Below are 72,089 nucleotides of genomic sequence, written 5' to 3' on the forward strand. Positions count from 1 at the left end.
TTATTTATTCAACAAGCATTTAAGCAGTGTCAGAAACGTCAACAATTCAAAATGAGCAAAGCAATCATTACCCCTGACCTCACACTTGACAATCTCAGTAAAATAATGGCAATAATAATAAAAGAACAGCAGCCATAAACCAACTACCACATCACAAAATTCTTACATTGTTAAAAGTTCCAGACTTGAATTTTCAGCCGAATACTGGGTTGTAATGCATATGCAGAGAATTTCCCACATGCAATGTGCCCCCTTGGATGAGTTTGGACACATGCAACCCCTATGACGAAATTAGGGGAACAGACGCAGCCAGCGCTCCCCGAAGTTTCTCATGTCCTTTGTTTTGGTTTTGGAGTTAAAAGCTCCCACCCCAAGTTCTAGCCTCGTTAAGTGTGAAGTGCACGGACCATATGGTTACAGTGTAGGCACCCAGCTCTTCTCTAGAACTCAGCCACCTGAGCAGAAGCTCTGCGCCCGCTGAAGCTGGAATTGGCTTCTCCTATTTGGCTGTTGTGACCCATACTCTGCCCAGCTCTCCACTTCAATTCTTCACTGCGGTGAAGGGTGCTGGCTTTGGTACTAGTGCCAGAGACTTGGTCCTGAGACTTGACTCAGTTACTCATAGGCTACATGACTTTGTGCGATTCATTAAATCTCTGCATTTCCTCATGTGCAGCAAAAGGAGAGGTGAGAGTCGATGAGCCTTGGTCCACTCTGATAAGGAACAGTCTACCAATGTCAGCAATTTCTTGTTTCCTTTGTGGATTCTAACTCTCAATACATGCACTATGTTGGTTAATGGCTTCCCCAACTGCACCTGGATGTTACAAGCTCAAGGTCATGTGACTAACAAGTCAAGCAGGGCTCCTTGCTCACAAGATCCCTTTACTTGGTTTAATTCTTCGCTGCCACCATCTTGAAGTTCTTGATTTTGACAAGGGTCCCACATTTCCACGTTTTTATTTTACAAAGCTGTGCTCTTTGATAATGGCTCATCAATCCTCCAGGTGTGACTATCTCAGGACAGTTGCAGCACTGTGATAGAGCAGTAGGAGACACATTTTCAAAGTGTGGAGATGTCAAGACTGAGGACATGGGCCTCCTCTCAAGCGTCCTTGCCAGCTCCATGCAATGACGCAAATGGGACACATTTTGCTGCACAGGTTTGGAAACAGCCCGATCAAGGGCCCCTCACGTCTCCCTTGAGCTACAGTAAATGTGATGAGCTAACAGCACAGTTACAGCCAACATCCATCCCGCTCTGCTTGGAGAGGGTGCAGGCCAAGCACCTACCCTTGTTGTCTGTTCTGTACCTGTATTGTTTCGTGGCCCAACTTAGCTCTTGCTTTTTTATTAATGACACTTGATCACGACCTGTGGTAATTAACTTACCCTTTGGATCTGGCTTAATTTTAATTAAACAGCCCTCCAACTCTCAACAGCCTAAATGTTTGTTTCTTCTGCAATTCTTATCACAAGGCAATTTTGTAGTACTTTATAGATTTTCTGAGAAATTGCTTTATCAATTTTTCCCTGCAGCCATACACTGAATCTGACTTGTATCACTGGTTGTTGCTTTAAATTAATTTTCTGTTTTTTTCCAGTTCCTTCTGTTTGGCTAGTTAACCCCAACACTAAGTTTCTTCACCTTCTGATTAACAATTAATGGTGGCTAGGGTTGGTTCCCTGACTATAAATTTGGCCTTGCTGGGTTCCATGTTTATCTTGTTTTAACGATCAAATTTGTTTGGTGTAAGATTATTTTTTTTCCCTAAACATCAGCTTTCTATGTTCAACCTGGGATCTAAAATTCAATCTGGGCTCCTTTTGCATCTTACATCATCACCAGTAATAAAGATTTTACTGTTAGAACTTGGCTGACAAATTTGCAGGCTCTTTATTACTAGCAATGATGGACTGTAAGAAGCAGAAAAAACACAGCTTGAATTTCATTCCCAGCTTGAATCTGCAATGCTGGTGTTTAGAAAAATTATCTTGTGACTTCATAAAGCAAGGAAATTTGTGGATAAAAGTCAGATAATTAATTTAAAAAAAAAAGCCTTTCCTTCTTTCCTCCTTCCAAAATGGCTTTGATAGAGTCATTGCTCAGCATCGATTTGGTCAAGTCTCCCCCAACAAAGGTATGGAGAATGCATGTGAATCCCTCTTATTTCAATTACCTGGGCACTTCAAGTTAGAGGAACCTGACGGACAGAGCTCTCTTCCTCTGTGTCAAGAGTCTGTTCTGTTGTGTTCTTAGAATGCACAAGGAAATTCATACTTCTATGGAAGCCAATGTGTTAACCTGACACAGGGTTATCTATTCTAGAGGAAATATTTTACCGCTTCAAAATGGTAGAAAACTGATAGCAAAATAGAATGATTCTTGTCTAATGATATTCAAATTCTGTCCTGTCCAGTAGATGTTCCACCTACTCACCAACTCCCTTCTGCCCTCCTGAAGGAAGCTTCTATTTGCATGTCCATCCCCACCTTCCTTTATTCCATACAAGTGTGGGCTTCCTAGACTTCTCCTTTGTACAGACAATAAGAGCCACTTGGTTTCCTCATCAACTCGATTTTTCTAACCCATGTTCATTTTGTCTGAGAGTCATGGTTTAACTTGCTTTGGATCTTGTCTTCTAAAAACCTCTGATCACAGTAGATAAACTCCCAAATCACAGTACAGTGAAGTAGTGGGGTGGAGCACTGTCTCCAAGTACTGCCAGGAGTAACGGCCAGATCTGGAATTCACTGGCATACGGTTTCTACTTCCAGATTGCCACAGTCTGGCTGGGCACAAATCAGGAGCCACTGAAGCAGGAACAAACTTTATTTCTGAACTCCACCAGCACACTCCACACATGCTCCCCGGGAACTCTCCCGAATGCCACACGGCTCCTCCAGGAACCAACAACCGGAAATCCCTCTTCCCGCACTTCCCCAACCAATGGGAACTCCCCGGGAATCCCCACAAGAACTCCAAAGTAGCAGGCCGAGGCAGACAGTAAAGGTCTAATATACAACCGAATCAGTCCAGCATCATCTTAATGGCTTGCCTCTCAACCAATACTATTGGCAAAATGCCAGGGGCCATTCCCACTTGGCTGTGGCTCTCAGCACCAGATGAGTTATTTTCTACTTGGGTAAATTCTTGGGTGGACTACTTAAATGTTTGGACTTCCTTTACCTCTTGTGTATAAAGAGGATAACACCTGCCTTGTGGGGTTTTTAATGAAAATTAACTGAAACAATAGAAACTACTGCATGTTTTGGTGAGTTTGTATTATTATTTATTGTTATTACATTTGCAATATTAATTATTCCTCTTAAATATTTAAATAGTCTTGATGAGTTGTTTAGATGCACCCAGAATAATCTTGTTAGCTGCTTGAAACTTCCAATTGGACTTCCGGACTCCACTCTTGAACTACCAATGTATTGCATCTATTCCTTTAAAAAAAAATGTACTGGAGTGATCGTATTTGTTTCATAGATATCTTGTAAAAAAATGCAAACTTGTTTTAATTGGTTGCCTACATAGGAGAGGTGTGTGCACATGTGTGTACATATATGTAAAATTTTAGAGTCAGACCAAGTCTTCTCCTTGCTTCTGAGGACACAACAAGAATCCAAATGCATTTTGTCAGCAAGCTCAGAAACTGTGGCTGGGGTCTTCACAGGAGGAAGAGCCGGTGGGGAATCCTAGTCTGATGACACTGATTCTGGTCCTGCGTGGAGTGACACTTTCTAATAACCCACAGCAAAAAGGGAAAGGGGTGCTGAAACTTAACCCCCAGTGTGTGTGTGTTGCCACATTTCAGCAGTACAGACTGTGGTCCCCTCAAGGTCTTCTGTGTGTCCCCTGCATCTGGCATTCTTCAAGAGAAGACCTGGAAAAAAATCAGAGATGAATACTGACTTAATTACAATGGTATTTACCACAGGATGATTTCTGAGGGGGAGAAATCAGGGACAAATTGAACACCCAACACAAATAAACAAAATATGCTTCCTCCTTATAATGGGATATTATCTGGCTATTATAAAGCCATTTTTCAAGGACAATATCCCATTATAAGGAGATTCTTTGTAAAAACAATGAACCACACAACAAGCTGCAGAAGACATCAATAATCATACAAGAAACCTACAGCAGTCACCATGCAGAGTGGGGACCTCAGCCCAAAAGACCAGGAGGAAGCCAAGGTGGTTCCACCCGCAGACAAGCATGAGCACTGTCCCTTGGGGTCCCACCATCAGTGAGTTCCCTCCTTCACTCTTTCATCAAGGACTGATTTGGGGTAGAAGATTGGAAGTAGGTAAAGTAGGGTTTTGACTCTGTGTTGTCTACACAGCCAGGGCTCTAGGTCACTCCCAATGGGTCCTGATTGCATTTCTACCTCAAGGTGACCTTGAAGTGTTTTCCGTCATCAGAAATAGGTACCCGGTCAAGATGGTCATGTTCCACCCATTGAGTGGTGCTGGAAGAGCTCATATTTATATTTTAGGCGTGTTCCTGACTCCTGACCATTATGATGTTGACAGCTGAGTTTTATGTGTTGTTTATTGTTTGCTTTCTCTCCCACACACCATTACATTTGCACATTTTAGGAAACAAATACAGTAAATTTGAAATTTTTATTAACCTGCCCTACTGCTGAAAAATACAGCTGGACTGTGTACAAAATGATTTTAATTGAGAAGGTGATTTTTTTTTTAGCCTGTGTTAAGAGAAGCCATGTAGAAACAGGAGGCTCCTCAGGACTGTGGCCAATGGAATTAAGCCATTATATCTTTTGGGAACAAGCAAGAATTGAGCTTAGTCAAAATTTATGCATCCTTTTGGTACATCATTATTTTATTTATGCAAATGAGAATACCCTTATGGTAGATGCCCGTAATTATGGTTTTTCCTGCAGACTTCAGAGTAATAGTGTTCCCTTTTTTCCCACAAGTGGTTCATCCAATTGACACCCCTAATTGAATCTGGAATTTCATGTATTCTGCAAGATAATGTTAATTTCAGTAGTTTTTTTTTCCATCTTCTATCTTGGTTAAAGGCAAAGAGTTTATTGAGAGAAGCTGTGATTGGCATACCTTTTGCTGACCAATTGCAATTTTGTCTTCTTGTAAACTCTATTTAGTGTTACAAAAACAATTCAAAGGCAGATTGTAGATGCCAGACTTTTCCTTTGACCTTTAAATCAAATTTAGACTTTCACAGGGTAGTATGCCTTTAAGTAAAACCTGTCAGCTTAATAAAGTAGAAATTTTCTGCAATAAATCTTCAATACATTTCTACTCCTCACAAAAAAAGGTGAGCTGTACTTCCTGTTGAATGCTTCTAAATAAGGGATTCAGGTTCCTGGGTGAAATAAAAATAGGTGCTGTTGAATGTAAGGACAACTCTGATGATGAGAAAACGAGGGTGAGCCGCACAAATATAATGAGGAAAAGTCCAACACAGGGGAGAGGAGGACGGAAGAAAAAAGACAACAGGATTGTGAGCGGGAAGACCAAGGAACAAAGGAGGGAAAACAAAAGGACATGAAAAAAAAAACACATGATTAATTTTTGTCTACCTCTAGCAAGAAGTACAAGATCATTAAAACCCAGAGCCCTCCTGCCAGGTTGTGGGGAACCCACTCTGGGATGATGAATTACTATGGCCCTTTAATCCCTGCCACATCTCTGAGAGCCAGGGAGAGCACAGAATGACCTGATGGCTTATTCCACTTCCCAGCAAGTAAATGTCAAGCATTTGCGAAGCAAAGCTTAGTACACATACAAACGTATCCTTGTTTCCTCTATTGCCAGAGAAAACTCTGGTGAGTCCCACAAATAGAGGACAATAGAACTCGGGAAGACACACACACATGCATACACACATGCCCATGCGCACAAAGAATCTTGTAACAAGCAATCAAAAATAAAGCATATCGAGAACAAACTATCACACAATTCAAGCAAAACACTCCCCAAGCAGAGATCTTTTGGATTCCTTAGATACAAATTGTTTTTTACATGTCCAATAGTTTTAACATGTTGAATGAGTTGCCAGGATATGAAAACAGATTCCCAGATTCTTGGCCCACCAGGGATGCCAGCAGCATTCTCCCCTGTCTGTTTCTGGTTGGCACCCAGACGGGCATGATCCAGACCACCTATCTCCTTCTCTCTCTGTATCACTTCATTATCTAGGAGTTAACTCAACACCCACTTAGTTCATCAGTTGTTTGACCATTACTGGCGGTTGAATTTACGACCTTTATTATTACAGTGATTTAGCTCAGTATTGGTTTCCGATTACTACTGGAAAAAAGACCACACATTTAGTGGCCTAAAGCCACACAGATTTACCGTCTTATGGTTCTGGAGGTCAGAAGTTCAGAGGGGTCTTCTAGGCTAAAATTGGGACTTGCAGGACTGCATCCTCGCTGGAGGCTCTGGGGACGGTCCATCTCACCTTCTCCAGTCCTCGAGGCCGACTACATGGCTCATGGCTTCTTCCCAGTCTCCAGTGGTGCGGCATCTTCCAGCTCCCTCTCTCGGATACTCCTGTCTCCCTCTCACAAAAATCTAGCGCCCCTGGATAATCCAGGATAACCCCCCTTTCTTCAGATATTTACCACTTTCCTACAACATATTCTCAGGTCCCAGGGCTATCTGACCTCGTGGGCATCTTTGAAGGCCATCTTTCATCCCGTCACAGCTCCATCCCCCAAAACACAAGAGCCTTCAAACACAGGAGGTGGAAAATCACTGGCTGCACATTCAGAAAAACCAAGACAAATAGCAGGGGGTCCACCTGGTGAAGGTCAGCGTCGGACACAAAAGCAGTGAGAGGGTAAGAATTCAGGCCTTTCCTAAAATGTGTCAAAATGCAATGTATTCCTCAAACTGAAATGTTCTTCCATGTTGAGGACAAGTTTCCAAACCAGGCTGTTTATCTACCCATTCATGGAGGATGCGTGAAATTCTCTTACTACCTCTTCCCTCTTGGATTTCCACCACCACTGAGGAGAATGAGCAGCCTCTTGCTGGGCATTAAGCATGAATTTGGCTTTATGCAAAGTGCTGGATGACCATAAGATCCTATTGTACAGATGAATTCAGGCTCAAAGACAGGACATTGACTTGCCCAATTGAGCTTGACCTTAGCAAGTCAGCTCCTCTTAGCCATCAGGTTAAAGCATCTATCTATAATGCATTTGGTCAACTATTCCCATATTCACATTTTCAAATATTTCTAGGAGATAGAGAAACACAAAGGAAATTTAAGGAACAAGACTTGATTTTTTTTAAGCTATTCCCACCAGTGAAACAGAGGGATCAATTTCCTGTTGACTACTTTTTGAATAAACTTTTCTGCCTTGGAGAAAGCAATAGCTTGAGTACAGCACAAGCTTCAGGAAAAGGAAGGAGAGATATATTTTGCTTAAGACAGAACTTTAAATCAAATACATCTGAGGTTATGAAGGAAGATGAATTAAGCATTGTGACAGTGAGATGTTTATAGTGATGGCTGGTGGCAGGTGAGAGGTGACTCCTTGATATACCTTTGCCATTCTGTTCGAATTTTCCTTGGCCATATGCTCCCTGTGACCTTGAGCTGGCTGCACAGCCTCCTGTCTTCATGTTTTGGGTTATGTAGCTGTCAAATGGAAGTTATTATTCCAGCCTGATTTTCCTAGATGGGCAGAGAATTGCTTAAAAATGAACATCTTGATCTGAAAAATCATTTGGGAAATAAATCTTAAATTTGCCTCTTGTCTCCGTCACCACCACCACCAACAACAAACCCATCATCAAACCCATCATCTCCCCTTTGCTCTATGTCCCAGCCTCCTCACTGAACTCAGTGACTCAGTTCTATCCCCAAGAACCTATTCTCCAAGGAAATCTCCTAAAAATATAGTTGCAGGACTCTTGTGTTGAAAATACACCAATGGCTTCCCATTGCCATTTGGACCAGAGCCAGGTGCCATAGCATGACTTGCACGTTGCTTTGACTTCTGACTCCCCGTTTGGCCTTATTTCCTCCCTGCCCAAGGGCCTTCTTGGTGTCTTGGCTTCCCGAAGTTTCCCAAAGACATCTGCCTGAGTCAGAGATGGCCGCCATCGCTCTTGACCTCTCTCACTCACTGCTACACACTCTTTCAAGGCTTCGATTCCTGAACACAAAGCATGAAAGGTGCCCTAATAGAGGAATCCTATTCTTAGGCTTTTTGCATTAACCCAATATTTAACATTTTATTGTATTTGGCAAATAGACACTTATGCCCACTTAATTAACCTCAAATCCTAAGCCATCAAAAAGTTTAAGTATATGAAAGGATTTCAACTCTGGATCAATTGCTTGGGAAAAATTGCTAAAAACAGCCTGTTTTTTTTCATTTTCTTATAATGTCTTTGTTTTTCTTTGACATCAAGGTACTGTTATCCTCATAAAATGAGTTGTAAGCCAGGCATTGTGACTCACTCCTGTAATCGCAGCATCTCAGAAGGCTGATGCAGGGGAACCACAAATTCAAAATCAGCCTCAGTGATTTAGCAAGGCCCTAAGCAACTTAGTGAGACCTTGTCTCAAAATAAAACACTCTAAGGCTCTGGGGATGTGGTTTGGTGGCTAAATACCCCTGAGTTCATTCCTGGTACAAAGAAAAAAATCTCTTATAATTAACATATAAATTCAGAAGAATTGCAAAATACAAAATCAAAACATCAAAATAATTTTCATATCTACACACTAAGAATAAACAATCCAAAAAATAAAATTAAGGAAATAATCTGATTTGCAACAGCACTAAAATATTTAAATAATAAACTTTGGCCAAAGAGATAAAAGACTTGTTCATTGAAAACTATACCAAATTTATGAAAGAAATTAGAGAAGGTACAGATAAATGGAAAGGAATCCTATGTTCATGGATTGGAAAACTTAATATTGCTAAAATGTCCATTAAGGCAATACACATATTCAATACAATTATTATGAAAATGCTAAATAAAAATTTCAAAATTTATATGCAACTATCAATGACCCACCCAGCAGTAAGTTCATAAAGAAGAACATAGCTGAAGGCATCACATTTTCTGATTTCAAAATATATTACAAGTCTGAAGTAAGCCAGACAGTATGGAACTAACATTAAAAACAGATATATAGATGAGTGGAACAGAACAGAGGCCCTCCAAATAAACTCATATATGTCTAGACAACACACTTTCAACCAAGTGTCAAGAATACAGATGGAGCAAGGATAAGCAAATCAAAACCATAATAAAAAAGTTTCAAGGTAGAGGAATAGAGAAGGTCACTCTCCTGGCTGCTCCGTAGCGTAAAACCAAGAAAGCAGACAGGCAGCTTCTCAGAGAGGTGGGTGAACAAAAAGATGGGTGAGGGGCTTTGCTGGAATTTAATACTGGACAATCAAATCAGATCAGGGACTCAGAAGGTTGAGTACAATAAAATAAGGAAGAAATCCCCAGCAACACAGCCGCTTCTACAGCCAGACACCAGCACAGTGGTCCCTCTGTGAGCACAGTGGAGAGATAAGGGAATTAAAGGAACCTGCATTTTTAGAACTGAGATGTGTCTGGGTACAGGCAGTTTAGAGATCAAATATACTCCCTGACTAAACTGAAATGCCCACTGCACAATATCCTTGTATGGGAAAGAAACTGCATCCCTCCTGGCTGCCTGTAGAGAATAGAGGAAGGAACCATTTGGCAGCCATGGCAGGGGCCAGCAGCTAGGAGAGCCAATTCCTAAAATCTGAGTCTGGCCTGGCAAATACACACTGCATGACAAACAGTTTGCCTAAGTGGCCAAGAGAAAATCAAACATGGAGAAAGATTGGCACAGGGGACAACTGGTTGTGGAAACCCACCTGACTTTCCCCCACCCCCTCTAATCTGGTTGCTTACAGGAACAGCTGGCAGAGATGTACCTGGACAGGAAATCAAAAGGGCCAGGGTGGGAGAGGCTGAGTTTGTAGACTGAACAAGACCAGGAACCATGAGGTCCACAGATGACATAGTGGACTAAGAATTGGCTCCTCTATCACACAAGTGGAACCAAGGGGAGATCCCCAGGGTGCAGTCTTCCAGCATGGACAGGCAGTGCTAAGCCCTGGAGGTGGGCTGATTTAAAATCTCCAGACCAATTGGCACACACTGAAGAGCATGGAACCCGCATAAGCTTAAATACCAACTCCAGGAGTTTTGCCCATGAGATTCACTCTCTTACTCTAGCAAACCCACCCTGAGGGTGGAGCAAGCAGCATCTCACCTACCAGTGCAGAAAGGGAAGCTGAGAATCTTCTGAAATCCAACAGAAACAATTCTTCAACTTTTCATCAAGATTCCCCCCAACACACACATTTTTTTTTCTCTGTTAAATTGTGACCTTAATGGGTTGTGGACATTTATATATATTCATGTTTACTTTTTTCTCTTATTTTTAGCATTTTTGAAGCCAGTTATTTCTCATGGATCTGCTTTTTGAGAACTAGGATATTTGATTGTATATTTCTGTTTTGTTTTCTATTCTTTTAATGTTAGTTTTTTAATTTTTACACACACACACACACAATATATATATATATATATATATATATATATATATATATATATATCTTTCACTTACCTGTTTTTATTGATTCTCTTTCTCTCATTTCTTCAGCTAACAACCAATCTCTATTGTTCTCTCTTTCACTCTTACTTTAATGTTTTTCTTCTATCTTTTCTCCTCCTCCCTCACAGTTGTCACATACTACATTACTTCTGTTCTCTCCCTATTCAGCATTTGATATTGTAAATGCTTTCACAAGCTTACTATTTTTATTATAGGCAATAACTGATCATATAATTCTTGTTACAACATTATAGACACCATAGCAGAAACTATTTGGTTTAATGCTGCAATTGTTTGCATTGATTCTTATTGCTATTTGTCTCTCCCTAAACAGTGGGTACTGGACACTATAAGTCTGCAAGGTAGAAACACTACTGCTTCTCATCCCTAGTGCTAGATGGGTAAGACACACAAATGACATGAAATAGAAAGGAACAAATTACCCCAAACAAGATACTTCCATAACAGAATCTATAGACACCACAGTGGAAGAAATGTCAGAGAAGGAGTTTAGAATGTACATAGTTAAACTGATCTGTGAGGTAAGGAGTGAAATTAGAGAGAAAATATAGGAAGTGAAATATTACTTAAATAAAGTGGTAGAGATTCTGAAAAATAAAACAAGCAGAAATTCTCAAAATAAAGGAATCAATAAAACAAATTAAAAACTCAATAAAAAGTATCATCAACAGACTAGATCACTTGGAAGACAGAGTATAAGGCAATGAAGACAAAATACATAATCTTGAAAATAAAGTTGAACATGGAGAAAAGATGTTAAGAGACCATGAGCAGAAATTTCAAGAACTATGGGGTAATCTGAAAAGGCCAAATTTAAGATTTATTGGGATAGATGAAGGTTTGGAAATATAAACCAAAGGAATACACAAAATTTTCAATGAAATAATACCACAAATTTTCTTAAGCCTAAAGAATGAAATACAAAATCAGGTATCGTAAGCTTACAGAATCCCAAATACACAAACTTACAACAGACCCACATCAAAGCACATTATTATGAAAGTGTCTAACACATGAAATAAGAATAGAATTTTAAAGACTCCCAGAAAAAAATAACAGGTCACATTTCAGGGGAAACCAATCCAGACCTCAGCTAATTTCTCAACCCAGACCCTCAAAGCTAGGAGGTCTTGAAATAAAATATACCAAAGTCTGAAAGAAAATGGATATCAGCCAAGAATACTATACTCAGAAAAATTAAGCTTCAGAATTGAGGATGATATAAAAACTTTCCCTAATAAACAGAAGTTAAAAGAATTCACAAGCAGAAAGCCTGCTCTACAAAATATGCTCCAAAAGTGTTTCATAAATAGAAAGTGAAAACCAGCACAGGGAGAAACAAAACTAGAAGAAAAGGTCAATAAAAGGAGAAAGTAATTCAATTTAAAAACCCCAAAAAAATCAAAATGATAGGGAACAAAAATTATTTCTCAATAATAAAACTGAATATAAATGACCTAAACTCATCAATAAAAATACATAGACAGAAAGACTGGATTAAAAGTAAGATCCCAATTTGTGCTGTCTCCAAGAGATGCACCTCCTAGGCAAAAACATCGATAGACTGAAGGTAAAAGGATGAGAAGAAACTTATTATTCACGTGGATCTCACAATCAAGCAGGGATCTCTATGCTTATATCAGATAATGTGGACTTCAAAGGTCCAAGAAGGATATTTTAAACTGCTTAAGGGAATTGTACATCAACAAAACAACAACCATAAATATTTATGCCCCAAACAACGGAGCATCTACATACATCAAACAAACCCTTTTCATCTTCAAGAATAAGATAGGCTACAACACAATAATACTGGGTGACTTCAATTCACCCCTCTTACCACTGAATAGATCCTCCAAACAAAAACTAAATAAAGAAGTGATAGAAATTTAAAAAAATACAATTAATAATCTAGACATGACAGACGTATATAGAGTATTTTATCCATCAATTACTGAATACACTTTCTTCTCAGCACTACAAGGATCCTTCTCTAAAACAGACCATATCTCAGGTAACAAAGCAACTCTTAGCAAATACAAACAAAAATAGAGATGACACCTTGCATTTCATCAGACCATAATGGAATGAAATTAGAAATAAACAATAAAATAAAAAATGGAAGTTTCACTAGCACCTGGATACTAAATAATATGCTATTGAATGACAAACGAAGGGACGAAATAAAAACATTCTTAGAGGTAAATGAGAATAGCAATATACCATGTCAAAATCTCTGAGACACTATGAAAGCAGTTCTAAGAGGAAAGTTCTGTGCATTGAGCTCATTCATTAAAAGGATAGAAAGTCAACAAATAAATAAGCTAACATTACATCTCAAAGCCCTAGTAAAAGAAAAACAAATGAACACCAAAAGCAGAAGAGAGGAAATAATTAAAATCAGAGCTATAATCAATGAAATTGAAACAAAAGAAACAATCCAAAAAAAATGAAAAAACAAAACCTTGGTTCTTTGGGAAAAAAAAATAAAATAAAATTGATAAACTCTTAGCCATGTTAACAAAGAGAAAGAGAGAGAAAACTCAAATTACTAAAATTTGTGATGAAAAAGGAAATATCATGATGGACACTACTGAAATACAGAAGAATAGCAGAAACTATTGTGAAAAAGTATACTCTAATAAAATTGAAAATCTAAAAATTCAACAAATTTCTAGAGACATATGACCTATCCAAATTGAATCAGCAGGACATAATTGAAGCACATCAATTTCCAGCAATAAAAATAAAGGTGGAAAAAGAAAGAAAAACCCAGGATCAGATGGATTCTTCAGCTGAGTTCTATCAGACCTTCAAAGAAGCACTAATATCAATCTTCCTCAAATTATTCCATGAAATAGAAAGGAAAGAACCCTCCCAAACTCATTTTATGAAATATCACCCTGAAACCCAAACCAGACAAAGACACATCAAGGAAAGAAAACTTCAGACCAATATTTCTGATGAACATAGATTAAAGAAATTCTAAATAAAATCCTGGCAAATCACATACAAAAACATCTTAAAAATATAGTGCACCATGATCAAGAGGCATTCATCCCAGGAATGCAGGGTTGGTTCAACATATGGAAATCAACAAATGTAATTCATCACATCGAAAGGTTTAAAGACAAGAATCACATAATTATCTCAATAGATGCAGAAAAAGCATTTGACAAAATACAGCATCTATTAATGTTCAGAACACTAGAAAAATTAGGGACAAAACATATCTCTACATTATAAATGCTGTATATGCTAAACCCAAGGCCAACATCATTCTAAAAGGAATAAAAATTGAAAGCATTCCCTCTAAAAACTGGAACAAGATAAGGATGCCCTCTTTTACCACTTCTATTCAACATAGTTCTTGAAACTCTAGCCAGAGCAATTAGATAAACAAGTGAAATTAAACTGAAACTAATGGGAAAAAAGCTCAAACTATCTCAATTTGACAATGACGTAATTTTATATTTAGAAGACCCAGAAAACTCTGCCAAATAATTCTACCAGAAAACTTCTAGAACTCATAAATGAATCCATCAAAGGAACAGGATATAAAATTGACACCCATAAATCAAATGCATTTCTACACATCAATGATAAACCAATTGAAGGAGAAATTAAGCAAACTATCCCATTCACAATTAGCCTCCAAAAAAAAAATATTTCAAAATCAATCTAACAAAAGAGGTGAAAGACCTCTACAATGAAAACTATAGAACACTAAAGGAAGAAATTGAAGAAAACCTTAGAAGATAGAAAAATCTCCCATATTTTTGGATAGGCAGAATTAATATTGTCAAAATGGCCATAATACCAAAAGCACTGTACAGATTTAATGCAATTTCTCTTAAAATCCAATGACATGTATCATATAAATAGAAAAGGCAGACATGAAATTCAATTGGAAAAATAAGAGGCCCAGAATAGCCAAAGCAATCCTTAGTGAGAAATGAGATACAGGAGGCATCATAATACCAGACCTTAAGTTACACTACAGAGCTACAGTACCAAAAATGTCATGGTGCTGGCAGCAAAACAGAGCTGAAGACCAATGGTACAGAATAGAAAACACAAAGACAAACACACATAAATACAGTTATCTCATATTAATAAAGATGCCATAAAGATAGATTGACAAATAGTGCTGGGAAAATTGAAAATCCATATGCAGCAAAATGAAATTAACCCCTATTTCTCACCCTGTATAAAATTCAACTCAAAGTGGATCAAGGATCTAGGCATTAGACAAGAGGTTCTGCACCTACTATAAGAAAAAGTAGGCCCAAATCCCCATCATGTTGGCTTAGGAACTGCATTCATCAATAAGAATCTCAAAGCACAAGAAGTAAAAATCAAGAATCAATAAATGAAATGATATCAAACTAAAAAGCTTCTTAACAGCAAAGGAAACAATCAAGAACATGAAGAGAGAGCCTACAGATTGGGAGAAAAACTTTGCCACCCACACCTCCAATTGAGCATTAATCTCCAGAAAAAAAACAACAAAAAAACAAATAACTCAATCAATAAACGGACAAAGGATCTGAACAGGCACTTCAAAGAAGAATAAATAAGATCGGTCAACAAATACATGAAAAATGTTCAACATCTCTAGCAATTAGAGAAATACAAATTAAAACCACACTGATATTTCATCTCATTCCAGTCATAATGGCAATTATCATGAATACAAGTAACAATAAATGTTTGGCAAATAAGTGGGAAAAATGGTACACTCATATGTTGCTGATAGGACTGTAAATTGGTGCAACCATTCTAGAAAGCAGAGACTCCTCAGAAAACTCAGAATGGAACCATCATTTGACCCAGTTAACCCACTCCTGGATATATACCTAAAGAACTTAAAATAAGCATACCATAGTGATGCAGCCACATCACCGTTTATAGTAGAATATTTCAGAATAGCTAAGCTATGGAACCAACCTAGGTATCCTTCAGGAGATTAATGGATAAAAAATATGTAGTATATGTATACAACAGAGTATTATTCAGTCATGAAGAAGAATGAAATTATGGCTTTTGCTGGTATAATGGATAGAACTGGAGACTATTATGCTAAGTGGAATAAATCATTCCCCAAAATCCAAAGTCCAAATATTCTCTCTGATATGTGGATGTTAAACAGTAAGTGCGGGTGGACAGCCAGTAGAAGTTCACTGGATTAGACAAACGAGAATAAAGGGAAGGGGGAAGGGATGGGAATAGGAAAGATAGTAGAATGAATGGGACATCACTTTCCCATGTTCATATGTGAATACATGACCAGTGAAACTTCACATCATGTACAACCACAAGAATGGGAAAATATTATCCATACACGTGTAATATGTCAAAATACATTCTAGTGTCATGTATAGCTAAAAAGAACAAATAAAAATAATAGAAAAAAAACAATAAAATATCACCTGGTACCTGTTAGAATGCCCATTGTGATGATGACGATGACGATGACAATAAGAAGTTGACCAACTAGCCAAGGGCAGAGAACTTGGGATCCTATGCCCTGTTAACATGGATGGAAACAAAGCAGCACTGCAAAAACAATATTGAAGTTCTTCTAAAAGATAAACTAGAGCTACCACATGATCCATCAATCTCACTCTTGGGTGTGTCTCCAAAAGGATGGACATTGGGATATTGAAGAGTTACGAGCATGCTCCTAACCAATATAGTAGCATGATTCACAACAGCCAAGATAGGGAAATGATTTAAATGTCTATCAGTATAAATTTGATGCACACACACACACACACACACACACACAATTTGGTTTTATAAGAAGGAAATTTTCCTATTTGTGACAATATGGATGAACCTGAGGAACATTATGCTAAGTGAAATAAGCTGATTTAAAAAGGCCAAATATGCATGATTTCAATAATAAAAGATATCTAATAGTCAAGCTTGTAGAAACAAAGTGTGGAGGTGGTTTCCAAGAGCAGGGAAGTGTGGAGCCAGAAGGTGCATCTCCTGTTGAACAGATACAAAGTTTCAGTCATACAAGATACAGAAATTATAGATATCTGCTTTGCAACATCGTGTCTATTGTGAACAGTACTATATTATGCATAGAAAATTTGGTAAGATGGTAGATCATGTTACATGTTCTTAGTACAATTAAAAAAAACAATCAAAGTCTCTTTCTCTAAAAAGATTCTGATGGAGTTTGCCTGGTGTGGTTATCCAAACATCTGTTGCTTGTCTTAAATTTACAAATGAATCTATTTTAAAACCAAAGTTGAGAGACCTAATAGATGAGAATTAAATCAAGGAGGAATGGAATACCCAGATTTTCCTTCATAGGCAGAATTATTTCATAATGTGAATTTTCAGCAAATTTAGGGTGTATACTTTAGCCCTACAGGTGCTTGCTCATGTACCACAGGTTGGGTGTACACATAATTGTGTACCTTGTCTTATGAGATGAACTTCGACTTGGTGGTACTACACAGACCAAAAAGCCACCATGAGATTCTCAGCATACTCATTTATAAATGCATGAGCATTATAATTACAACAGGATTGTTAGCAAGGTTGATGAAAGAGTTCTATTTAAAGGTAGCAGAGTGTGTGGGGGTAAATCATGCTCATATTATAAATCATAGAAGCCTTAGTTAAGCCAGAAAGATGTTAGTGGGACCTCCTTACACTTAGGTTCCACTAAAATTTCAATATTCCATTTCTTCCTTAAAACAATTCCATTTCTTCCTTAAAACAATCTCTAAGACATTGTTAATAATAGTTTTTGTGAACATTCAAATTTATATTGTCATATTGAAAATCATAATCCTGAAGGCAGAAAATTAGAAAATACAAAAATAGGAAAAGATTGTATTAATACAATATGAATATTTCAGTTAATTCTCTTTTCCATGAAGATTCATGTATTTTTGAAAAATCCATGACCATTTTCTGGTATTATTACATACTTCTGAGAAAAATAGTCCTATTATATATATGGTACCTACTGTACAAATGTACACGTTTTATTTAACTATATGGATCTTTGAACATTTATGTTGGCCCCAATTTTACACTTTCATGTGGACATAAAGAATGTAAATATGTGATTGTGTGTGCACACGCACGTGATTATTGTTGTTTGGAATATTTCTGTTTGGGGAATTAGAAATTTTGCACCTGGTTTCTGTAGACCTCACTTTCTTGTACCTGAAATCACAAGGATTTTCATTCATTAGGCCAGATAATATGCCCTTTTTAGCAATGCCACAGGTAGTTCTTCTGCAGGTGGTTCATAGCTTGTATTTGAGAAACTAGTCTCAGCCTTTTCAAAATTCTCTCACATATAGGCAAACAGTCCATCGGAAAGATAACAGCGTTTATTTCCTTGAGCGGTATATCATCATGCCCATTAAAATCATCTCAGGAAAAAAAACCATGCTGATTTGATAAGCAACAAATGTTGTGTGTTGCTCTGTTAGAATGTCTTTGATTGCTAGTGAAGATGAAGATTTCCATGCATTTTCTACTGATTATGTATATTCTTTTGTAAATTTCTATTTTGTTTCATCTCTCTTTTTTTTTTCATTATGACACCATTTTCTTCACTGGTTTGTAAGAAATTTTTTCCATATTAAAATTAGTCCTTGACTAAAATATATCTCCCATTTTATTGCTTGGATTTTAGTTTTGTGTTACTTATTTCTTGTCCCGCAGAAGTTCTGGGTGTTATTGTGGCACATTTACATTCCTTTTGCTAAGCATTCATTGGCTTTTCCTTAGGGTTTTTCTATATCATTGTCCTTGGTATTTGTTGTTGTTGTTTTTTTCTTACTGTTTTTGTTTTTGTTGGGTTTTTTTAACTCTTTAATCTACTAGGAAATTGTGATCCTATATCAGAAAATAAACTCATTTTTTTCAAAGAGGTTCTGTGTTTGCTAAGTATCCTTTTTATTACTACCTGCTATTATATAACATGATTTTCTCTAACCAATGTATGTTGTTATTTTCTCATACAAGATGAGACTGAGAAGAATCATGTAGTATTCAGATATAATTTATTCTAATTCTCTTTCCATCATTAACGCAACTGGAGATAGATCTTTACCTGACATAGCTTCATGTCCACTTGATGTGCATTAGAATGCATTTTTATTTTTAAAATACATTTTTCTTAGAGATGGACAATGCCTACTTCCCAAATACCTTTTTTAGAAGTTGCACTTGGAGCTAATTTGCACAATCTTCAAACTCTGACAAAAATGTCATATGCTCATGCTACAACTGTTACCAGGTTATTTCAAGATTATTATTAATATAATAACAGGATTCAGTGGCATCTACAGGATGTAAACGAAAAGGTGTATAATCATAGGTATCAGAGAAACATTCAAACTAGATGTTTCTGCCTTTCCCCTTTTTGATTTAGGTGAATATATACACACACATATGCAGACAGACCGACCATTCTACCATTAAGATTGAAGCCAGTCTAGAGCAGATGGTCCCCAGAAAACAGGACATAAAAGAACCCAACAAAAATAAAGTGGAAAGCCTTATCTTTTGATTATGAGGACTGAGCCCTAGAGACGATTTCTTTCCTCTTCTCTTATTTTTCCTCTCCTTGGTTTCTTTTTTATTTATTTCAAAGGTATAGTTTTGTTTCAAAGAATAGCCTCTGTACAGATAATAGAATTTTTGCACAGCATGAGCTGTGTGGAAATGACAGTCCTTTCTGGGATGGAATGAAGGAAAACAAAGAGAGAGGGAAGGGAGGAAAAGGAAACTTAGGAGCAGACACGATATCCTCCATTTCTTCTGGCCCCAGACCCCAACTGGGCCATGACCTTTGGTGGGAAGATAGCTGTCATCAGAGAAATTACACAGGACAGAGAAGCAGAGTCTCTTCTGGTGGTGGAGCCCAAAGAGACAGAGGACCTTCATGCTCCCTGATCTCACCCAGTGGACCACGGAGTGGCAGCCAGCAGCGGTCAAGTGAAGATCCAGGCAGAGAGCCCAGGTGTGGTCTCCCAGTCCCACAGACCATAGGTTGGCAAGGTTTTCTGCAAAGAGCCAAACAGATGGACCCTACAGATCCATCAGTCTCAGTGAGCTCTCACCTCTGCATGATGGTGGGAAAGCAGCCACAGGCAGGTCAACAGATGAGCAAGTTATATTCCAGCAGGACTTTACTTGAATTTCATATAATTTTGGTGTGTCACAAAATATTGTTCTCTTTTTGATTCTTTTTAAACTAAATTCAAAACAATACACACCATTCCTAGGCTCAGAGCCCAGACAAAAACCATGGCCGGAGGGCTACAGATGTTGGCCAAGCCATGTAGAGATCCAGCAGAGGGAGAAGAATATCTGAAAGCTTCTGCTGTCCAAGGTGGGTGATGAGAGGGACGAGGGACAGGAGAAGGGGAAGATGGCTCTCAGTTATGACAAGTGGACATTGCCAAAGGACACTGCTCTAACTGTTCAAGTCACTGTCACTGTGTCTAGTGACAGATACAGTGGTGACACAGCAAAAAACCTGGAAGATTGGCAGGGTATGGAGATTCCCAGGGAGGACAACAGGCCCCTCCCAGGATGGCACCTACCAGCCACACACCCACACCTGAGACCATCCCAGAGAAAGAGTGAGCAGCAAATTACACTGAGGCTGAGGTATTTTGATTTGGCACAATTAAGTTTTCTGCTATCAAAAAGAAATAAGAGTGTGAGCAGTGAACGAGCCGCGAACGAGTTGTAAGTTTCAAAACCCAGTTACCTAGGCAAACACTCCCAGTGGATTGGGATGCTTAAGGTTGTGTTTTCATTATTGAGAGGAAGAAAAATCACACTAGAAAGAGCATAGCCAACAAATTGCCTCCAGCTCGGAAGTGGCTCCCTGATCAGGTACCTAATGTGCCCATTTAGTAAAGGTGCTTTGCTCTGAATTTTTTTGTCCAATAATCTACAAATTTCTCCTTGGTTCATAATCATGCTGTCTGAATTGCTATAAATTTACAAACACTCAAAGAACTGGAATCGAAGTCCCTTTTTAACTATGCTTTTTTTTCCAATAGTTTAATCAAACTTTATCACTTATTCTTTCCAATGTGCATCAGATTATATTTTGTCAACTACAAGGAAAAACAATGAATTCCTCTGGAATTTTGATTTAAATTGTTTTAAAGCTTCAAATTAATTGGAGAATGCTTCATATCTTGGGAATACTAAAATTTGTCATTTAGAAATATGGTTTTCTAGAGCATAGTTAAAATATTCTATGACTCCATAAAGTTTTCAATTATCTTTATTTTGAAAGTACACATTTCTTGTAGGTATTTGTGGGGATGGAGCTCTTGTTGATAATGCAAATTTAATAAATTTATTATATAGCTTCAGTATGTTATGTTACATAAAAAGATATCGACTTGTTTGCATTTATTTTACATACAATTCTTTTTACTAAATGCTTCTAGGTTTTCAAATAGTTCTCTTAAGTTTTCCAGACAGACAAACTTCGGTCTGCAAGCAATAACTTATGTATTTCTCTGTAGTTGTACCAAGATATATAAAAGTACATGGCCCTTAACAATTTGGGGAATACAGACTTGGTGCTTCATGACAGTGAGCTCATACAAGGTGATATCACTCATTCCACCTCTCAGGCAAACTCTGATATTCTTCAACACACTGTGTTGGTGAAACAGCAGGAAAAGGCTCTTCGAATGTGGGTTGTGAGAACAGAAAAGGAGTCAGTCCCCACAGAGAGGAGTTTAGCAGTATCCAGCAAGAATATGTACAAATTTGCCCTTGAACCCAGAAATCCTACCTCTCGGAATTTTCATCAGAATACATTGTGAAAATATGAAGATGATATGCCAAAGACAAACATATGCAAGGCTGTTACTTTTATTTTTATAACTTTTTTGAAATTACTACTTGTATGTTATTTGCATGTACATCACACAAAGAAAATCATTAGCCTGTATAATTAAAATGTGCTGATAAAAGAAAAGAAAAATAACAAAATTGTTATTTGTCAATCAGTTCAGTAATTTCTTTTTTTCTGAATAATAAAAGCATTGGGGAAAATAAATTATTCCCTAAAAATAAATATAGCCACAGCCCCTAAATTTTGATCTCGTTTTACTATTATTTTGCCCAAAGTGTTTGATTTATTGAAGGAAGCTTATTTTTGGCAGCCTGCTTACTGTTAAAGTCTACAATCTTGAAATTTTATTTTTTACCCTTGAAATAGATATTTTATCTTAATGTTGGTCTCATTTAACTCAGCATGACTAATTGTTCATTCATTTTGATTTGCAGATTTTATAATTTTTTCAGCTTAAGGAAGGTTTTATACTTATGATATTTAAATTTAGTACACCTGAATTCTCTTATGCTACAACTCTGGTTTCTCAGATTTCTTAGAGTTTTCCTTCTCATCTGAGTTTTTCCACTCATCTTTTTATTTATTTTTATTTTTTGGAGGTACTGGAGATTAAATTCAGGGGCACTTTACCACTGAGCCATATTCACCAATCCTAATTATTTATTTTATTTTATTTTGAAACAGGGTATCACTAGGTTATTGAGGACCCCACTAAGTTTCCCAGGCTGGCCTTGAACTTGTGATCCCCCTGCCTCAGCCTCTTGTGTCATTGAGATTACGGGTATATGCCATCACGTCTGGTTTCACTCGTCATTTTTAAGACCTCTTCCTTTCCCTTGGAATTATGGGTGAATTTCTGAATTGCCTTCTAGAGAGCAAATTCTGTTTTGGAACATTTACCCTTCAGTTCTTATCTCCAGATAAAATTAGTCATTACTTAAATTTCTATGCAGACTCTCTCAGTGGCAAATCACCCCTTTTTGCTATTTATCTGAACTCAGTATTATAGGATTCAAGTGAATTTTCTTGATAATGTGCTCTTTCTTTTTTTTTTCCAAATATTTCCATGTCTTTCAGCCAATGTATTTATCTTCCCTCTTCACCCCAATCTACTCCCTCCCCTGCCTTGGTGCTGGAGATTGAACCCAGAGCCCAAGCTCAGTAGGCAAGCACCCTTCCACTGAACTACATCCCCAATCCTGCCCACCTATTTCCAAAGGGGCATTTCTTCTGTTTTTTTGTTTGTTTGTTTGTTTTGTTTTGTTTTGTTTTTAACAGGGTGATGTCATTTTATTTTATATTTTTATTGATTTTTTTTAAATAAATGACAGCAGAATGCATTACAATTCTTATTACACATATAGAGCACAATTTTTCATGTCTCTGGTTGTACATAAAGTATGTTGACACCAATTCTTGTCTTCATACACGTACTTTTGATAATGATGTCCATCACATTCCACCATCCTTGCTAACCCCCTCCTCCTCCCTTCCACTCCCACCCCTCTGGCCTATCAAGAGTTCATATAATCCTCCCATGCTCCCCCTCCCTACCCCCACTATGAATCAGTCACCTTATATCAGAAAAAATATTTGGCTTTTGTTTTTATAGGATTGGCTAACTTCACTTAGCATTATCTTCTCCAACTCCATCCATTTACCTGCAAATGCCATGATTTTATTCTCTTTTATTGCTGAGTAATATTCCATTGTGTATATATGCCACAGTTTTTTTCAATCCATTTATCTATTGAAGGGCATCTAAGTTGTTCCACAGTTTGTGCTGCTAGAAACATTGATGTGGCTGTGTCCCTGTAGTATGCTGTTTTTAAGTCCTTTGGGTATAGACCAAGGAGGGGGATAGCTGGGTCAAATGGTGGTTCCATTCCCAGATTTCCAAGTTATCTCCATACTGCTTTCCATATTGGCTGCATCAATTTGCAATCCCACCAGCAATGTATGAGTATACCTTTTCCCCACATCCTCACCAACACTTATTGTTGTTTTTTTTCTTAATAGCTGCCATTCTGACTAGAGTGAGATGAAATCTTAGAGTAGTTTTGACTTACATTTCTTTAATTGCTAGATATGATCAACATTTTTTCCTATATTTGTTGATTGATTGTATATTCTCTTCTGAGAAATGTCTGTTCAGGTCCTTGGCCCATTTATTGATTGTTTTTGTGTGTGTGTGTTTAGCTTTTTGATTTATTTATATACCCTAGAGATTAGTGCTCTATCTGATGTGTGAGGGGTAAAAATCTACTCCCAAGATGTAGGCTCTCTATTCACCTCACAGATTGTTTGAAGATGGAAAGATCTACCTTGCTCTTGGATAAGCAGAATTAATATTATCAAAATGACCATACTACCAAAAGCACTATACATATTTAATGCAATTCCAATCAAAATCCCAATGGCATTCCTCATAGAAATAGAAAAAGCACTCATGCATTTCATCTGGAAAAATAAGAGACCCAGAATAGCTAAAACAATCCTTAGCAGGAAGAGTGAAGCAGGTGGCATCACTATACCAGATCTTAAACTATACTTCAGAGCAATAGTAACAAAAACAGCATGGTATTGGCACCAAAACCGACTGGTAGACCAATGGTACAGCATAGAGGACATGGAGACAAACCCACAAAAATTACAATTATCTTACATTAGACAAAGGAGCCAAAAACATGCACTGGAGAAAAGATAGCCTCTTCAACAAATGGTGCTTGGAAAACTGGAAATCCATATACAACAAAATGAAATTAAACCCCTATCTCTCACCTTGCACAAAACTCAACTCAAACTGGATCAAGGACCTAGGAATTAAACTAAAGATCTTGTATCTAATAGAAGAAAAAGTAGGCCCTAATCATGTGGGATTAGGCCCCAAATTCCTTAATAAGACGCCTATAGAGTATTAAAACCAAGAATCAATAAATGGGATGGATTCAAACTAAAAATTTCCTCTCTTTCTTAAAAATGCAACAAACCATGTGTGCTCTCTTCTGAAAACTTTCCCTTGGACCAGCTCTGTTTAGTGCCCCTGCAGCCTCTTTTCTAATTCCCCCACACCTTCTGAAGCAAAGGAAGCAGTGTGTATGATACTCATCGACTTATTGCCTGGAAATTGTATGACCTTTCTCCCAAGCATTAATCTAGTCTCATCTGCACTCTTTGTGGCTAAAAGTAATTCATTGATTCCCAAGATTATGCCAATTTTTATTGTCAGTTGGATCTGAAATATTTTATTATTGTAAGTTATCCAGAAGATGAGAGATGGTGAGTCATGATTTCATATTTCAGGAAAATCCACTGCCTCTGTCTCCAACCAACATGAACAAGTACAACCAGGTCAACCCAGTCACCCTCAGGGATACCGGGCTGGGGCATGGACGAGTACCAGGAGTCACCACAATATGCGACATTCAAAATGGTGAGAGTGATTGTGAAGCAGACCCCATCCTTGAGGCAGACTTTTCCCAAAATTAAGCTCATTAAACTCTTACTGCCATAGTCCATGAAAAAGAGGGAGAAATGGAAAAGAACCTGGCCCTGACTGGGGGCAGTAAACCCTTTCCAGGGTGTTTTGTAACAAGGTTTCTAACATCTTCTCACTGCTATCAACAGAAGCTGAATTTGTCTAACCTTTTATAGGTAAAAGTTTTGCTGACACCTTAGTGAAAAACACATGACAGTTTGTAATAAAGCTGAGCTGTAGTCATTTATTTAGTCAACAAACATCTATGTCCACTGACTCTGCACCGGGCACTCTTCTGGATTCTATGGACATAATGGGTGACAAGCTCCAGTCCCTGACTTGAGTCTGTTTGACTTGGGTATCTATGAATATCCAACTATCTAAGTATTCTAAAAATATATGTATACGTATAAGCCACCGGTATATAGACACATCTAGAATTGAATCAATGACAGTATTTTCCTACCTAGATGTAACTAGATATTAAATAATCATTAAATATAAGTATTCTAATTAGTTGTTAGAAGTTGAAATACATTTGAGTGTGTATAGGCATGCTATAGCTTGTGTGTGCTCCCAAAAGTTTATGCGTTGAAAATTTAAATCCCAAATTCATATGCTAATGATATTTGGAGATGAGGCTTTGGGGAGTTACCTGGGATTAGATGTGGTTGTGTTAATGTCTTTATAGGGAGAGGAAGAGAGAACTGGGCCAGTAACTTGCTCGGTCTCATGCTGAGGCCTTCACCAGGTTGGGATGCAGCAGGAAGCACTCACCAGATGCCAATCCCTTGCCGGCAACAGGTTCTTAGAACTCCCAACCTCCAGAACCATAGGCCAGAAAACCTCTATTCTTCATAAATTACCCAGTCTGTCACCTTCAGTTACAGCCACAGAAGATGGGCTGTGTGTCTACACGTGAGCCTACATGTACTTACACAAGCAATCTTGTAGCAAATGAGGTAGAGGCGTTGCTACCTCAGCATATCCATTTCACCTTCTCAATACATTGTAGCCTTTTATAAAGTCCTAAGTTTAAAAAAAAAAAAAAAAAGATCTGATGAAGGAGACAAGCTGAATTTCAGAGATCCAGAGTGTGGTTTATCAGTTAAATATTAATACTCACAAAAGAAAAGCAATTTTACGTTGGGATGCAGCACACTGTGAAATAAAAAGCAACAGCCCCCGCATCAACAAGAGCAGGACTAGCTTCATTAGAGGGTTCCCTGCCAGCTTCCTGCTTGCTCTTCTAGAATGGGTAAATTTCTGATGCCAACTGATAAAGAAAGAACCAAAGTGATTGCTCAAGGCACCAGAGAATTTTAAGTGGGAAAAAAGTCAGAGGTGATTCACATTTATGTCTGTTGGTTCCTTTTTTGTTAGTGTTTTCTCTAACAAATCTCTGGAGAAAATAAAATGATCAGAGAAGAAACCTGACAGAGTGAGAAAAACAAAACGGTAAAAAATCAAGGTAATTAGAGATTGTGACTATTTAAATCCAGTTGTGAACCTGCTTACAAGTATTTTTTTTATCTTTAGTCATTATCAGTAATTCTGCCGGTATCCAAATAGATGTCAACAGCATGGTTATGGGGATGCCACCAAATAGCTAAGATACTAGAAGGAACTGCATTGAACCTCTCCTCCTTGGAAAGGAATGAGCATCTTTACTGCAGGCTTTATCAGTATTTAAGATAGCTCCTAACTTGCACATAACTATGAAGAACATATTGAAATCTAAATACTTTAATATATGGGTCCCAGCCTTGAAATACTTCTTAAAATGAAAGATCTCTTATATTTAGATCAAGAGAAGGGCAATTTACTTCCTAACTAAGATGCACATACATACCTACAAATAAAGTTCCCTCTTTACTCATTCCTATGAACTTAAATTGTATTAAAGTTTTGCCAATGGGAGACTGTGACCTACTTTGAAATTCAATTACAGTACTGCATATACCTTTTATTCTCTCCCAAGGTCTGTAGTTTGGGGCTCAATTCATGAGAAATGCAATAAACTTGTCCTTCAATCATAGAACACAGGTAAAAATACATAACAAAGCATTTTTAGATATGATTATATAAAAGATCAAGTTAAAATTGAAATTATTTTAGAGCATACTTGGATGAAGTCTTGACATGTATTCAATAGTCCAGACATAATCATATCTTCAAAATCTTCCTTACAAACTAACCAAAATATGAAATCCTTAGGTGTTTAATAGAGAGATGACCCTGGGGTATTTTTTGTTTCTTCATTTATTTGCCAAGGTTGGGGGAGAGGGGATGATGAGGTCAGAGCTTTTGTTTTAATCTAAGACATTATTCATAAAACAATAGGCTAACTTGGTCCCTGAATAAAAAGATGTAATTTCATCCTGGACCCATATTTTAACAGAAAACGAACTGGCATTTTCTCCTGTCAGCTAATGAAACAACTGGGGATTACCACAGAGTGAAAAATGGACAATTAACAGCTTTATCTGAAGACAAAGAAAATGTGCTCATCTCTTCATGATGAGTTGGCAATTCTTTATTTTGGAAGCTGCCTTTGAATGCTCAGAGGGGGTTCCATGGAGAATTATAGGTTATTGAATTAAGAATATTATTATTATTATTATTTATTTTATTTCTGTAGATGTAAAAGTAGATACCGAAAGGCTGGGGAAAGGCTGTCACAGCTCCAAGCCACTGTTCATATCATAAGTGCATTTCCATCAAATTCTTGAAGAACAGAAGAATACATCTTAAAACTAGGCAACTCCAAGATGAAGCATAAGAATTAGAGTTCAAGGCATCTCCACCTCCAGAGTTACGCAGTCAATGGTGACAAAAGATTTTCTAAGCCACAATAAGGAAATTTTAAGACAGAGAGATTTCAAACCAATCATTAAAAATAATCATGTTGATAGTACAGAACAATGTTGAAGGTCACAGGCAGTAGTACCAGATAAGCCAGGGTCAAGCCCTCATCCTACCACTTACTAATTTTTTTTTTTTTTTTTACCTTGAGCAAGTTATTTCAAGTCTTCAGAAGTAACCAGCCGAGAGAGCTGCAGAAATCCCTCACAGGGTCTCAAAATATTCTTATTAAATGAATGAAGAAATAAATATCTGTGCTGGGTGCAGAGGCACATGCCTATAATTCCAGTGGCTCGGGAGGCTGAGGCAGGAGGATTACAAATTCAAAGCCAGCCTCAGCAATAGCAAGGCGCTAAGTAACTCAGTAAGACTTTGTCTGTAAATAAAATACAAAATAGGCCTGGGGACGTGGCTCAGTGCTTGAGTGCACTGAGTTCAATCCCTGGTGCCCCCCACCCCCACCAAAAAAGAAATAAATATTTGGTAAACATTTGTTTCTGTAATAATGATTTTGATATATCAATATACTTACGACATTTATGAGTTTAAAAAAACAGTTTGCAGGGTTGGGATTGTGGCTCAGTGGTAGAGCACTTGCCTTGCATGTGCAAGACTCTGGGTTCAATCCTCAGCACCACATAAAAATAATTAAGTGAAATAAAGGTATTGTGTCCAACTATGACTCAAAAATAAACATTTCAAAAAACAAAACAGTTTTCAGAGCCACAAGTAAACCCTGATTTTGTTTGCAGGAGTCGTGTGCATTGATCTCACCCTATCCCTGTGCACAGGAGCCTGGTGGAAGAAGGTTTTGGAGATGCATGCAATCATTATTTCCAGCCCACACTACTTCCAATGACCATCACTCCTTGCACAGTGTTTGTAGGTCATCTTGCAGAAACCATTAGGGGGTTGGTAAAATCAGTATTTACCAGACAAATATTTAGTGGACAAGACTGAAGTCTACTAGAGACAGAGATTATGAAGAAAAGGGTATCAGGAGTGATCCTTTGACATTTTTAGAAATGGTGGTTCCTCTCCCTCATCATGACCATGAAGGACACTGTCTCACCATTCCTGTGCTGCTGTACCACTGTCTCTGGTGACTGTCTGTGAGACTTGACATGGAATGAAGTTTACTACCCATTCCAAGGAACTCTTGGAGAACCTCTGCTACTAGATGGCTATGAGGAGGATAAGAAGGAGTGTGAGTCTGTCTTTGGATTCTTGCCCGACTGCACCCAAAGTCGCAAGTGACAGAATGTGATGACATCCAACCTCCCTCACCCTGGGGGACAGCGGTGGTGAAAACTCAGCAGAACCACATTCACAGCCATAATTGTGTTCCGCTGTCACTTGGGATGAAGCAGCCCCAGACCATCTCTTTCTGTCTGAATTTGTTTTAGAAGCTTTAAGGGTAGACCCAGGAGGGCTTCAGGGAAAAGGCTGACCAGGAAGGGCTGGCATTCCCTGGCCTGTCACAGTGAGAGAGTTGACTGTCCCCCACGGCTTCGTGCCCTTCACTCCATGTCAATGATCTTCCCCAAAGAAGGCTGAATTGAAGACTCCCTGGGAAGGGCAGGGTCTGCCCTGATTGACTTGGATCACTAAGTACCACACACTGAAGTCACATCAGCTAAAAAAAAAAAAAAAAAAAAAAAAAAAAGTAGAGAAACGTGCATATGTTAGATGTGTGGAGTCCCCATGGCTGAATCCATACCACTGGGAACAGAAGGGACTTGCCCAATGAGAAGCTCCTAGGCTGGAGTGGCTTTGACAATACCATGACCACATAGGGGTTTTAAGTTATAAGTCTGGTTCTGTAATTGTACTAGACCCAGTTCCAACGTTCAGTTGCCTCTGGGACTAACAGTTACCATATTGTGCAGCATGAATATTCCCATCATGGTGGAAACTTCTATTAAACTCACTGGGTGAGGAGCTATAATAGACTCTTTTGAGCTTTTAAATGTTGTATTTTGTGTATGTGCTTCTTATCTGAAAGTTAAATTATTTCACATCCAGTGAAAGGCGAGTGACTCACCTGATGGAAATTCAACCAAGAGATTTTATTGGGGGGCTACCCAAAGGGGAAGAGAGCAGCAGCCTGAGGCTGCAAGCTTCAGTTTAAGAAGGGTTGCTTAGGCCACGTGGCGGGTGCTGATTGGCAGGGTGACTCAGGAACGGGAGAGCTGACACTGTGTCCCATGGGGATTGGCGGAGAAAACTTTTGACTTTGGCGCCCTTTGTCTTGGCACCCTTCGGAGAGGAGGGGGAAGGGCAAGGGATTACGTGATGCTCTTCTCAAAAAGAGACAGAAACTTAACTTCAGCTGGGAGACACCCGAGAGTAGAAATAAAACCATAAGGTAAGATCTCCCACGCACCCAACATCCAATATGCTGAAAGTAATAGTATTGAAATTATTTTATATAATTTGTATTTGAAAATTCAGGAAGATTCCCCATTTTTTTTTTCATTTGCAGCTGCTAGGATTATAAATCCTTACACACCTGTAAATGGCCACATTCAGAAACAGTAGTATAGGTTGCTCTCCCTAGATTGAATACAGCAATTCAAAAATAATGCAGTCAACACATTCTGTACATCTGAAATACATACAGTGTTATCTGTCACTTTAAAAAACTAAAATAAAATAATGTAAGACAAGTTTCAATTTAAGTGATGAAGTGCAAAGCCCTGGTTTTGTTTCAAAGGCTAATAATAAATTGCTCTTTTAAAATTTATTTTCGCTTCTCAGCACAGGAATCATAATCACAGATGGAGAGTGTGATGAGACAGGCACCGGATGGTATATATTGAGCCTCCAAGTCCAACTGTGCACAGCAGGATTGCAGAGTGACTCTCACAGGTATGTGCCACCCGGTTCTCTTCCTTGCTCTTGTCTGTATTGAGCAGAAAAGAGAATATTTGGTGAGTAATGGCATTTGAAATATTGGTCTCTGTCAGCATTTACAAGAGCCCAAAATAGAATCCATGTGAAATTTTCCTTTATACTGTTTTTTTTTTGGGGGGGGGGATGACATATTTATGAGTAACTTATTTAAAATATATATTGGATGCTTGCTCTGTGTGAGGCTCTAGGACCACAGCAGAAGAAATCCCTTCCTTCTAAGCTATTGATGGAGTAAACAAACAAATAAGTAAATAATGAAACATGTCAGATGAAAGGGGTGACTGTGTTGGCAGGGGAAGGCTGACTTACAGAGGGGGGTTTAGGTGGCCAGTTCCTCCCCTATACCAAATGTCCATGTCCTAATTCCAGAAATCTGTAAGCTTTACATGGCAAAGGGCACCTAGCAGATGTGATGAAGGTGAAGATGGTGAGAAGACCATTCTGGCATTATCTGGGTGGGTCCAGGAGCATCACAAGGATCTTTATAAGAAGGAGGCAGAGGAGACATGGAGCAAGAAGCCAATGTTGGAGAGATATGGTTGGCGAATGGAACAGGGCCACAAGCCAAGGAATGTGGGCCATGTCTACACACATGTAAAAGGGAGGAATCTGAGTCTTCCCAGGGGACTCCAAATGGGATGCAGGCCTGCTGACCCCTTGATTCTAACTGATGGAGAACATTCTGGATTCTGACCTCTTCCAGAAGACTTCTTTTACATCACTAAGTTTGTGGTGATGGGTTACAGGCCCTGTGGGAAATTACCATGGTGGCCAGGGAAGCCCCCATTTGTTCAAAGTCAACAACTGGACCAAGATCTGAGTGGAGGGGAGGGGCAGGCTAGCGATCTCTTGAGTGCAGATGCTTTCCAGGCAGAGGAACAGTGTCAATTCCCCGAGGCAGGGGCACACCCGGCACATGCAGCTGCATCGGAAGAACTGTGCAGCTGAGCAGAGTCAAGAGGGGTTGTAACAGAGGTGACATCAGAGGTGACCGGCACAGGCAGTGAAGGCAGATCAGGCAGACATGGCCACTACAAGGACTCTTTTACCCAGGGTGAGATGAGGAGTGTCAGAGTTTGAATCTCAAATAACCCCAATGCTAAAGGCTTGGTCCCCAGGGGCATGGTATTGGGATGTGGCAGAACCTCTAAGAGGAGGCCTTACTGGGAGGTCCTTAGGTCACTGGAAGCAAGCCTTTGAGGGGAAAATGAGGACTCCATCTTCTTCTTCACATTCTTGTTCCCTGGCTGGGAGTGAGTCATTTTGCTCTGCCACTTGCTCTCATCATGATGTGCTCGCTATCTCATTATGGCCCAGAAGCAACAAGGCCAGCTGGTCATGGCCTGCAAACCTCTTAAACTATGAGCTGAAGTAAACCTTTTCTCTTTAAAAATTTATTATCTCAAGTATTTTGTTACAGTAGTGGAAAGTTGAGATTGGTTCAACAGAAAAATGGCATCTGATAGACAGATGAGGATCACTCGGGCTACTCCTGAGGTTAGATGGTAGAAAACAAAAGCACAATAAGGGAGCCCACTTAGAAGACCATTCTGCTAGTCTGGGTGAGAGATAATGAAGGTGTGGGCTGAGGCAGTGAAAAGCGGTGGGTCTCTAGGTACACGGCACACAAATCATTCTCTTGTGAGGTTGAAAACAGACTGTAGACAGGGGCGAGGAGAGGAGCAGTGAGGTGATAGAGAAATGACTGCAATCATTTTGGTAACAAATTAAGGTTGTTTGAGCTTCCGTCGGAGAGGACATGTTGGATGCTGGAATCCATTTTCAAAGTCAAGCTGACAGAATTTTCTGACATCTGGTGAAGATGAAAGCCATCCAGGGAGAGCTACCCACTGACAGCTTTCTTTTTTTGCCTTCATCACTCCCTAATCCTGAGCCCCAGGCATCCGAAATATTCTCCCTGAGAGATCAACCTTTATGATCTATTTCAACAGTTTACTAGATTGTTTATAACAAAGAAAGAGGAGACTCGTATATAATTACAGTCAAACCAGGTCTTCAAGTGAGATCTGTCCCTTTACTCACAGCCTGCTTGGTCCACCAGCTCTTTGGTTGGAACATGTGACCATGGAGGTACCCGAAGCTGGGGGAGGGGTGAAGTCCGCCGCCACAGGGGGATGACTCCGAGGCTCACATGCTCCACACGCTCCACACTTGGGCTTTCAGACTCCTAAGAAATCACCAGGTTTTGCAAACTACTTTTAGTATCTCAAAAATCTTTTCAGATTTTTGGCCCAGAAATAGAAGTTTAGATGGGTGATGAATTATTAAGTGTCAGGCTTGGGTTACTTTGTAATCACTCTGTGTCGGCCCAATTATACTAGTCAGGAAACAATTAATACAAACAGGAAAAATCAGTTACTATTTAAGAAATCAAATTTGCTTGAAAATTATTTAAAACTACAGGGACTGTAAGAAAAATAATACAGGGGACAGCTGGAAGAAAATTTGGGGAAATATGAAATGAGTTCTGAGCTCAGCCCCCTCCACAGTTACTTGAAGATGGTCCATTCACACTCCCTGTCTCCTGCCCACGAACCAGTGTAGTGACCGTGGTGGCTGCCTGGTCAGCACTTGGTCACTCCTCTTTCGATGAAAGCTCCCTAATGTTTCTCAGGGAAATATGTCTTTCCAGCTTCTAGGCCACCAAGTCCACAGGGTAAGATGGCATTTGTCCCCTTCCAACATTACATGTGCACTGGCCCAATCAGTGCCTCTCAGTTACTGCGATTGCCTCAGAAATGACCATGTGACTCAATCCAGGCTGAGCCTGGGCCTTTGGCTGGAAAGACAAACAGGAAGCGGCTTTTTGTCCTCTGGGTGTTCTGAGAAGTTGGGATGCGGGCCTGGAGCTGCTGGCGTCACCCAGCCACAGTGAGAGAGAGCTTACTTGCAAATGGAATCAGCACCAGGAGAAAAGGCAAAGATGAAGAAAGGGGCTGAGTCGTGAGCTTCCCGTCACCCACCCACCATGCAAGAGAGCTAACTAGTCCAGAGAAAGCAATGACCAGTCTTTGGTTCTGTTTCTTTCACTTACTTGCTATAGAGCAAGTCATTTAGTGTTGGCAATCACATAAAAGCTAATTTATTACCAAAGCTATTGAATGAAATAATTAATAAACGTCTCTGAGAATAATTTGAGAGGTATAAACATGCTAAAAAAAAAAAAAGCAGTTATTATTGTCTGCCGCTTTCCCAGCCTACTCCCTAATGAAGGCAAGTAGTGAAATCACTGAAAGGTAGAAGCCCCCCAAATAATTCAGAACTGTTTATTGTAAATAATGATTTCATTTTCAAGCCTTTAGAGTAGACTAAGTTGGGCACATATTCTCTAATGAACATACCTCTTCTACCAACACCTTTCACCTCTGCACGGCAGTCAGCTCCAAAGACACCTGATGGTGTGAGTGTGTGTGTTTATCTCTTCTCCATTAAACGTGAATAGGGCAGGAGTCATTATGGACGCTCATCCATTATAGGAGCGTGTGAGCTTTCAACATTTGCATATGAATAACTAAAAGAGATTTATGATTCTATCTCAGAGCATAACAAGTTTTTGTTGCATAAATTACACTAATATTTCTAAGCCCGATGGCCCTCTCTGCTGCCTGTCCATCCAGAAATGTAGGAGTTGCTTACCTTCCTTGGGAGGACGTGAAGGGAGACCCGGGTGTTCTGGGAGTTTGGGAAGCAGCGTCTTCTTCAACTGCAGTTTGCTGACACAGAGTGAGCACCTGTTGCTCCCAAGACAGCAGGTGTAGCCTTGCCAAGTTCAATGTACCTGGGCGTCATTCAAGCAATGACCTGGAGCCGGGATCCCCAGCAGTGCAGCCCAGAGTTCAAAATAAACACAAACAAAAACAATAATGCTTCTAGAACAACCCCAAGGGAGGTTATTATGGAAGATTATGTAGCCCAAGACAGCTACAGTGAGATAATATGCAAATATAAATAGCTCTGATTACTCCCCTCCCTGTGAAAGTCCTACCAAGGTCCAAGAGTCAGCCGGGGTTGTGTACGTGTCCACAGCTCACACACCAGAGAACCCACCGGACTGCACGAGGCACGCGGCCGAGCTCTGAGTCCTCAAAGTAGAAGCGATTCTGCCCGCAGGCTGTCGTCTCCCCCTTTAACACCGACTCCGATCTGATGATGCTCTTCTTTCAATACACGTCAACCTCTCGGCCCTTGAGAACTCCTGGGTGTCCCTAGCCCTTTGTGACTTTGCTCACCCTGAGCCTTAAGCCAGTGGCCTTGGTGAACGGAGTGTGGGGACAGCACCTCCACAGCTGCTCACAGGCTTGACCCCTACCATTCTTTCTCAGCATCTCTCCGTTTGAGTGCCACCTCTCAGCTACCAAAGGGAGGCAGATAACGTGAACAAACGGAGCTCAGTCAAGGAGATGAAGTGGTTTTAGTCTTAGAGTAACCCAGGTGCTCACCAGGGTAGCCAGCCATCATCCAGATAAAATTATTTTGTGTGAATCAAATGACACAAGAAATGTCCCAAAGGAACACGGTGACTGTAATTCTAATCCTCGGTCCTAGAGAACCGGGGTTGAAAAGCAGGGTTCTGAAATCTGGCTGATCCTGGATGGAATCCCGTCAATGCCACCTTGTAAGTAAGTCACTTTGGTCACATTTATCCACCCTGAGACGCAAACTCTGAAACCACTCCCTATGGAAAACATCAAAACCTAGCCCGGGCTCTGTTCTCTTACTTAAGAACACTTCCTCGTCACATTGCTTAACTGGCCTCCCCGCACTATGCAGGACAGTGACCAGTGGGTTCACCAAGGACTCCAGAGACAGCTGAGGTGCTCTTGGCTCCCAGGGTGGGAATCACTGTGATAAGAAAAAGGTCAGAAAACACGACACTCGGGGCCCGTCAACGTGCATTCCTCTCCCACCGTCCCGGTCCTCGGGGACCCTCCATGTGTCTTCTCACCTCCTCCCCATGTCTTGGAAGGACATTTTCATCTGCACGACTGAAAATGAGTTGAACGTTTGTTGGGGCCATCAACTGAAATCAAACAATGTGGCCAAGACGGAGGCCCCAGGCCCCTTTTATCTTCTCGCCAACTTCATCTAGAGACCGTCACTGTCTCTTTCAAGTGACTTTGGACTCTGTGGGTGCTGAGTACATTACCCTATTCCCTGCCAGCTCTGCAGAGGCCGGCGCTGTGCCCACTGCCAACTGTGCAGTTTGCCAGAAAAACCTCCAAGCCGGGAAAATGCGCACACATCAAAAGATCTGCTCGGAGGGTTAGAAGCCAGACACGGAAAGGAGGCGCGATTGTAATTCAAGTTGAGGCCACTCAGCTCTTTGCAAAGCCTTTGTGAGAAGAGAATGGCACGCTCCTCGGGTGCAGTTGGGGTCTCTCCAAATGACACGACTGCCAAGAGAGACCTAAGGCAGCTCTGTGGCCTCCCTTCCTAGCAACCAGGAGGAGGGAGTGTATTTCACTTGCCCTAAACCCAGGCAGGTCTCCTCTTGTTCCAGGCTTCCCTGAGGGTTCCTCCACCCTGAGATAAAGCAGGGGCATCCTGCCTGCTGCATCTCCCCAGGGAGGAAGCACCCAATTAACAAGCTTGAATAAGAGCATGCACTTCAAAGACCTCATCCTCAGAGGATCAGAGATGGAATTGCTTACTAGCGGAAGCTGGAGTTGGGTTCCAGGGGTATTTGTTTCCACAGATGGTTCCTTCTCCCGCAGCAGGCACCTGACTCCCAGAGCCCACTCAGAGGACAGATCGTCCAAAAAGAAGATTCAATCCCAAGTCCCCAGCGGCCCGCCACACTCCCACTATATAAAAATGGCTGGTGATTTAGAGAGGAGGCCACTGTCAGCTCTGCTCGTCTGCTATAAGTGTTTCATTTGCTTGGTTTTCATTTTTATCAAGTAACCTGCTGGCCTTGAAACGGTAGAGCATTCTCCTTTGGCATCCTGGTATGTGATTTACCTGTTAACCCTCATCCTTCATGTATCCAAAAAGCAGGAACAGCTTGAGGCTTTGGCAGATTGTTCTAGGTTATTCATTTCTAAGAAATCATCCACCAAGACTTGAGCGGTCTGTCTGCACAACACTAGGCCACAGGTCACCCATGTGCCTTGCTTTTGAACAGGGTGGTTTGGTATTTCCATGTGGACCTGGCGGGCTCCCTTCTTGTCCTAGTGGAGAGCACGCTAAAGTGTAGAGCCATCATCAGGCAGTTAGGGGGACGGGAAGCAGCAGTGGAACAAATCAACAGTCATTAGAGCTTACTCTGTGCCAGGAAGTGTACCCCATGCTTTATAAACACCCCTCATTTAAATGATAGCCAACCCCCAAAGGGCAGGTCTCCCCTGGAAACTGGAGTTCAGAGATGTTGTTCAGGGGGCACAAGAATGTGCTCAGTAAATGCTTCCTGGGTTTATATAGTAAAATGAGGATGATACAGAAGAGGTTATTACATTGTTTGTAAGTAATGACTTTTATAAAATTGAGACGATCCCAGCCACTGACACTGAAGAGATTTACTTTTCAACTTCATCAACTTCATCTCCTCTTACCCCCCCATGCCAAGTGTCTTAGGCTTCACAGAACCCAGGAATCAATTCACATTTTATTTCAAACATGCAAACCCTTATTTCACACATGGAGACCACGAGCTGCAGCCAAAGTCTACGTCAGACAACATGAACCTGCGCTGACTTGTGTGGCCACCTCTGTAAATTGACGTCCAGGTCCTTATGAAAATAAGTGACTGTGCAAATGTCACGCAAAATTAAAAAATGCACAAATGCATACGCACACATGTGAGTACATACTCTATGTATACCTACATTTACACACGCGTGCACACACACGTGAGTACATTCTGTACATATACCTACATTAACACACACTCACACACAGCAATTAACACACCTGCTAACAGAGGCCACTTCTCGGAAGGGCAGCATGATTTGAGGAAGGAAGAGGACCAGGAGGTGAAGAGATATTTTATCATTTTATCCTAAATACTAATCCTTTGTTTTATAGCATATATTCCTATATTTTACAGCCATTTCTAAAATTATAAAATAACTTAAGGTTAAAGGCTGGTATAAAGTATGTTTGTTGAGAGTAAGTTGATTGACTATGTGCCAAATTTTGTCATAGGAAAACTGTCTTCAAGAAGTAAATCAAGTCATCCTAATGCCAGTCTCCTACCGTGAAACCATTGGTGCTCCCTCCGCCAAGGCCACCTTCAAGACACCTGTCCCCAGAGCTGGGCGTGCAGGCCAACAGCTCATAGATGCTCCTTCTCAGAGAATTACCTTACCTGGTGGGAGCCGCCTACCTTTCTACTCTGCCGTCCCTGAAGAGGTGGTCAGGGGAGCTGCTGGCAGCCAGGGCCTCACCTATACCCCAACACCCAGGGCCACCCGCCCCACCTCAGAAGATACTCAGAGCTGGTGTTCAAGCTCCAGAGCTCCTGGTGGGATCAGCCCACTGCTCCACTTCAGCTGAGACGTTGTCCTTACTTAGACTCTCTGCTCTGTTCTGTTGCCCCCGGGTCCCTTCTTCCAGGAGCACTTGCTCGATAAATTGCTTTCACAACACAAATTGGAAGCTCTATGGCTAGGGAACCCCCATTACCCACCCCAATAACACTAGGCCTGAGAGTTTCCCAAATGAATTCAACGAGCAGGAAATTCCAAACATATTTAAAATGTCTCAGAACATACAGAAGAAACACGCACCACCCTAAAATCATTTCTGAAGCCCCCACACCATTGATAAAACCTGGACAAAGCACAAGAAAATCACCAATCAATGCAACATGTAAATATTCATGCAAAAAGTCTAAAATTAAATGTTAATATCAAGCTAATTAAAGCACATTAAAAGAATGATTCGCCATGTCCAGATGAGGTTTCTAACCTGTTGGCATAATTTAGCATACTAGGTGGTCAATGGCCGGAAAAACTGATGATGTTCAAAGGATAAAAAGACATTTGATTAAATTCAATGATATTTTAAGAAAAGTGGATAGTTGGATAGTGAAAACTTATATAGAGATAAACAATGTAAATGTAAATGAAAACAACCAGAAAGTACCAAGGAACAAGACTTCATTTTGAAAGCAGAAAATTCTCATATGTCAATAGTTGATAATAAATTAGATAAGAAACACCAATATTGTTATTTCTTATAAAAAGATAAGTATTAAAAAGACAACATCCTAATAAGAGAGAAAAGCTTAACATGTTCGCCAGGGAGACAATACAACTTTTAAACACACATGAAGTTGCTCAACTACACTCATAATTTTAAAAAACAGCAAAGATCACCATAAGGCATGGGTGATAGTGAACAGAAACAGATCTTTCCAAGCCCCCTGTGGTGGAGCAAAGACTGTTGCACACTTTCCAGAGACAAGCATGAAATGGTAGTTCCAGCAAGTCTACTGTGCCTTTATCAGGTAGGCACAACCTTGGTTTACCCAAAATCTTATGTGAAAGGATGTTCATAGCAGTACTGATGATAAAACTCTACAAACCACCTAAATATTCCCCAGTAAGAAAATAGTTAAACAAAACCTACCCGTATGAGGTTGATCTATCTAATTCACACAGATAAATGCACAAACCACATGAGACGTAGGTCTTGGCAAACTTGACTATAAGGTCAGATAGTCAATGTCCCAGGCTTTGTGCGCTCATGGTCTCCGTCACAACTCCTCACTCTGCTGTGACATGAACAGATGGGAGCCTCTGTGTCCCAGGAGTGTTGCCGTCACAGAAACAGGTAGCAGGCTGAACCTGGCCTCTGATTTAATTGATTGATTTATGGGTAAATAGATAATCCATAGGTATTTATAGATGAGTATACAGATTATTTGTGCATTTTTATGGAAAATATTCTGCATATTTTTAAATTATATGTCTACATGATATAGGTGGTTACATAAATGAATGAAACCTACAGAGTTCTACTCCAAAGCTATGAAAGGAATGAGTAACCCGCATGCCAGGACCCGGAAGCTCTCCCAGACACATTAAACAGAAAACCACACAACAAGGGGTAAGAACAGTGGGCCCCAGCTTGTGTCTGAGTGTGTAGGTTTCATGCAGTGTCCCTAAATGATGCAGGAACTGTCATGGCCTCTGGCATTAAGTGACCGGTTTTGAAGGGGAAATTAAGAAAAATTGACTTCACTTTTATATTCTTTACTCCTTTTTTACTGTGTGTGTATATATAGTTTTAATGCTAAAAATGCGTTTTTAAAAAGAAAATTAATACACTGTGCAGAGCGAGGGAGCATGGGCCAGTCGGCAGGGCACAGCAGGGGCCTGGGCCAACCGTCTGTGGTGTCTGGCCTGGGAGGGCCATGCTAGTTACTAGTGTTGAAATACAATGGGGTCAGGTGAAAGGCAGCCACTCCTCTGCGTGCCTGGAGTTCCCCCTTCCCCACCCCTGTCAGCCTGGCCCCGCCTCAGGAACCCCAATCTCCCTAAGACCCCAAGATTCATCAACCATGGGTTCTCGGGGAAGTTCATCAATGTGCTGAGCTTCCCTGTAGTCGTCAGTGAGAGCCAGCACTGCCTGGCCACCTGGCCCAGGTCTGCCGGAGAATGAAGGGAGATGGCATATCTCGGAGCGCTCTGGAAAGCAGAACACTCTTGGTCAGCACAGAACCATCAGCATCATCTTTTGGCACTTGGAGCCTATAGACAAAGACAGCATGGAGCACGGGTTCCCCACACAAGAACATTTTCTCTACACAGGCTTGAAACATCGCCTTCACACTTCCATTCCAGCATGAATAGTGCCTTGTTCAGCATGTGGATATCCGTCAATTCCCTTTCCCATCTGGAATCGAGGATAGAAAGTGTGGCTTATTCATCTGCATATGCTCAGGACCCAGGAAAATGGCTGATGTTGACTCCCTATATGTTTGATAAATAAATAAATCAGGGCTGGGACTGGGGCTGGGGCTCAGTGGTAGAGAGATTGCCTAGTGCATGTGAGGCCCTGGGTTCCATCCTCAGAACCACATAAATATAAGCAAATAAATAATTCGACAGGGAAATCACTTTAAAATAAATAAATAAATAAGTAAATAAACAAATCAGATGGGAACAAAATAAGGGCCATCTACAGATCTCTGCACTGGGAGAAAGATTCACAACTCCACTTCTCAACTGTTCCTGAGTCACTGGTGACTACATTCATACAGCAGTCACGTGATAACAAAATGATCAATGAATTCTCCCTCCCAGTCTAGGCTGGCTAGTGGTTCCCTGGGGTGCCCTGGATCCTGCCTCTCTCGGGCCTCACCTTTGTCTTTGTCCCATCCAGCAGAGGGGGAAAGGAAGGACGGTGCTCACTTTCTCACCTCCCTTCCTTGACAGCCTCAGCGGGGAATAACCACGTGGCAGCATCTTACTCAAAGGAAGCTGGGAAGGGGCCTGGCTGAGCTCCAGAATACCAGGGCAGGGCAGCCTCTCCACAGCAACCCAGCATCACTCTTGTCCTCCTGAGCTCCTGCTCTGCCATCTCCCATGGCCCTTCAAGCTCCACGCTTACTTTTCCACGGGATGGTGCGTGTACTTTGTTTAGACCTATAAACAGAATCCACTCCCTAATCTGGTTTATTCTCGCTTCTCACTTTCTTTGGTCTTGGCTTGAGCATCAGTAGAAGACTTCCCTGGGCGTTCTCCCAGACACACCCAGATTCTTTCTTATTGTGGGCTCTCACAGAACTCGTTGATTTCCTCCCCAGTACTTATCTCCATGAAAAGTGATAGTTTCATGACTGTCTGATTCGACAGAAGTGGTCGGGCTCATACTGCATCCTAAGTCCCCACCACGATTCATGTAGCTGCTCAGTCACACTCATTAGAATCCCTCCAGTGGGACAGTGATGTGACCCCCTGTATGTTTGATAAATGACTGTAATTGAATGACCATATACTTAAAAGTCTCTTTGTCCCCTCAGCCTGGCTGTCGAAACCATAGAGGTAGGTATGAGCCAGATTGTGCGGCACGCTGTGGGTCATGTCCAGGAAGGTGAGATTTATCCTAAGAAATGGGGAGCCATTGAGAAGTTTGATGCAAGACCGTGAGATATGACCCAATGTTGTGTTTTTGCAAAGGTGGCCCCTGTTGCTCCATGAAGAGTAACAGATGGCTCTCGTCTTCCATCTCACTTTGCAAATTTGTGTCTTCACTATATCCGATAAGGAAGAAGCAGAATATGACATACTTCAGGGATAAACGCTTGCGATAAGGAATGAGTGGCAACAGGTTGGAAATCACGGAAATCCAGCAACAGGAGCAGATAGGCGATGTTAAGTATCAGACCAAAGGTCAGCGGGCAAAATTGTTAGGGAGTTTTTAAAAACTAAAAGCAGAAGCAAGTTTAATCTCAATGGGCACAGAGGAAGCAGCAAGCGCTGCTATTAGGATGGTGGGCTTTGAGGTCAGGATGCACCTCTGCCACTCACAAGCTTCGCCATCCAAGGCGTGGCGCCTGGCTCCTGTACTCTTCTACTTTCTCCCTCCATGAGGGGGGATAAGAGCGTTTGTGTTTCAGAATTTCCACAAAAGCTGCATAAAGGTGAAGCTGACACTTGTGCAGCAGCTCCTGGCACGGGGTAGTGCTCTCCTGTGTCTGTCATGGGAGCGAGTGGGTCAAAGGACAGGAACTAAGCAGGTGTGTGGGCTTAGAAGACTAAAATTGAGGCAGATGATAAAATATTCTGCAAAACCATCAAGAGCATGCTGTCAGTGAAGACCAGGACTGTGGTGGGGTGGAGGAAACAAAAGATCTTCCCATTTGTCCTAAAATCCTAACCAAGGCAGAACCTGTCATTCAGGATCTCTCAACTGCAGAGAGGCAGACCTGTTCATCTGGGACATCTGTGGTTTCCTGTGGGAACTCGGGGGCAGCCTGAACTGCGCAGGGTGCTGAGCAGCATCCCCGGCTCCACCGCTAGACTCCAATTGCAGCCCCACCCCAAAAGCCTGTCCCAGACACATCCATCCGATGGGAATAGGAGAGGAGCTCATGAACACATTCCACCCATCAAGGACCTTGCTCTGGGAAGCTCACATTTTCTCCTTCTCTTGGTCTTACAGGCACAGTGTCACTGGAATATATTGTATTGCTGCGAAGTGATTATACAAAGTGGTGGGTTTCATAGTGGTATATTCACGAATAATTAGATCAATTTCCCTCTCCATACCACCCTCCTCCTTTCTGTCCTCCATTCCTGGACCTCCTTCCTCTACCCCAAGGGCCTCCCTTCTGCTTTCATGGCTACGCTTTTTATCCATCTCTTCCCTCTCACTCCACATATCATAGAAAACATATGATCCTTTTCTCTCTGTCCCTGACTTATTGTTCTCGAGTACGTAAAGGTCAGTGATGCAGAGGGAGAGATTGCTTGGCCAGCATGCACCACTCAGCAGGAGGGATACCCTCTGAGAAACGTCTCCACAGGTGGTTTTGTTATTATGTGAACATCATAGAGTGCACTTACACCAACTGAGACAACCACGATGTCACTAGACAATATGACCCTGAGGGACCATTGCCCTGCATGCAGCTCATCGCTGACCAAAACATAATCATACAGCATATAACTATCCTATTGGGTTTGATTTTTCTTTTATTTCTTCATTGGGAGGAATGAAGAACTCCTAAAAATGGTTTCTGAGCTAATTCTAAGAATCTGCTTCCATGCATCTTCAGAAGCTCAGTAATGTTGCCACCATTTGGAGGGGCTGGCCTTGACATCTAAGAGGTCTATGTCCAAGTCACGCTGTCCCCTACTTCTACATGATTTTATGTATCTGCTTTTAAATGCTTGTATTAGTTTTCTTTCTGTGTAACAAAATACTACAAAATTAGCCACTAAAAGCAACTCCCATTTATGATCTCACAGTTTGCAGGTCTGGAGGTACAGAGAGTGTGGCTGGGCTTTCTGGCTTCCTTACCCAAGGTCTCACCAGGCTGAGGTCTAAGTGTTGGCCAGGCTGCAGTCTTTTCTAGAGAGGATCTGAGAGAATATCTGCTTCCCTGTCCCTTCATGTCCGTGTGGTTTAAAGACTGAGGTCTCCTCTCCTTGCTGGCTATCGGGGACTGGGGCTGCTCTCACCTTTCCACTGGTTCTTGTGGTGCTGGCAGGTGGCTCCCTCCACCTCTAGGACAGGACTGTCACCGTGCCCTGAGTCCTTGAGGATCCATGAATACCTCCAGGTTCCCATTCTGCCTCCATCCAGTGAAAACTCTCTAATTTTGAAGGGCTCACCTGATTGGTCTTACTCATCTGATCTTAGCTTGAGGTCAGCTGACTCAAGACTTCACACCTGCAAAGTCCCTTCATGGTGTCAATAACCTGGCTTTGAGAATCTTGGGTGAGCTGTCTTTAGGATTCTGTCTCCACAACGCTTCCGGAAGTTGAGAAATAGGCAGGAACTGTCCTTCATGGTTCCCTGTTAGGTCCTCTCCTTTGCCTAAGGTTGGGGACAGTTTTACTTTAGTGGGGATTTGCAAGCCCCATGAGGTTGTAAGGACTATGCCAGGTTAGCAGTGACTTAATCCTCACCCCCATTTATCCTAGAACCCTGAAAAGACGAGATAAGAGTATTGAATGATGGGAGGAAATCATTTATCATAAAATCTCATCGATCCCATGAAACGATGGAATATTTGCTTTGTTTCTTCTTGCTGGAGTTTTAATTTAGTTGCATAGATAGCGAAGGCGCCACGTTCTGCCTCCGACGGTGACATCCCCATCGTCGCCGGGAGCTGGATTATAGGCTTCACAACAGTGAGGGGGCAGAAATATTTTAATTTTGTTTTTAATTATACAATAACAAAAGCTATTACGAACTGGGAAAGAATACCTTAAAATTAATTATCAGCCAGAATAAGTTTCTCAGAAAGGCCTTTCAAAGCTTAATCAAGATAAAATGAAAAGAACATAAAATTAAATTTAAAAAAAAATCTTCTAAAGGATGAAGTAATTCAGAGAAGAACATGAAAAAAAATAACTTATGAGAGAATAAGGGCTCTAAATTAGACACCCCTCTTGAGTCATCGTCAAGGACATATCTTCATTGAATTATGAGCCCAAACCCGTATCAATCTGCCTCCATCAGAAAATGAGAAAGAACAACTGAAGTTTGTTTCACCTTCCAGGTATGACTCGACTAGCAATTTTATGACAATTTTCATGCTGTTTTAAAAGATTCCAGGTGAGAAAAACAGCTTCCTCTCATGAATGGAGAACATGACTGAGTCTGATATTAGACCCCATCTGAGGAAGAGACAGACATGGAGATTCTCTACCTTCCAGCAAACACCACAAATATCAAGTACAGACATGGTTTTCCCATAGAAGGGTATTTATAAACTAGTATGTGCCCAAGAGGCTGTCACAAAAAGAAATCTCTTAAAATGGAAGTTCACCCTCTAAGTTCACCAAATTACCTGTTCAGCATCTGGTGAGGTAAAGAACATCTGCATTATTTGTTTGCGTGTTCACTCACCTGTCCAATATACATTTACTCTTCTTGTCATTGCGATATTCCACTTTCTAGTGGAGAAAATTCCTTCCCTTTTCCCTGTCCATTTGGTTTGGAGAGGGGACAGTGAGCCCATCTCTAGTTCCAGTGGGGTGGGGGGCACATGTGATCCAACCCCAAAACTGCGCCAAGTTTTGAATCTCTAGGATTGGGTGATTAGGTCAGTGATGGACATGGGAGAAAAGCTAGGCCAATAAGACAGAAAAGAGAACCTTCCCTAAAACTGTTGGTAAATAGAAACCCTACCAGGACTTTCTAGATGTGCAGTAAACCTAGATCTGCTGGCACCTCTGAGATCCTGGGTTTTATGTTACTGAAGAGTCTTTCTAGGAATGAAGTCAGTCTAAAGAAGGGAACAGCCCTGTGAGAGAAGGAAATGACTTGGCACCGTTGTCTGAGCAGTTGGATCCAGCTCTAACTGAAGTCTTTCACACAAGTGATTTTCATTCCCATGATCAAATAGATATACTTTTTGCATTAAGCCTTTCTGAGCTGATTTTGCTTTGTTCTGTGTGTGTGTGTGTGTGTGTGTGTGTGTGTGTGTGTGTGTGTGGATGTAGATTTTGGCCATCAAACTAAATGATTAATGACAAATCACTTTGAAGACTGTCCCAGCTGCTATGTAATGTCACTGACGATTTTTTTTCCCCTCCTTTGCTTCCAAAATCCCTCTTTTTAAGGCTTGATTTAGTCAGCTTTTTTGGCTGCTGTGACTAAAAGATCTGACCAGAAGAATTTTAAAGGTGGAAAAGTTTATTTGAGGGCTCACAGTTTCAGAGGTCATAATCCACAGAAGGCTGACTGTACTCCTTGGGGCCGGAGGTGAGGATGAATATCATGGTGGAGAGTGTGGCAGAGGGAAGCCACCCACATGATCATCAGGAAGCAGAGAGAGAGACTTCACATGCTTATACAAATATATACCCGAAGCCACGCCCCCAATTCCCACCTCCTCCAGCCACACCCTATCACCTCAGTGGCCACTCAGGTAATCCCAGCAGGGGATTAGTTCACTGATTGGGTTAAGACTCTTACAACCCAATTATTTCTCCTCAGAATCTTCCTGCATTGTCTCACAGGTGAGCTTTTGGGGGACACTTCACATCCAGACCATAACATGGCTTTGTTAACCTGCTCCACCAACATGAAATGTCCTCTGAGATCCTGGGTTTTTTTCTGTTTTGCAGCCCATGTTAAGCCCCATACCCAAGAAACCAGTCCTACTGCTCCAATTCTGCTTGAAATGTCTACCCGCCATGCTCGTAGCCACAGCATCCCAGGCTGTTCACTTGCTGTCTTATTGGTCCACACATTTGGTCCCCAGTTACCTCCAGGACCCTGGAACACAGTGCTTCCCCACCAGCCCCCCAGGTGGTAATCAGCTCTTGCCTCCCGCCCTCTGCTGACACAGCCTCTTCCAGAACCTTGCCCACCCTGGCTGCCCCTGGAATCTGCCGTGCCCCAGCTGACAGTCACCTCTGCTGAAAACCCACCAGTACTATTTGAAGACCCTAAGAATTTATATTAAACTCCTTACAGTGTGTTCCAAAACTCCACAGGGCCCGGTCTTTGGCTCTCCCCTGGCCTTCCTCCGTCGTCTCCTGCCTTCTCTCTGCTCCAGACCTCCCCACTCCCATGCCTCCAGCCAGCCCTGAACAGGGGGCATGTACATGGACATGTGCCCCTCAGCCCCTCAGTCCACCCTCTCTCCCAGCTAGCTCTTATCTGCTCTGGAGGCTCAGCACAGCCTTCACTCTCCTGGGGAAAGTGCCCCAGGCCTGTGATTGAGTCACCTCCCCTAGAATGACCACAAGCTCTCCTGACTGCAGGAGGCCTTCCTGCACTGCACTGATAAAGGCTGGCTTCCTACTCCATGATGTGATGCTCTCAAAGGGTTTCTGCCTCTTTCACCATCAGCCCCAGGACACCCATGACCATGACCTCCACCACCCACACTGGGCACATGCAATAGCTTGCACGCATTGTAGGCACTCAACAGACGCTGGTTAAATGAATGAATGAACCACACAAGAACCATTGCAGGTTGAAAGGAAGGACAGACAGAAAAGGAGAGGACAGAAGGAAGGACAAATGAAGGAAACCGTAGGTGAACACTATTATTTTCCAGCTGTGTATTTTGCCCACATTTGAAAAATAGCAAAGAGAAAACTGTTAAGAAACAACCATAGACATGTCTAGAAATCTGAGTTCTTAGGGGGGGGTGCACTAGTCACATAGATATATAAACTGTAAGCAGGACAAGCTGTAGGACCAGGGGACCCACAGAGAAGCTCTGTGAGTGGCAGGCACGTGTCCTGATGCTCAGCGCCCCACTTGCATGAACTATCACCTGGTCTGCTGTGGACCAAGCAGCAGCTAGAGGAGGGGTATGGGTAGCCTCGCAGGGCTCTCTTCTGATGTCGATTTGTAAGGCACTCTAGTAATATTTTATTAATATATATTTTCTCTATGTGAAAACCAGTGGAGTTTCACTGACTCCAGGCATCCAAACCCAACCCTTGTGTTAGGCTTTGTCTTTACCCAGGCTGGCCAAGCCAGGGCAGGGTGAAGACATCCACAGAGACGAGCAGAGATGTTTCTCGTGAGTCGTATTTACTGATGGGTTCCCATGCATGTGTACAGAGTGGAATATTTTCAAATAAGTATTTAGCAGCTTGTACAAAATGGAATGTAAGAAAAGTGGTAGAGAACTTAGCAGTTAAGGACCTAGTTTCTAACAGGCACTTTCTAAGTTAGACAGACACACAAGTATATATGTATATACTAAATATATTATATATATTTACATATATATAAACATGAAGAGATATATGAAATGTACAAACACATAGTGCTCAAGAATATACCTATGGTGTAAACGTGCAATCTAACTGCAGCCCTAGAAACCAAGTACTATCTTTCCCATTTGAGGTTTAAGGGAACAAAGCGTCCTGGAAGTTCAGGTCTTGCTCAACCATATTCCATGAATGAGCAGCAGATCCTAAGTTGAACTCGCAGTGTCTGACCAGAAAAATCTCTTAACATTCTGCCCCACCACGTTGCCCCTGGACAGGGCATCAAGGGGAAGATGAGAATGTGTTCAAGTGTATGTAGAAATATGCACCAGAGTGAGGGAAATATGCACACTGCTATTTGCCTGGTGATGATGGCCCCAGATCCAGGTTCACTTGATAGAGGAAGACTGCTCCAAGCTGTGAACCTGCTTTTCTCACATGGGATAAAATTAAATTTTATAAGCATCTCCCATCCTACAACTTCTGCAGCACTATGCAAACCGCTGGGTGGATAAATGGATGGATAAGGTAGATGGATGAGACAGATGACAGATCACATCCCTGCCCTTAAGGAGGTCATAATCCTGAAATGGACCCAGAGAACACTTCTGGGCAGACAGAGGTCACCTGTACACAGCAGGCTTCTGGAAAAATCACCACAAAACAGCCTTTACTCGTTCTAACAGTTTGGAAACCATGCCCCTAAAAGGAGGAAATGGAAAAGGGAATCGTGTTTATTGAACACCCACTAGGTGCCAGGCTCTCTGTAGGACATGCTCCATGCCTGGTTTTGGTGACTCCTGAAAACAGCTCCAGTTGGGTGACATTCAGCAAGAAATTAACATTTTCACAGTGAGTCAACTCATTTGAGTGACGTGTGTGTGCAGGGGCATTCCCTGGGCTGGGGGACAACGTGAAAGCCATGTGTGCATAGATGTAGACAGAAGCCAAGATGTGGCTGAATGACCGGAAGCCATCATATGAAGTGGTTCCACTGTGTGAAATGTTTAGCATACACACTTTCACAGTGGTGTCCACTTATCCGCAGTTACTCAACGTCAATAGCGGTTTAAAAGTATTGAATGGAAAATTCCAGAAATAAGCACTTCTCCAGTTTCGAATTGCCTGCCATCATGAGTCTCCGGCACTATCCCACTTCCTCCTGCCTGGGATGGGAATCCCCCCTTGACTCAGCATGTCCCTGATGTTTTGACACCTGCCTCCTGCTAGCCACTTAGCAGCTGCCCTGGTCATCAGTCTGTCGGGTACTGCAGCGCTCATGTTTAAGTGACCTCAGTTCTACTCAATAATGGCCCAAAGTGCAAGAATAGTGATGCTGGCAACTCAGATGCTCCAGAGAGACCCTGTGGAGAGCTTCCCTTCAGTGACAAGGAGAGTACAAGAGATGTTTCGAAGACCACAGTCACATCACCTGCATCACAGCACATTGTTAGAATTATTCTATTTTATTACTCTTGTTTGTTCTTTCTTACTGTGCCTGATTTTATAAATTAAATTTTGTCATGGGCATCTGTGTGTACAAACGGCATAGTAGATAGAGTTTGGGTCACTTGTGATTTCATGTATCCACTAGGAACCTTGATGGGGACCCTGGGGACAGGGTGCCACTGTATGTGCACACATGAATCTTGGTGCTATGTATAGGAAGGGGTGGGTTTCTCTGCAGAGACTTCTTATTTTTGTGCTTTTGCCCGACAACAACCTGTGACTTTATATCCAAACACACACTGTGTCATCATAGGGACAAAGCAAAACTGGAAGACACCAGGGGGAACAACTCATCCATCTATCCAATCGAGCAGTTAGTCAGCTCATGTGAAGTTCAATGAGCCAAATCAATTGGCAACATTTAAAGATAATAACTTGCTTCACCAATGTGACCAAATGTTTTAAAGGCATTACCTTGACATTTCATTCCAATTGGGGGTTTTATCATATTTTAATAAGCACATGCTTGTCTGATGTGCCAAGCATTGTGCCCAGAAAACTAAGTAGACCTGGCTCTCCAGAACTCATGTACTCATGTTGATTCACAGATGTGTAGATGAGCACCCGTAGAATCACCTCCTGCAAATGGAAAGGCCAATCGCATAAAGTAAAGGAAGGGGAAAATAAGAATAAAAGAATCTTTTCTTCCCACACACTTAATATGCCTACATTCTTGTTAATATATCAAGAGAAGTTTATTTTTTAATGAAAATATTTATTCTCAGCCATAAATGCAATTATTAAAAGCAAATTCAAGTGCGACCAAAAAAAAAAATCTAACAATCAAAAACCCTAAGAAAGTTAAGCTCACTTGAAATCCACCATCCCATGACAACCCCCATTCACTTTCTTGTGTCATTGTTAAGCATCTTCTATAGCTAGTCTAATGACCACTCATCTCCTTTCAACTGGGAACCCTGGGTTTCCTTGAACATGGGGATTTCAGTCCCAGGCAAGCTGGGATGTGGTCCTCCCAGGTCAGGGCTGGGTTTATATTGCCATCTCAATGGTGTTTTAGGATGGAATGTTTCCTGGATGGCTTTGCCATAACTCATTTAAATAGTCCATCACTAATAAAAATTGAGGTTGTTTCTAACGTTAAGCAATTGTTTCTACTATAAACCATCTGTGATGAGCACCCTTGCACAAACATCTTTGCACACTTGACATTATCTTCATGGAATAAATTTCTGGAAATGATGCTGCTGAATAAAAGAGTATGTACACTTCTTTTTCACTACCGATTCCCCAAGTTGTCCTATTTAAACATTTTGTTAATTTATACCTTTGACCAGTCGAGCCTGAGACAGACTCAGTTTTGCCAGTCTTTTAAAATCTTTTCCAATTCAATGGGCAATTGATTTCATATTCCTAATGCATGTGTTCATTTTGTGGACAAGACTATTATTTTTTCTATGAAAAAGGTGAAGTGCATTTTAATGAAAATGCAATCTCATAATTTCATTTAAAGAAATTTTATTGAAATATAATTTGTCTACCATAAAATTCACCTGTTTTCAGAGGACCAAGTCAAGGAATATAAATACATATTTACAGAGTGTACAGGCATCAGCACCATCTAGTTCTAGAATAGTTCCAACACCCTAACAAAGGAACCTTATGCCCATTTACAGTCACTCCCCTTTCCCACACCAACCCTATGTAATTGTGAATCTTTCAATTATTCTGGATTTCCCAGGACTGACGGAAGGATTGCCCGGGCATGGGATGTTGAGTGCCCAAACCCGGACAGTCCTGGGAAAACTAGGACAAGTTGGTAATTTGACCTTAGTGCTTTTTGTAAATTAAAATGTCCAGGTCTCCCCACCCCTCTTGGGTGACATTTGACCTCCATCTAAAGGAGTAACATGATTCATTGAGTCAGCAACGGCTTTGAGAAAGGGAGACCCCCAGAAAGCAAGGTCCATGAAGCATTCTGATTTGGAGGGAATGCAGTTATGGGGTTCCCTGCAGGAGCTCCTTCTGACCCTGAAACCACTGATCAACCAGGCGTCACCAGGACACAAGTCAACTCACCATCTCATGGGCCTCACACGCAATCTATCTGCATCCAACCAGGACCTGGAGGTGGAAAGGATGGCACCTCAACTACTCCAAGAAACAGGCAAGGATCTGTTGGATACTGAGTGGTATGAGAGCAACAGCTGGGCACACAGACACACCATGCTCTGCTCTGAGTCCTCTGCCATAATCCTCAGCACCCAACTGAGCTGGCCTCCATTTACCCACAAGGAGACTCAGAACCTGTCAGATGATGTTCCTTGCCCAGAGCACACAGCTGGGGTCAGAGGCAAGGCTCAATCCCAATCAGAGCCTGCAGCCACACTGCTACCCACGTGGTGTCCTGGGCACCGGGAGAGACTGAGAAATGCAATTAGAATGCAGAAAGAAATATACTCTAAATTTAAACCCCTTTCTCAACAAACACAGAAACATAAAACCACTGTGACTTTTTTCCCCAAAATGTCTCCTCTTCAATAAAATAAGTGAAGGGGGGAGGGGGAGAAGAGGCTGGGGGCTGAGGGAGACACAGTAATGGGAAAGCTAATATAATTCAGAGTGAAATTGATTTAGGATTTGGCTAAGATTTTTTATGGTTGCATATTTCACACTTATAGCATACCTTTAGTCTTATTTACAGTTTTGATTAAATCTATACTTCCTTATTTTACATAGTGTATAAAAATATAGTTTTATGTAAATATTTCTTCGAGAGATCTGTAAAAGTGTCTCTTATAATTGATATGACATTTCAAAATACACAGTGTTTCATAATCAGAGACATTTCCTGGGCTCAATGATAGAAGGCACCTCACATTTATATTTACTAGTTTTTAATTATCTCATTATCTGTAGTTGTGAGCATCTCTGATTTACCCAGACAGGAGATCTGGGGAGTAATATATTTGAAGTCATTGGATAATTTCCATTTATCTTTGCCTAAAACTTTTCTCCTTAGAATAATTGGAGAAGAGAGAGATAAAAACCCCAGCCTTGCTCTCTTACCACCAACAGACACCCGTGCTCCTGTTCATCAATCTGCACCAAAACGCTGCTTGGCCATAAAGCTGAAAAATGCAGCCCGTGTCAGCACTTGCATATTTAAACTCACACCACTGAAAATAAATACATAAAAGTCTAACACTTCAGACTCCATGTTTCTAGATCTGGCTGGTAACTACTGCCATTAGAAGGGTGGTGTGGAGGAGACACCGGGACATGGCTTGTGCTCCTCTATCTGTATCTGAGATTGAGGGGGAGCCTCCTGATCATAAGCCATGAGCATCTCTTTGGCACTGCATGTTGTCGTTTTCCAAATGCTCCGTCATGAAGACGGAGCTTCAACACTGTCCCAGCTTGACTGGTTCATTTCCAGCTGGTTCATACTGGTTTTGGAACTTCTCACTCAATAAAAAATTCTGGGGGGAGAGATTCCTCTTGCACATGACAGCAGGGCCTCCTTCCGTGGGATTTCAGGTCCAATCCTGAATTGGGGGCAGGTGCAATGCTTAAAAGAGCCAGGTGCAGTGGAAAAATAGAAACTGGCCCCCAGTAGGTGGAGTGTTTAGCTCAGATGTGCTGAAGGGTCCCTGGGTAGAGATGAGCTCCACTCCATGAGGATGGATAGAAGGTGATCGACTGTTCCAGATGTCTGAGAACAGCTGACGGAGCGCCTAGCACGGTACGAAGCACATGTCATTCATCCTCTCCACAGACAAATGTTCACCAGGTAAATGCTCCACGTGCCAGGATGTAAGGATGTGAAAATTCTCTCCCCCGGGACAGTGCGAGTCAAGGAGGGGAAATCAGAAAACTCAGTTACAGACGTGACTTCGATCAGTCGCATCCTTCAATTGCTTTAAATAATTATTTAAAGCATTTCTCCTCTTAATTTATGTAATCCAGATATGCATTTGCATGCATTCCACACAGGTCAACTGAGCACCACTGAGTGAGGGTTCTGGTGAGCGCCAGAGGGGACCGCGAACACAGACACCATCCCTATCTTGACAGAAGCCCCAGTGCAGACCTGAGCTGTTTTCTTTAGAAACGTAGTGTGTGCCATGGGGAAGAGAAGAGGGTGCCATAAATTGTGGAGCAGAGGTCTTGATCGGGCCTTGGGTGCGGAGGTTAAAGGGTTCTAGGAAGCCTTCTCGGAAGGAAGTACCTGTGAACAGAGAGCTCCAGCAAGGGCGGGTGGTCTGAAAGTGAATGGCGTACTCAAAGGCCACGGGGCAGAGTGGGTGTGAGCGCTCAAGCAAATGGAAGGGGCTGGAGTGGCCAAAGCTCTATGTTCAGGAGGGAGCCCAGCCTGGATGAAGCTGAGAGGCAGAGCCAGATCCTGCCTATGGGTAAGGACCTGGATTTCCTCCTCCCACACTGGAGAGCTCTCTCAGGGGCTGGCCATAGTGGACAAAATAGAGCCTTCTACCCAAAGGTTCTACAGCGAATCCCAGAGCCTGTGAAACCAGTACCTCACACGGCAAAATGGACTTGGAGGCATGATTAAGTTAGAGATCTTGACAAGAGGGGATTATCCTGGGTTGTCCAGCAGGGTCCAGTGGAATCACAGGGAAATAAGTCAATCTCAAAAAAACCAAAGGCTAAATGCTCTCTCTGATATGCAGATGCTCACTCACAATGGGGGTTGGAGGGTGAATGGGAAAGACAGTAGAATAAATCAGATATCACTTTCCTCTGTTTGTATATGAATATGCAACCAGTCTAACTCCACCTCATGTACAACCACAAGAATGGCAAGCTATAGTCCATGTATGTGTAATATGCCAAAACACATTCTACTGTCCCGTATAACTAAAAAGAACAAGTACATTTGTAAAAAGAAGAAGCAGAAGAAGAGATCAGAGGCTCAGAACATGAGACAGAGATTTAATTGCTACAGGGTTGGCTCTGAAGACACAGGACGGGGTCACAAGTCAAGGAGCGTAGGCAGCCTAGAATCTGGAAAACGCCAGAATATGGATCCTCCCTAGAACCTCCAGAAGGACGGGTGCCCTGCCGATACCGCAACTCCGGGATCTCTGACCTCCAGAACTGTGTTGTCCAAGCCACCAAGTGCACAGCAGATTGTCACCACAGCAACAGAAGCTAACAATGGTCGACGATAAGTGGCCAGATCTGTGGCTTTAGACCATTTTTCTGGCTGTGGTGTTGAGTGAAAGCAGAGAGATCTGTTGAGAGAAGGCTAAAATAGTTGACTGGGAGATGATAACTTGGACCAGGATTAGAAATGAGGTGACAGTAGAGTTTGTCAGCCTTGGCACAATTCACGTTTGAGGCAGAATTTTTTATGCTGTGTTGAGACCATTTTTTGTTGCTGTATTGGGACAGTCTTATACATTTTAGGGTGTTTTGCAGCTTTCCCAGCTTCTAACCAGGTGTGACAACCAGAAATGTCTTCTAACTTTGCAAATATCTCCCGGGAGGCAAAATCACCTTAGACAAAGACTTCTGAGTCAGAGAAAACCAGACCAGGTGCAAGGGTATTTACAAGTAGAATTAATAGGACCAGTTAGGCAAATTAAAACTTTCCTGATCCATTTCTGAACTAAAGAAATAAGTGAAGCTCTTACTAAGTACTCTGGTTTAGGTTCCAGGGATGAACAAAACAAAGACACTGTCCTTAACGGCTCTTTATTCTAGCAGGAGGAAACAGGGAGTGAATGAGCCCGACCAGATGAGAGCTCACTGGTTCAAACCCGTGCAGGACTTCACCATGCTGAGAAGGTGCAAATGGAGAAGGAGCTCACGTTTCTTCATCTTCCTGTGACCCCAGGAACACAAAAGACACAATCATGCTGGGATGTGCTGAGAGCTATAATAAACATCTGAGTTAAAATCTCTGGACAGACTATAGAAGAATATAGAAAGGTGGAAAAGCTTCGGGGGGAGGTCTGCTTTGAGCTGACCCTGCAGAGCTCTCCTGCCTGCAGGGGCTGGTGTTAGCACCCACGGCCCTGCCTGGCATGAGCAGGCACTTGAGAGACGTTAGTGTTTGTGTCTGTGCATCTTCCGTGGCCTTCCCACCAGCCCTGAGGAACCGCAAAGATTACACAGGCCTTGCTGCAGCTGAAAGGCACTGTCCCTTTCTTTTAGAACTCAAGATGCAGGCATTCCTTATAGGATGATATTAGAGAGGATGATTCAGATCAGATAGCAGCATTTAATTTTAAATGATCCATGGACACCGATAAATTAAGTTTAACAATAAAAGCAGTTTTAACTTAGCTTGATGTTATGTACCCAAGCTGAGTCTCAAATCCCAGCGATTCAGAGAAACAGGGCAAACAAGCACAAAGTGACACTCCTGACCTGGGATCTCCCATGCCACTGGCCATGTGCAAAACACATCCCAGCAGCTAGGTGTTCCCAAGAGAGCAGAGAGAGTGCCCCCTCGGGCCCATGCCCAGGTGCCCTCCAACAGTGGCTCACGGCTCCTGTTTGGAATGCACATACTACAAAGCCATTCACATGCCCATCAGAGGGCTTGTCCTCACCCTGGGTCACTCAGTACCTGAGCTGGTTCCCTGCAGTGGCCCCTGTCGTGGTTTCAGCCTCTTAGACCAACCCTCCCGTGGAGGCTGCGGCTATGAGGTGTGGATTCTGGGGCCACACTGCTTCGTCTAAATCCTGGTTCAGCTCCCCCACCACTCCCAACAAGCCACACAACTGTGAGCAAGTGATCAACCTCTGTGGCCCTCAGGTTCATCATCTATAAAATGGAGCTCTGTTAATATACATCTTGCTATTTTATTCCCTCAGGGTTGACAAGAGAAATGAGCTAGAAAAGATATATAAGGACAGTGCTCAAATATTAGTGCCTAGTATTCCCGCCACATACCCTTAGGGGACAGGACAGGTGTTCTGAGAACCCAGCAGGATTGCAGTTGAAGTTTCACTGGCTCCTTCTTCCAGGACCCTGAGTCCAGCAGTGCCTGAAGCAGGATTTATATGTATTCTCTAAGAATGTCTCAAGAAAAACAATGGAGAGAAGCCAATTCCTAGGAAGAGAAAAAGAAAACATGCCAGATTTGATCTATACTTTATTCTTTAAGATGGTCAGGTTTGAAGTGGCGATATGATATTGAGGAACCACTAAGTACCATTCAAATGACTTGTCTTATTTTATTTCAAGTCAACCTAAAGTGAAAAATATTTTTACACAAAGCACAGTAATTTATGCAGCAACCACTCCATAATGAGCAGGTTCAATAACAGATAATTATATGGAAAGTACTCAAATGCTAACTATGTACTTTTAAAATGTTGCAAAAGTAGGTTCATAATTAAATTATAATTACTAGTAAAAATCGAGACAATGATAATTCCCTAAGAAATGTGCACATTTTCATTTCCAGGGGTTGTGTGCGGCTTCTCTCACACTCTGATTCATTTCTTTTGTTGGTAGCTTCACTCTGATCCGACTCGTTTTGCATGATGGATTTTAAATTTAAAATTAACTAAAATTATCTTTCAGATTACTAATTACCATATACAATGGTTTCAATAGAAGAGCCGGGTTGCCATTAGAAAGTAGTTTGTGAGCATATAAGTTTGAAATTTTGGAAGATCTATAGTGATGAGGAGGAGATGATTATCTAATAGAAATTAAGCTACAGGTAAAACTGAGAAAGTTTTAAAGCAGGTGATGAACTACCTGTGTGGAGGACACATGACTAGGAACATGGGAAAGCCACCAAGTGTCCACAACTCTATGCATCACACATAACCTATCCTGCTGCAGCTGGAAGAAGTACATTTGGATTGTATAAAGGAAAAAGAGAGGCTTGTTTTTCATGAGAAAAAGTTCTGATCTAAAGTTAGATCTAGCTACCCAGAGTCTGAAATAATGTCATTCGGGTTTAACTTCTCCCTCTCTCCAGCTATCAACCCCTCTGATGCTCTTTTTGCCCAAGAATTTTAGCAAAATCCTCAAGACTACATTCTCACTGGTTGAGTGAGAGAGAATCTCTGTGGCAGCCAGTCTGATGCTGTGCCAAAGTTGGCCAAAAACCGCAGGGTTCCTCTGAGGTAGGGATGAGCTGGATACCACCATGTAGGGGTGAGATTCCCCAAGAAAAAAGGTGTTGCTTCTAGCAGAAATAGGAGGAGAGGCCTGGATGTCAACAGCTCCCTGGATGAGCAGCCAGCTCAGCAGACTCTGTCTCCATTCTCTGTACCTTCTTCACTGGGTCTTGATTAAATTTGGGAGCTTTCATCTCTGCTTAGCTGCTCCTTATTCTAGAATGAGTCTTCTTCTCATTTGGTCAAACTCATACATTTCAACCAACATATGCTCTGAAACCTGGGCCAGAGAAAACTTGTTTCCAATACAGACCTGATCATGTTATCATGTCTCTCACCACCTCTAAATCTAGTGTCTTGTGGTGGCAATATTTAAACCTTCCAAAGGAGAAAAAAATAATGCAATCTATCACCCAACTTCCAAAGTCCTGACCATTTGCCACGTTTCTTGTACATTTACCAAGTGTGTCTCTGACTTGTATCCTTTGCATTTTCTTTGCCAGATTGTTTTACAACCAATCCCCAAAGTCCTGTTACTTCTGTCATAACACTTCTAAGGACTCAATAAGGGTTTTATAAAAGCTTAACTCCCACGTCCCCTTCACACCTGTGGTATTAGGGCAGGCTCCATGCCGCGGTGCGTACACACCTCCTTCCCCCTGATGGACTCGGGGGCATCTTTTTATTTCGGTTGGATTAGCACAGTCCATGCGATGCATTATTTGCCCTGATATTTAAAGCTCTTTTACTCCACCTGCTCTCCCCAATTACTTTCTGCTTTTCGGATCACTTCACTGCATTGTTGGACAATCAGACCCTGTCATTTGTCCTGTAAAATGACCCCCCCCCCGATTCTGGTTTGGGAAGATTTTTCCCTTGCAGGGACATGTACACTTTTAGGGGTAACCCCAGAAGAGCCCAGGGAAGCTGGAACAAGGTGTTCACCTTGTTCCCAGGAGGCTCAAGGTCACTTGTTAATTGCTGGTGGTGCTAGGGTCCTGCCCCACATATACGAAGTCATGAAGCCACCATCCCACATGGTGGTACCCATTGGTTACTTTGTGATTATAAAAAGGGGGATGCAAAGACTTAATTCTTGACCACCACCCAAATTAGACATTGGCCCTGTTGTACCAAAGAGAACTACACCAGGAAAAATTTCCCAATTTTCCACTTTAGGACAAGGAATCTAAATTTCTTTTTCATTAAGAAGATTATAGCCAAGTGCCACACAAGGGCATTTCAACCAACAATGGACAGCATCTGAGACAATGGTCCCCTGGGACTATAATGGAGCTGAAGAATTTCTATCACCTGCTGACATGGCAGCCCTTGTAGTGTCAAATCACAATCATGTCACGAGTTTGTGATGATGCTGGTATCAGCAAACCTACCTCACAGCCAGGAGTTTAAAAGCAGAGCACACACAGCTGTGTGCACCATCCTTAATACTCGATAAGGATAATAAACAATGGTTACTGGTTCATGTCTTTACTTACTATTATCCATATTGCAGTATATGCTTCTTCTACTTTAAAAAAGTTTACTGAAAATAGTAGATTATCCCAGCAGCAGCCTCTTGTGCCTGGTGCTTTCCACGTGTCTTGATTGTATGGAGAGGCCATGTTAAGTGATTGACATGTGCCATATAGGTCTGGGTAAGACTCTTTTTTATGAGTTAACACAACAATAAAATCACCAAGGCTGCATTTCTCAGAATGCAGCTCTGTCCTTAAATGGCAATGGCAGTATATCCTTTCATGGGATTCTAAGCCCCTCTTCTTCCTGGCCAATGGCATGACATTTTGCTATATTCTCAGATGATATTATACATTGAAAAATATATTTTTGTCATAATAAGTTATCAGACTCCAATGTAATTAATTGAAGGCATGGTACCCAGTCACCTTACAGTGTTTTCTCTGCATCTTGATCTGATGCAAAATGTCTCTCAAAGGAGTTTGACTGCGAAAACTAATTAATATGTTCATTTGTTTCCAGTTCTGTCCTAAACATAATGCACCCACAATGTGCCTCCACCCAAACCACAAGTGGTATTAGTGAAAGGACAATTCCTGCAATTTGGGGAAAATTGTACAAACAAGTTGGAATGTCAGCTAAATCTCTGCTAATGTTCAAATATACTTCATCAGACTTATCAAAACAGCAAATCAAGCTACCACTTACAGAAAATAGTTGAGATTAAACAGCGGCACTCATCAGACTATTCATTCACTTTGAAGAAGAACACTCAGTGAAATGGCTTTCAATTAGTTCTAGGGCACTCTAACCTCCGGGGCTCTGGGCAAGTAATGCTTTTATTAGGCTTCCATGAGATCACCAAGCCTCCCAATTGAATTTGAAATCCATTTACTTTGGGATGCTTGTCTAAAGATAATGCCAGGTCTCGTCCTCAACCAAGAACAATTAGCAAACTTGGGTCTTCCTTAGCACTTTGATCAAGGACAATCATTGTTTTGTATTAAAGACTTTTCTCAGTCTTTATTAAAATCATTGGAGGCCCTCAGGATGGAAAATTCTATGTGCTTAGTATTTCATAAGGACAGGTAGCTGATCTTGGATTTCAGGACCAGGAACCAGACCCAACCAACATTTTCATGAGCAGATATATAAGACAGGTTTGCAAAACATAATTACAGTGATCATAACAAAATTTCTCTATATACTCATATACATTAAACCTTTAAATTAACAAAATAGGCAAAATAAATCTATATGCCAGTCATTAAACTAAGCAGTTTATCTACTTGTTCTTACTCAATCCTCAAATCAAAAGAGGATGAAAGTACTATTATCTCCATTTAACAAACTAGTTCAGGAGTCAACAGGCCACAGGCAATAGTCCAAAATCTAGCCTACCTTCGGTTCCATCTTTTAAATAAAGCTTTATTGTAACGACCATGCCCAACTTCTGCTGAACTGTCTCTAACTGCTTTCCCAGTATGACGTCAGAGTTGAGTAGTCGAGACAGGCTGTCTGGTCTCTGCAACCTAAAATACTTGTCACCTTTGAAGAAACATTTGCCCTCCCTGGACTAGATGTGCGAGACTCAGATGGAAGACATGGTGTCTAATTACAAATGAGTCTTATTTCTATGAAGGGAATAAAAATAACTATGAAACATTACTAAGACATCAGTAATATCATTTAATTACAAACACCTGGATTTTCAAAGCCAGTGAGGGAATCCCCCAGAAGAGACTTGAGGGTTTCAACAGGTGTTGCTTCTCCTACTTCCCTCCTCCCTGCAGCAGGGGGACAGGGTCCACAGCTTTGCCAGACTCCCCGCAGCTTTCTGGCCACACTTTCCCATCAGACACTGGGGTTGGGATGTGGTGATTGGTTCTCAGACTCCTATTTTTCCTCACTTGGCTTCTCTAATTTGGCATCTTTTCTACTACTGACAGCATCTTGTCCCAGCAGGTCCCTGCTTCCAGTCACAGCCTATGTTTGGCTCCAGCATAAAAATACTCTTGTGCCTGCCCTTGGCTTCTCTCCTTCACCACCACACCAAGAGGGCTGGCATGGAACATCCATTATATGTGTGCATTTTAAGTGCCTATTTCAAAAAGAAGTTTAAATTTCGTAAGTCATGCAAGAGTTCATTCTAGTTATAAAAGTTCAAACGCTGCAGATGAGGGCAAAATCACTTTGGCCTTTATTGACCACCTGCAAGACAGCAACAGTATCAAGCAGACAGGCAAATGGCTTCTCTCGAAAGGCCAGGGACTTTTAGACAGTGTCTATTGAAATTAAAATGTACAGATCCTGTGTCCCAGCAAAACCACCCCTTGATCTATGCTCTAGGATTACACTCAAATGTGAGAACAAAGAAACAGACAAATGCACAATGTGTAGTGATTTATTTGATGGTGAAATAAACACCATGCAGAGTTTTAGAACGTGACTGTCTTCACAGCATTGACAGCAGGATTTGCAGGGTGAGAGCCATATCACTGCAGATTCTGTCTTTCCAAGTGTCTCCCTTATCTTCATCCTTTTTCATCAAATCATGCACATTCAACAGGAAGGTAAATATATTGAGTGTGTTCAGACCAAGTTTTAGAGGACTTATTTTCCCTTTTCACAAAGTAATACTGAGCAGATAGAAAAAAAAAAACAGGACTCTGGAGGAGTATACTTTTCATAAATCTAATAGGCCACCTGAAATAAAGGAGACAACTGTTGGTGAAGATGGACGGAGTCAGCACTGGAGAGTATGGGCAGAAGAGCAGCCTTGGTCCATCCTAGGAAACCCACTGATCCTTCCCACACCTGGCTCTGAGCCCACTTTTCTAGTATCCACATTATTTCCTCACTCTGATTATGGGAACTTCATGCAAATATCATCTTCTGAATTAGCTTTAAAATCTACCTTTATTGCCGACTTTAGTTACCAAGGGCAGCACCTAGTGGAATCCACGTCCCTGTCCAGGGTGTGTGACCAACATGATGCCTCGTGCTGGGAGCTCGCTGGTGAACCTTTTGGCCACTAAGCAAGACAAGCACTTTTCAGGACGAATTCCTAGACCTTCAAGGTGTCCTCTATTCTGTTTCAGTTAAAACTTTTTGGAGAAACTCACAAAGAACCAGCCATGATCTCCAAGATCCACCAGTCTGTTTTTGTTATAGGTTCCTAGAGAAAACTTGGCTCATTAAAAGATTAAACTGAGCATGCCCCAAAGTGTTCCTTTCCACCACCTTTGTAATCCGAACCTAGCAGCCCAGAAGTACTCACAGCTGGTATCTTTTACGTGTCTGTGTCCTCCACATTAGCCTTTTTAGTATGTGCTCCACCTCCTTGAGCTGAGCATGCCCGGGAATGTACCGACCATCTTCTTCCTGAACTATGGCCTTGAACTGAGCATGCTCAGGAGTGTCCACCCCCAAAGTGTGTGTTACAGGCTCCCAGGAAACGCCCCCTGCTTCCTGTATTCCAGGAGAGCGCTGTTTTGCAGATCACTCAGGTGTTTTCCTTACTCCCTGTGGGTGATAAATCTTTCCCCTTTCTTTTATCTTCTGGTGGAACTCATTGACTTCATACTCACCAAGTAATGAACCCTTTGCATTCCAACTTTTCTGCTCCTTCACAAACATTCAATTGCCTTGGTGTGTGTTAGAATGACCAGGGTGCCTCTCCAGGAAGGGCTGTCCTCACAGGGTGACGGAGAGACGTGAAAAGGGAGCTCACATAGAGGGGCTCTCCTGACCTCATCTGTGACACCCAAGGTGTCTGCCCAGGCCCCCAATTTCCCAGAAGCCAAGGAGGCCACGGGCATCATCCATGCAGCAGGGGCTTCCCTAGCTGGCCATTCCCTCCACGCAACCACTCCACCCTCCCATCTAGAAGCTGGCTCACTGTGGCCTTTGCTCTGAGCCGTTTCTTAGGTATTTTCATACATTATTGGCAATTAATCTTCCCCGGGGCTCTCTGGGTTGTTCCTATTTCCTAGACAGGGAATTAACCAGCACGTCCAAGGTCACAGAACCCCCGACTGACAAAGCAGGGCTAACATCCATGCAGCCTCCCCTCAGAGCCTTTACCCCTCATGGTCACCCATTCACATCTTCCCATCCTTGAAAGTAGCATCTGCTAACCATGAAAGCGCCAAAGGGTGGGGGGTTTTCTGGGCAGCAGCATGGGTTAAGGGCATTGTACGGGGCCACCATGGTGGAGATGGCTTGAAAGCCACACTGAGGAAGGATCAGAAATTAAACTGCAGTGTTTGGATGTTGTTTATGAGCGCAGGAGGGCCACAGAAGGCTTATGAGTGGGGGTGTTGTTCAAAGTTTTGTGCTTCAAAAAGATTCACCTGGTAACAATGAATTGGAGAAGAGAGAAAGACCATTTCAAAGTTCTCTATTAAAATAGCCCAAGCATGACATGATAAGGGCTTAAACTTGCTAGTAGGAAAAAAGAGAGTAAGAGTTTGAGATTGCTTGGAAGGAACCCTCTCTCCCTGTGTTGTTAGCTCAGTCTTTGGGTTGCCAGTCTGTGTTTTGCCTTTGGTGGTAAGTAAAGCTTCCCCCTCCCTCTTTCAGAATTTGTTCCATTCTAAATCCCTTCTCCACGTTCAAACTTGTCCGAAGCATTAAGCTGTGGTACAGCCATGTATTATGATGCCTGGCAAATATTCTCAGTAGCTCCAGAGCCGAAGTGAGTTGGTGATTCTGAGCAGGGAGCAATAAGGTTAATCACCTAATAATTTACTACAGTGAGTGCATCTGCAGACATTTTGATTTTCACTAATTGTGGCGTTAAGCAAAGCAAACAATACTCTGTTCATATTCCAGCTGGGAGACACACATCCAGAGGAGGCTTTCCGGTGATTTATAAGCCCTTTGCTTTACCCTTGAGCACAAGGCCACTTGATGGGAGGTGGAAGACCAATGGTTTTGCAGAGCCATGGATTGGTTTAGTAAAGATTTCCCTTAATGGGCCGAGGAGCTGAGCAGCCTTGCTGTGTGGCTGAGTTTGCGGTTCAGAGAGACCCACGTGAGCGATGCTAACGTGATTAGGTGAGTCTCTGGGAGGTGCTGGTATTGACGCCCGTCATCCTCCGTGTTTGGGGCAGGGGAGGCTGAGGAGTAGGATGAGAATATTAGAACAGGTCAGAGTGAGAGTGAAATGGCTAAGGGTGCAGTCAAGTCCAGGCACAAAGCTCAGCTCCTGCCGTGACAGTGGGGTGGCCTTGAGCAAGCAAGACAAGCACTCGAAACCGTCGCTTCTTTGTCTAGCCAGGGATAATGACACAGCTTTGAGGAATTATTGTGTGAAATAAATTAGGTAGGTGATTTATGTGAGGTGTGTGAGACTTTTGACAACAAACGTTACCTCCACTTCCCCTGACTGTTCTCTTACAGAATTTCCTTTTCTTCCTTTAGGCCAAATGACTTGGATGGGGACTGTTTCCTCCATCTCTGGCTTCAAGGATGGGCCATTTGAACTGGGCTGGGTCAAATCAAAGCAACTCATACCCTGGCCACAGGGATCAGATGCATTATCTAAACTACACAGATCTGGCTGAACAACATCCAACTTCAGTTATATTATGCTACATTGGAGGAAAGAGGTTCACTCCATTTACTTTTTTAAAAGGACAGGATGTCAGCTCAGAGCAGATGGCTGTCATATTACCACAAGGGGAGAACCAGATAAGGAAGGAGGCCAAGCAGAGGAACATGAACCAAAACCAGAAGGGGTAAGGGTCCTGTTTGAGCTCCTGGATACAGCCATACCTGAAGTCAGAGGTCCTAAAATTTGGCTTCATGAGCCAATTAATTCCTTTTTGTTCTTGTGAGTTTAGGTATTTTCTTTTTGGAAGTTGCAACCATAAGAGTCTTCAGACTTTAAAGTTTTAGCATAGATTACAATATATAGAAGGCATTAAGTAGGCATCATTTGTTGATGTTGCTTCTACTACTGCTATTTTTATTATTCAAGACTTCATTACTCACCCCTGTTCTCAAGTCATTTTTATTTCCTAAACTACCAAGGTCCTTGGAAAGGGTTCCATTTTCTAGTTTCTTACGTGGTTCAAGATAAAGCAAATGCTCCTTGTTTAGACCATCTCCTTAAAACTAATAGAAAAGCACAGAGATGGTTGAAGCATCAGCAATTCAACAAAAGCCTTCCGATAGATACCGGGAATCTGAAAGACATCCTGTCCAGGGTAGGAGTATCGCCATGGCTGGTTCACCATCTAATCTCCATGAACACAGAGACTCTGTTCCTCCCCCCATGGCAGTCTAAACCTTTGCAGATTTCCTCTTCTTCCGAAGCTCATCCGGGCAGCAGGATCCCCACGATAACCCAGAAGCCAGGTGTCTATTTGGAGCCTGTTTTTCAGCCAAGGATGCTGAAGCTACAGACAGTAAGTGACTGGACAAAGTCTCAGGTCCCTGGGAGCAGAGCAGGAATCTGTTGTCAGAAGCCAAGGAACGTGCCATCCCAGTCCTTCCTCCCTGTGACTGTAGACAGTTGTCACAGGATTCCCACGGAGGCTGCATAGTACCGAGGTCCACATGTCGTCTGGTTTCAAGCGCTGCCCAAGCACCTTCTCACCATTTCCTCCTGAAACACCTGCACAGCCTCATGGACTTTCTGGTGCCTCAGCTGTAATGTCAGTGTGACAACAGGACCCACCTCGCAAGCTACTGAAGGATTAAAGGAGAGAATGTGTCTAAGAACCGCTAACACAAGTCCGATGCTTTCATCAGAAGAGTCTGATGAAAGTGTGTCAAGAAGGAATCTGTGAGCAGAAATCAGTTCTTCTGAGGAAAACACATGGGCTGGAAAGTTCCTTTGGGAAACTCATGTGGAACAAAAGAAGAACATCAGAGATGTTCCTGGGGCCTGTTGTGCAGTAGCCAAAGATCAGGAGCAATGCAAAGATCCTCAGACAGGGGAACGGCAGAGCTAAACACACCTCCACAACACAGAAGCCCCAGAAATTCAAAAAGAATTATGCACGTCGATGTGCCCAGCTCAGTAAGATCTATAAGATGTATTTCTGAGCAAAAAAAGAGTAGCAATGATATGTGTAAAAGAATCTAACAGTATACATTTCTGTCTCTTTCTGAAGAATCCATATAAATAGACTAATAGAGAATCTTATAGACACACAAAAAACCTGTGCCACAAATACCAAACAGTATACAAGGAAAAAGGAAGCTTCCCATATTGCTGCAAGTTAATTTTTAACAATGAAAATTTGGTCATGAATTACTTATGCAATTAAAAATTAACAATGAGGAAACACCCAAGGCGACTGAAAGTAACCTCAGGCTGCCTCAAGCTAAAAGTAGCCTGATTATTCTACGTGGTGCTAAAATAAACAAGAATACAGAAGAGACACATTCAAGCACTTTCCAAGCATAAAACCAAGGGTTGAAAAACAAGTTGATTGACCGAATTTGTTGTTGTTGTTGTTTGCTTCTAACTGGCTATATCCCACATACACAGTGCGATTATCTTTCCCCAAAATAACATCACTCCATTGAATGATCTGCCACATGAAAAACAGGTTTGGTACAATTGTATATTGTTGAGAAATTATCATCAACTTTCCTTTCTCTCCAAAAAAAAAAAATTCACAATGACACTGATGAGTTCTGTTGTTTTATGTGTAATACCTTAACCCAGCTTGAATGCACAGTCTGCATGAAATCCTTCACGCGTGACCATAATGGAGGAAACCACCCTGTGTGAGGCAGAGCATCACATCCAAAATACAGTTCTTCTGGACTCACACACACGGTGTGGACAATAGCACAAATGACACCAGCCAAGATACGCTTCTCTCTCTGACCCACACACAGGTTGCCTCTTAATCCCTGATAGGAAAGACATGAGATCTCATCTCCTACAAACCCCTGCTTCTGGGGACCTGAAGCATATGCATCAGTTTATATTCATGTAAGTGGCTTCAAACCCACTTATTTGGACCCAGAATAGCCATTTGTTGTGTCCCTTCTGCTGATGATGTCCATTCTCATGCTCTAGATACCGTCGTCCAACTCCATAGGTTTGGTATAGTCCAGATCCCTTTTTCTGGGCACTGAATTCACACAACCACCTTCCCCAGCAATATCTATTTTGAAGACTCATTTGCATCTCAAGGTGTCTAAGCATCCAAATGAAAGCTATGACTTTGCTCTTCCAAATCTCTTGCTTCCAGTGTCCTTCTTTCCAGCAAAGGACTCCAACACCCAAAGGGCAGCCTGGCGAGAGTCATCCTTCGCTCATTTTGCCCCCACCCAATTCCTGCAGCCACAGGCTCTATTCATTTGACCTTCAAAGTTCCTCTCAAGCCCTCCACTCTCTTGCCCTCACGGTCACCAGACTCATGTGAGCCACAGTCACCTCTCACCTGACCTGTGCCAGAGCCCTCGTCGCTGGACTCCTCATTTTATTCATTCCTGCCCTAATTTGTGCAATGCTAACCCCTTGATTTTCATCCTTCAATGGCTTTCCACTATTCTTAGATTCAAATCCCTCACTGGAGTCCAAAGCCCAGCAGGAGCAGGGCCACAAGACTCTTAAGCTTACCCACATCCCTCCCCGCCCAGGGGCACATGGTAACCACAAGAATCTTCTCTTGTGCTCTAGAAAAACCACCACTTTCCCACCACACGTGCTTTCCCCTGGATTCTGACAATCGCAACTTCATTCTACTTTCTTCAAGGTCTTGTCTTCGATGTCACCGCTGCCACGTGAGCTTTCTTTGAGAAGGCCCTCCTGAGAGGCCCCACCTATGGGAGCCACCACTTCATTTCCTTGGTGGCACAGATCACAAGCCTTCATTACCCCAGGCTCAAGTTTACTGGCCTGCCATCCTCTTCCATGTGGGAAGGACTCTTCTCTGTCTTGTTTATGTCCGTAGACCCAGCACTGCCCCCGAGGCCTGAGACACAATTGAAACACCAAAAATTATTGGTAGAATGAATGGATCGGAAACATATTTATTGATTTCTGTGTTGTGTGTTCAACACTAAAACAGGGAGTGGGGAGCACTTTGTAAAAGGCATTGAATTAAATGCATTAATCTTTGCCCTTAAAGAAGTGGTATTCCATGGGAGACGTAAAAATCTACACAGAGAAAAGGTGAAACTAGTCACATAAGCCATGGTGCCTGAGTGCTCAAGTTAGGTGTTAAATTGCCCATTTGGGTCGTGTTAGGTTGACTCAATGAACTTCTGATGGGGTAGGACAAACAAATGGCTTACTTATGTGAATGAAAGGGGTAAAGTCTCAGCAATTGGAGACAATAGAAATGATGAGCTCCAGAATAGATACAACTGGAATTGTGGAGGAGGTTGGATGCATACCAGGGAAGAATTAGTTAAAAAACTACTCAAACCCACCAAGCACCATCCCTGTTAGGGTCCTGAAGCAATGTGAACAAGGAAAAGCCCATTTGCCTGTCAAATAGCAGGACATGTCATTATCTGTCGAGGGTCCAAGGAGTCTGGGGAATTTCCAGTTTCCCAGGTTGGCTCAGAATGGCAATGAGACAGTCACAAAGGCCTCCTGAGCCCCAGCCCCAGTGCACCTCTCCTTCCTGGAGGTCCCCACTCCCTTGTATCTTCTTCAAGATGAAGGGAGGGAAGGACATTTGGGTTTTCTAAGAGACAGGCTGCTGCTACATCCCTGCCCTTTATCCAAAAGGCTCCCCTCTTGTCCTTGCTAGCTCTAGTCAAGTTGAGATCATTAGAAGCCTTCTACAAGTAGTGACAAATTGAGACTTTGCAAGACAGCTGGCACTTCACACCAAACCTCGGGAATGCCACAGCTCAAGGCAAACAGATGTTCCTCACCCTCAGCAGCTTCTTTACCAAGGGCTGTAACTGGTCCAAGGCCTCGGGCATGCTTGCTTAACAGAAGCATCCTGATGCAAATTAACTGGAAAGGAAGGGGAAAACACATTAAAACACAAATGCTTAGCCTCTCTCAGATATTTCTACCCCCCAAAATAATCTCCAGAAACAAATGGAGGAGGGAGCAAAGTTCAAAAGTTCCCTCTCTCTTCCAAGTTCACAGCTGATGTTCTTTTCACACTGGACCATTGTGTGGTTAATAAGAACATGGTTCAAGAAATAGAAGGTCATTCCAAACAAAGAGAGGGGGAAAGTTTGGATGCAGGGAAAGACTGACTCCAAAGCGTCCATGTGGGAACCCTGGAAGAGGGACAACTTGTTTGGAAGACTGTTCAGGAGAACTGGACTTGAGCTGGGTTTGCACAGTGGGCACATTCTTTGCTCTCAGATCATTTGCTAATTTAGGCTTCAGAGGCTGTTGGAAATCGTGAGGGGCTACCTTTCACCCTGTCGCCTCTCGGCACTACTGATGGGGAAGAGACGAGGAGACGGGTGTCACCAGATTGAAAATGCATCCTGGAGCAGTGGGAGTGAGGACCGGAGGCCAGCTAGAGGACAAGAGCCGGTGAAAGCCTAGAACGAGCTGGCAATGGGGGAAGGGAAGAGAAGATACAGCCACCTTCCCTGGGGGACAGGCAGGCTGCGGTAACAGGAGCCACTGGACAGGACTGAGTCGGAATTCTCCAAGCTCACAAGCCTGCTAGCTGGAGTCATGTCAACAGAGTCAGGGGAAATAGAGGTTTGGGATGACATGAGGATGAATTTGCTTCTTCACCTGCTGAATTTGAAGTAATAGCTGCATACACAAGAGAAATAACCCCAGGAGGGTTATTGCAGGTATAGGAGCGAGTCTAAAGAGAGTGCCTGGTACTTGTTAAAATGGTACTGACTGAAAACCCTCCTGGAGCATTCAGGCCCCGCAGTGCCCCCCTGAGCCCTCTGAACCTCACGAATGATCTGCTCTCAGTTCCTCATGATGTGCTGGATTCTAGACACATAACCCCAAGGTGCAGGACATCAATGTCTTTCCCAACAAATAGCGATGAGTGCAAAAAATTGGAGGTTCTGGAGATGTTTGGGCTGGAACAGTCCAACTGAGCTGCTCGGACTCTGGACATTGCCTCCTGTTGCTACAATTCCTACCTCTGTGATTCTCAGTACCACTGCATACCTGTCCACACGGTTAACTATTACTCATCTGTACATCATTACTCTGTTTTACCTAAATAAACTTAATTTATAAGGTAGTGCTACTATAAGTAAAAAAAAAAGAAGAAATAAAATCACATTAACTTATTATAAATAGAATATAATGGTAAAAATTGAGTTAATGAGGAACATATTAAAATTTTTCTGACTACAAGTGTTGCAGTAGACATTTGTCATTTCGTGTATTGACTTCTGCAGAACATCTTGCTTCAACTTGACAAAGTACCTCACCCCCATCACTGGAAATTCTCCTCTCCTCCGCGGGAGGAGTCTCTCTTGGCGCATGCTGTCCAAGTACAAACCAATTAATGTAAATTCCAGTCACCCAAGCACCTCCCTTGTCAGGTTCTCATGCTCCAATCCATTGCCAGCTACCCCAATCACCCCAGGCCAAGTGCCAGACAGCCACAGGCAGCCTTTACACCCAGTGCCTGTGGACATTATTCAAGTTGGTCACCTCTAAACCCAAACCTTCCACCAGCTCCCACAGCCTGTTCTGAACTTCTGGAGGGTACACAAGGCCCTCCTTGGCCCACCTGCGTGAGGACCAGCCTCATCTCCCACCATTCCATGCATCCTTCTGCCACTACCCCAGACCACCTGCTGCTACCATGCTCAGCAGTAATTCCACAGCACGACTCTCCGCGGCAGCCTCGTCCCCACATGCTTTCCCCTCTCCTCAGAACGCTGAGCACTGTTCTCCAAGTGCTCCCTTCCTGCAGCCTCTCGTGACACCCCTCGGGAAGGTTTAAGGGCCCTTTTGAACACAACTCTGATTCAGGCCACTGTCCCCTCTCTGCTGTGCTACTGCCCTGGTCTTCGGCCGGTGCATCCACCTCCTCTGTCCTTCTCCAAGCCCACCTCCATGCAGAAGCCTTCGTCTCCCAGAGCTTGATTAGAAGACCCAGCACTTACAGACCAGGAAATGTCCTAAGACACTTCGTATACATTGACACATTTAACTGTATAAAAACTTAGAGGTGTATGTTGTTATTATTTTCCTTAATTTACAGAGAAGAAAACTGAAGCAAACCAAGGTTACAGGGCTAGTGAATGACAGAGTTGGTTTCTAAGTAAGAGCCAAATTTGGCTGAGTTATCCCAAATAGCAATGCCTTAAATATTTACAGCTGTGAGTAGAAAATCCAGAGCCAGTAAGACTGTCCCCGCTACCCTGGTCTACGCTTCTGTTTTCTTTCTGCTTTACCATCCTATTATGTGACTTCCCTCATCCAGTTTACCTCATAGTACAGGACAGCCACAGGAACACATACCATCACATCTGTACTTCAAGGAGTAGAGAGAGGTGGGGGAAGCAAAATGCTGTCTCCCAGTGAGGCCCCAATGCTTCTGCTTACATCTCATTTATTGACAGAACTGGTAGCAAAAAAAAAAAAAAAAAAGGAATCTGGGGAATATAAATTTTAGCTCAAGAGCCAATGGGAAAATCTAAATTTAACTCTTATAATAAGAAAAAATGAAGGATGCATTTTTACTAGGCCACTTTCAACCTCCGCCATGCTTAGATTCGAATGCCACTGTGTGATTCCAGATCTGATCAGTGAAGTGCCAGTCAAAACCGTCCTCCAGCTCCCAAGGCCCCACACTCGGCCTGCACCCAGTGCCCACGTGGCTGCTCCCTCCATTCTTCCCAACCTCGATTGATGCCACTTTTCTCTGTTTCCTCCACCCCAACAATACTGCTCTCATTCCTGTTCTTCTAACA

The sequence above is a fragment of the Spermophilus citellus genome (genome assembly GCF_964194105.1).
Source record: "Spermophilus citellus genome assembly, chromosome: 4".
Lineage (NCBI taxonomy): Eukaryota > Metazoa > Chordata > Mammalia > Rodentia > Sciuridae > Spermophilus > Spermophilus citellus.